Raw genomic sequence first — 52,408 nt, 5'->3', positions numbered from 1 at the left:
GCCATTTATGGACCTAGCCACCATGAATTTATCCAGTTCCCTTTTAAACATTTGTTATAGTCCCAGCCTTCACAACCTCCTCACAAGTTGACTGTGTGCTGTGTGAAGAAGAACTTCCTTTTATTTGTTTTAACCCTGCTACCTATTAATTTCATTTGGTGACCCCTAGTTCTTGTATTGTGGGAATAAGTAAATAACTTTTCCTCATCCACTTTCTGTACATCACTCATGATTATATATACCTCTATCATATCCCCCCTTAGTCTTCTCTTTTCCAAGCTGAAGAGGCCTAGCCTCTTTAATCTTTCCTCGTATGGGACCCTCTCCAACCCCCTAATCATTTTAGTTGGCTGTTTCTGAACCTTTTCTAGTGATAGAATATCTTTTTTGAGGTGAGGAGACCACATCTGTACATAGTATTCGAGATGTGAGTGTACCATGGATTTATATAAGGGCAATAAGATATTCTCTGTCTTATTCTCTATCCCCTTTTTAATGATTCCTAACCTCCTGTTTGCTTTTTTGACCACCTCTGCGCACTGCGTGGACATCTTCAGAGAACTATCCACGATGACGCCAAGATCTTTTTCCTGACTCGTTGTAGCTAAAGTAGCCCCCATCATATTGTATGTATATTTGGGGTTATTTTGTCCAATGTGCATTCCTTTACATTTATCCATATTACATTTCATTTGCCATTTTGTTTCCCAGTCACTTAGTTTTGTGAGATCTTTTTGAAGTTCTTCACAATCTCCTTTGGTCTTAACTATCTTGAGTAGTTTAGTATCATCTGCAAACTTTGCCACCTCACTATTTACCCCTTTCTCCAGGTCATTTATGAATAAATTGAATAGGATTGGTCCTAGGACTGACCCTTGGGGAACACCACTAGTTACCCCCATCCATTCTGAGAATTTACCATTAATTCCTACCCTTTGTTCCCTGTCTTTTAACCAGTTCTCAATCCATGAAAGGACCTTCCCTTTTATCCCATGACAGCTTAATTTACATAAGAGCCTTTGGCGAGGGACCTTGTCAAAGGCTTTCTAGAAATCTAAGTACACTGTGTCCACTGGATCCCCCTTGTCCACATGTTTGTTGACCCCTTCAAAGAACTCTTAACAGATTAGTAAGGGCTTGTCTACATCACAAAGTTGCAGCGCTGGTGAGGGAGTTACAGCACTGCAACTTAGGAGGTGTACACATCTGCAGGGCATCACCAGCGCTGCAACTCCCTGTTTGCAGCGCTGGTCGTACTCCCGTTTTGTCTCGGGTGTAGAGGATCCAGCGCTGGTAATCAAGTATAGACACTTACCAGCGCTTTTCTTGACCTCCGTGGAATAAGCAGGTATCCCAGCATACCTGAGGAAGCCTCTGGTAATCAAGCTGGTCTCCTTCCCCAGCTTGATCTCGCGTTCCCCGAACCCCGAGCAAGCAGGTCTCCTTCCCTACGGTTTGCAGGGTGGTTCGGGGAACGCGAGAGCAAACCGCGGCAAAGCTGGTCTCCTTTCCCGGTTTGCTCTCGCGTTCCCCGAACCCCCCTTGAAGCCGCCCAACAGCGCTGCAGTGTGGCCACATCTAACACCACTTGCAGCGCTGGTTGCTGTAAGTGTGGCCACTCTGCAGCGCTGGCCCTATACAGCTGTACTAATACAGCTGTAACAACCAGCGCTGCAAAATTTTAGATGTAGACATGGCCTCAGACACAATTTCCCATTACAGAAACCATGTTGACTATTGCTCAACAGTTTGTTTTTCTATGTATCTGACAATTTTTATTCTTAACTATTGTTTCGACTAATTTGCCTGGTATCGACGCTAGACTTACCGGTCTGTAATTACCGGGATCACCTCTGGAGCCCTTTTTAAATATTGGCGTTACATTAGCTAACTTCCAGTCATTGGGTACCAAAGCCGATTTAAAGGACAGGCTACAAACCTTAGTTAATAGTTCTGCAACTTCACATTTGAGTTCTTTAAGAACTCTTGGGTGAATACCATCTGGTCCTGGTGAGTTGTTAATGTTGAGTTTGTCAATTAATTCCAAAACCTCCTAGTGACACTTCAATCTGTGACAGTTCCTCAGATTTGTCACCTACAAAAGCCAGCTCAGGTTTGAGAATCTTCCTAACATCTCAGCCATGAAGACTGAAGCAAAGAATCCATTTAGTTTCTCCGCAACGACTTCATCGTCTTTAAGTGCTCCTTTTGTATTTTGATCGTCAAGGGCCCCACTGGTTGTTTAGCAGGCTTCACTGGTTGAGTCTCTTAGCACTTCCTTTATCAATCGAGGGCTTGAAACAGAGCCAAAAAAGGAAAGAAGGTTGGTGGCTAGTAGGCAGTCTGAGTTGGCTCACTATGCTGCTCTTTGCTCCACCTTTGTTACATTCCCTTTTCGTCCTATGTTTAAAGGAAATTTTACTCCGGCAAAGCTTGAGATTTTGGATCTATCCATAGGAGTGAGGTGCATGTTTGTGCTCAGGTATCTGGATAACTCTGTTGTAGTTTGTCAATGTCAGTCTCTAATGTGACGTGTCAATGCGTTAGAGCCAATGAAAGCTATGACTTCAGAAGCAGTCTGTCCATCTGTCTAATGGCAAACTCAGGAGAAGACTGTCATATAGCCAAAATAAATAACCTTGATAGGGAAGCAAGATATTATCTACTAGAGAGGTCTGCTGTGTTTCTTGAGAAACACACATAACTCCTTAATTCTAGCTGTTAATAGGAAGTGCACTGAATGGATTCAGGATTTTATATTTGTATACCTATCAGTTAATTGTATCGGAAGGAGTATGGTTGCCAGGTCTTTTGTCACCATCCTGTGCATAAGCTTTTTGCCATGTTCGCAGTATGGCCTTTGTTGGGATCTTAAAATGTTTGTTTAGCTAAGTAAAGGACTGGATTCTGAGCTTGGTTCCTAGTTGTTTGGTGGTCTACAGCAAGCATGTATCTAGGGGTGTTGTCCATCCTTATCCTTTGGGGTGAATGGATGCTGCTTCAAGGGTCCTGAGAGCTGAGCAGGTCTCTGCCTTTTAGACTTCTGGGATGGTCTCTGTGGATGTAGGGTTACTGGAGAGCAAATTGCTGTAGGCTTGAACTCTATGTAAATACATCAGTTCCAGCACAAACCATGTTTATGTCCCTGTAGCGAGGTGGTGGGATACCCCACAGCCCCGCTGACGAACGAACCTCCCCTACCACCACTGAGGGCGGAGCCCCGGGACCTGCGCCCGCCCCTCAGGTACGGCGCAGACCCAGAAGTATAAAAGCTTGCCTGCAGAGCTCAGTCGAGGCCCAGTCACCGCAGGGGCCAGACATCTGCGGCCGCTGCCAGCCAGAGCTCACACCCAGCCAGCTGGGACCGCCCTGCGCCAGCTACCCCGAGGAGGACTGGCCGGGACCGCCCCGCGCCAGCTACCCCGAGTAGCCGGTGAGCTACCATCGGCTACTTACCATCGGTTCCTCTGGGTATTTGAGCCCGCCGATGACGCTACAACACCTCAGGTACCCTATGAGGAGGAGTGTGGAAGTAGCCCGAGGGCAGCCAACCCCAGTCTGGCTGCAACACTGCCAGAGCCAATGTCAGTGTGTTGCGGCCGGGATCCCCATTGACAGCAGTGAGTGTCAGCAGCTGCTAGGGCCCTGGGCTGGGACGCAGTGGAGTGGGAGGGCCTGCATCCCCCCTGCCACCCCACTCCGGGGTGGCAGATTCCCCCTTCCCCTGGCCTGAGGAGGCCGAAGCCTAGGAGTATTGCTCAGCCCTGCCTGAGGGCCTGAGCATTCTGACTCAGTGTTTGTTGTCCCACCCTGACCTAGGGCCTGGGCTGGTTTCGGACTATTGACTCAGCCCCGCCCCAGGGTCTGAACCCCCCTAACTGAGTGTGCGTTATTCCCCATGACAGCAGAGCCACCGGCCGGCAAACTAGAGCGAGGCGGTGAGATACCCCACAGCCCCGCTGAGGGACACACCGCGGCCGAGCCACACTACAGTCCCGCATAGCATTACAGGATAAATGTAAGGTGTCCCAACGTAGGTATATGTATCATAACACATATTAGACATTCCTTGCCATTAGTGATTTGAACTACAACTGCTGAGCCCCAAATCCTCAGAGAAGATGTTGATTACAACTATTTTGTGCAGAATAACAGCATATATCCAGAGTTCATGGCGGGGCGGGGGGTGTGGATTAAGCCCATAGTGACAGACTCCAGAATAGAAGTAGCCCTTTCCCAGAAGATGGCAAAGTGCAGTATGCAACCAGTTTGCTGTTTCCCTATCCTTTTTGATATAGAACCCCACTAGGCCACATTACAGGCTTTGGGACAGAACAAGACAGGAAATGGAGGAAGAGACGTTTCTAACCTTATAGCAGTATTACTGTAATGTCCAATTTGAGGGGGAAAATTAAAAAAAAAAAAGTTTCCAGAGGTTGATACTTGCCCCTCTGTTGTTCCTAGTGAGCTTAAATTATCTTGATGAGGCAGTGACACAGTACAGCAGGCGCTGTAGGAGATGGAAGGGTATGTGTGTAAAGTTACTAAATGGGAAGACTGTAGGAAAGGGAAATCAGTGAAAGCATCCAAATCCGTGTTCTTCATTGACTGATATAGTAAATAAAATGGATTGTTGCCAGATCTTCATTATCGCCATTAGATGCAAAAATGAATAAGCCAAATAAGTGGAACTGAGCTAAAAGCAGCAGGAGGCTGCATCGGATACACCCTGACTTTGACCAATGAGCCTAATAATGAACAGAAGTAATGAGGATTCAGTAGTCCTGGGATATTGTCAGATCAAGAGCCTGAAGAAAACAAGAACAGGCTGGAGGGGAACAAAGTGTATATTGTAGAAAAAGAAACATCTTCAGTGGACTGGAAGCGAGTCTAAGTTATTCTTTGGGGAGCAGTTTAAAGCAAAGCTCTGAGGTGTTGCACTCTGAGACAACAGTAGAGCAAGCAGCCATGGCCAGAAGCTGTGGAATCAAAAAGCTAAGTCAGAGTAATGCGTTAGTGGAACAGACTCATTGAGAAGGTGGCTGAGGCACTATCCTTGCAGAATCGAGATCAGGGAAGATGAGATTCTGGTGGGAAGGATTCATAAAGTTCTGAGTGATGATCGAAGTGGCCTTGTCTGGCCCTTCTGTCTCTTTCTGTGGGACTCCGGAACATAGTTCCTTGCTGGGACTTCCTTTAGTTTACAAGAAAACTGAAAGGAGTTTGCTCTGAGCAGGATAGAAGAATCTCTAATAGTCCGGTGGTCAGGATGACCTTGTGGTTCACAAAGGATCCAGAAGAAAGAGGCTGAATACAAGGATCAGACTATAAACTCTGGCTGTCAAGCCTGTGGAGAAATTGGAATGATTTGTGCTGCTTTAACTAGACAACAGAGATCTTTGCAGGAATGGAATTCTAAGGCATTCTGTTCTAAAGTCCTTAATTATCTTCTGGCCCCAGAATGACATCCTCAATCTTGTTAATTTGATATGTGACTGGATCTAAGCTCATCTTAATCATTTTTATAATTGTGTGTTTCAAGTGCCCCTCATGCAAATGCAACAGCTTTGCAAATTTATTAGCTACCACCACTGAAATGCAGTCACTTTGTGGGGAGAACATCAGCCAGGCAGATGATTTTCTGTGCACTGCAGCATCATAAGGGAATAGCTTTTTGGTCAATGATTCTAAGTCTAATCCTGCGCCTTTACCAAATGGGCCAAAAGGAGGTGAATATCTGTATGGAACTTACAGGGTCATGCTTTCCTCTTTATTTTATTTCTTACTCAACAGGAAAAATAACATAGTACAAATCAGGAGGGTTCATTTAAACAGACTAAGGACTCTCTTGAATGGGAGGTGAGAATATGCTTGATAAGTTGGGGCTGCCCTGGAAACACTGTCTTGGTGTGGTGTGGGTACCTGCGATATAAGGCCGCAACAGGAGGATTAACTTGATGTATAATGTGCACCATGTGTGCAGCTTTGTTAACTATCTGTTTCTTCCTTCAGGGTGTTAGGAGCTGGCTATCCTAGCCTGGCAACGATGACAGTAAATGATTGGTATGAACAGCGCTGTAAACAGGGCATCATGCCTGACAAAGGCAACCCCCTGACAGCAGCAGGTATGGAGCAGTAAGGAAAATGTAAATGGGGGTGCTAATGATCCTAGGAATCACAAACCAGTGTGCATTATTGCAGTGTCAGGAAAATTGGTTGAAACAATTATGCACAATTGTAAAACAACCAGATAAACATAATACGATGGAGACAGGCTGAAACAGCTTTTGTAAAGGAAAAATCTGACTTTTTAATTTACTAGTGTTCTGTGAGCCTGCTAACAAAATAGGAACAGGCATGCTTTTTGAAAATCCAGATACGCTGTAACCTGTTGTCCTTCAAAGTCTGTCACAAGAGGCTATTAAGAAAACTTAATTAGCAGTAGGGTGACAGGCAAAGTATTGCCGTGGCTCTGAAACAGAAAACAAAAGGAAGGGGGGAAAAAAGTGAAGAATGCAAGGAACTTCAGAGGGATCCAACAAACCTAGCTGAATGAGCAACACGATGGCAGATGAGTGTAGGGAAATGTAAGCTAGGGTACCTCAGAATGAATCATTTGAACTCATCATGCATAGGACTGGGTTCTTAATTAACTGGAACCACTAAGGAAAGGTATTTGAGTGTCACTGCAGACATCTCAGTGAAAACACCGTTCAATATGCAGCAGCAGTTCAAAAAGCAAACCGTGCTAGGATGTATAAAGAGTTGGATGGAGAATAATACTGAAAACATATTACCATAATATAGATCAGGGCACACCTTCTCTTAGATCAGAATGGAACACACTTACTCTATCTTTTTTGAGATGGGCTGACCAGAAATGGAAGAGTCTGTATATGGGCCACAAAAGTGATGAAAGGTTTTGGAGAGACTTCTATTTGAAGAGGTACATGGTGCAGTTTAGATAGAGAAATAAAAGAGGATATGATAGTTATTTAAAAACAAAACCCAAGATGCAAAGAAAGTAAAGGGTACACAAAAGGTAAATGGGAGGACCCATTCTGAAAATACAAAAACGGGGAACGCTTAATGAAAATGAAAGGTAGTCCCAGCCCCAAAGAACGTATCTGAAAGTTGGTGAAATGACTAGCACCATGGGGCCCTGGACTGTCGGCACTACTGCAAATAAATTATAAAGTAATATACTAAACTGCTGAGGACTCTTCTCCTCCCCACCCCCCATATTAACCACTGGAACTCTCTACCACATCATCTCTGAAGTAAGAGCCTAACAGGATTAAAAAAAGGTTTAGACACTTATATGACTGAGTATATCCAGAGTTATATTTGAGTAGAAGAACAGAAAGGATATAAGCCTTTGTGCTTCAGGGCATAAGTCAGCCATTAACTGGGGCAGGGGGCGGTTAGAAAGACACTTTCCCTATGGATGTGTTTCATAATTGGCCACGGTGGACTTCCTTGCACCTTTCTCTGCAACAGACAGGCTACCAATCTAGATGAGCCATTAGGATGATCCCATTTGGCAAGTCCTTTGTTCTTAAAGATCATATTCCAGGAGACATCACTGCACAGAACTTGACTGGTGATTCTTACTTGTTTCCGTTTCCCTGTGTGGTAGCTTACTCTTTTTTTTTTTTTTTTTTTTTTTTTTTTTTTTTTTTCCCCTTGACCATCAGCAAATCTTTCTGAAGAGGAGCTGCAGAAAGAGCAGCAGGAGAAGAAGGTGGAAGAGGATGATGAGGAAACTCTACAGAAAATTCGAGCCTGGGATGACTGGAAAGACACACACCCAAAGGGATATGGGAACCGAAAGAACATGGGCTGACTGTCGAAGGGATGAGTAGGGCAGGAGAGTCTCAACTGAGTGCGCTCCATGATACAGCGGGAGTATATAGCTGTACATATGCAGGGTGGTCCTTGGTTTCTGCTGGGGGCTCACCTGTGGAAGGGGAGTGAACTGGACAATTTGTCTTGATTTACATTAAATATCAGAGAGTGCACTTGTCATGGAGTGATGATGTGGCAAAGCTTCATCAAGTGGGGGGCCTTTACTTGAGGGATCAGAGCAAAACTTCCCTGATCCTCCTAAAGTCCTATTCATTTGAAAGTGGCTCTTTGTATTGTTGATGGCTGTATTTATTTTTCTCTATTTTTAAAAGAATAAATTTTCTTGTGCTGCTTAATTCTTCAGGTAGTTTCTTGCTTCTGGCCTTATCCTCTGCCCATGTTTCTTTATCGTGCTGGTACCCTTCCGGGGCCCTGGACAGTGGCGTACAGGTAGACAGTACGGGAAGTGAGCGTTTAGACAACAATTTGTAGGAGTAAGTTATCAGTTGAGGCTCTGAAGGGGGAGTTCATAAACATACGACTTATCTTTTGTGAAGGGCTGTAGTTACAAAGGGCCTCTTGTGCAACCAGCAAGTGATGACGCTGCTTCCAGTGTCAGATGTCTTTATTGTTCCCCAGGTGGCTAACAGAAATGCCGTCTTTCCGTGTAAAACAGGCAAGATGTCTCAAGGACACTGGCTTTAAATGATGGTGTAAGACCCAATACAACTGCGACAGTAGGGATGTCAGTTTCCAGCGCTGCTGCAGTCTCTGTTTAAATTCGAAATGGAGACTTTGTGTGGCTATAGCACTTCTCTAGAGAATACAAAAGAGCTGCCTATGTCTTGAGACCCACTTCTGACCAATAACTGAAATAAAGGTAAATATCAAGGGGAGACCAGAACTACTTACGGGGCTGCCAGAGGCTAGAATTAAGAAATAAGGTGATATTAAACGGAAATTTCAGGCTGTTCATTGAGACAAGCTGTGTGATGGAGGCTCCTTGTTTGGATTGTTTAAGCTAGTTTAGATAGAAGACTTAATATAAAAAAGGAAAGAAAATGCTGCAGGGAAGAATAATCCTGTACTGGCTGAGAAGGGATAAAAAGAGAACTTGCTTGCCAGCAGCTCTGCACTATACTGCCCCCTCCCCTTGCATGTTTGTCAGGGATCAGTATTGGTTTCTGAACCCACTGTGTAACTGTTCTGCTACTGAAAGCCTTGTTACAGCTGTTTGACTTAACACTGTTGGCTAAATTTCTTGGCTGCTAACATGGTCGGTCCTGGGTACCAGGCAGGCCATTAGGTAGACACCTCTGATTTCCAAGGTTCATCTTGGAATTTCCAACCAGAGCCCAATTAATCTCCTGTCTCTGCTTACCTTTTTGGGAATGAAGTCTGGTTTTTAAAAAGGCTTAGTGCTCATTCTTTATATCTAGTAGTTGGTACCAAAAGTAGCCGGAGTTCTGGTCCTGCTTGGCAGAGGCCTTGGTGGAGAGAGGCTCAGTACTGGGTACTGAAATTCACTCATTTACAAAAGCAATTTTTTTACGAGGGAAGATTCTGCATACCTGCAACTTCCTCCATGCTGCTGCTGTCAATGTGGTCAGTGCTGCACCTGGACTTCCCTTATCTCTACACTCCATATAGGAGGCTCTGTATTGTTTTGGCTGACCTAAAAACTCAGAATGGGATCTTAAGAACTAGTTTTAGTGAGAAAGTAACCCTGTGTACAGACAAACCCAGTTTGCCAGAGTTACACATCTGTGTCTTGGAGTCTCTGCTGCTTCAAGCATGTGGCCCATGCACACAATGAAATTCTTTGGTCATAGTGTGTGTTGGGGCTGTGTCTGCACTCTAGGTGTCCTCCAGTACCAGATTATAAAGGATGGAGGAAGCCGAATTGTTCCTTAATTCTTTCTTGCTGCAGCAAGGTGGAACCCTTGCAGTGTTTGCTTCTCTGTGACTCTTGCAGTTAGTGTTAGTTTAGCTGGGTTCAGAAAAAAGGGGTTGTACCCATGTTATCAGTACTACTTAGGCCTTTGGTCAGCAGTTGAGACTTTGAAACTATCTACTTCCCCTACCCTAGGCAGAAGGGATGCATGAGTGCCCTAGCACACCAGAAAGGGTAGCCTCACCATCTTCTCCATCAGGAGACAGTAGGGACTTATCTCCTGCCCATCCCCTCCATTGGGTCTTTCCCTGACTTCCCAGTGTGGAGCTGAGACTGCTCTTAAAACAGGAGATGGCATGTATCTCACAGGGAGCAAGTCCCTAGCATCCTCTTCTGTGTCCATCAGTCCAACATCCATATGCTTGAGTCATGGTCCTGAGGTAGGCAGCCACATACCTGCAAGCCAACATCCTTTTGCCCCTCTTTTAGGGTTAAATCCTCTTATCCTAAAAGGCAGTATAGATCTTCCCAGCCAGGTCAGTTAGTGCAACCATACCTCCTAGAGAGAGGTGAAACAATTGATCCTAGTGGCAATTTTGATGAAGTAGTCAATCCCTCTGTCAGTGGTTTTCAATCTTTTTTCATTTGCAGACTCCTACAAAACTTCAAATGGAGGTGTGGACCCCTTTGGAAATCTTAGACATAGTCTGTGAATCCCCAGGGGTCAATGGACCACTGGTTGAAAACCACTGCTCTGTGTCTTGTCCAACAAATGACTTCAATGCATTCCAAGACCTGAAATGTATGGTCAAGACCCTTAATGTTCCACTGGAAGTATTGAAGAGAAGTCACTAGATATTCTGCACCCTTCTATACCTGATAGATTCATCATGTCTATTAACAAGGGATTGTTAGAGCCTGTAAAGGACAAGAGTGGAATCCATGTGGACAAATACTTGAAAAAGTAACTGTTCTCTCCCTTATAGCAATGGTGGTTCTTCAGCATGGGTTGTCCACATGGATTCCAGAACCATTTTTGCTGCTGCTGAGGAGTGCTACACTTCTATCCTGTATTGGCAAAGGAACTGAGGGGTGTTGGGCACACTTCACTCTTTATGCCCTCAGTGTGGGATAAGGGCATCTAAGGCCCAGGAGTTGCCCCAGTGGCTACTACTGGCCAAAAGAACCTGATATTGCATGTATGGGGTGCATGTGCCTCAAGAGAAGGAGCCATATGGACAAAACTTCTTGAACCGCAGTTACTGTAAGGTAAGTGTTCTTTTTGACTGATTCTCTCAAAGTAGAACACAAAACTCTGTCCCAGTTGTTTAGGCTAGAGCAACCTAGCATGTGCCATGGAAAAACAAGTTTAAATCTTCACAATGCATGGTGTTGACTTGGTGGAAGATGCTAATTTGTTAAATCTCATCTGTAATTACCAGGATTAGATGTAATTTTGCGAAGAGGATCAAAATGCAAGACCTTTTCCCAACTTTTTTTAGGAGCTAGTCTTAGCTGGAGGTTCATCTCTACGTACAACCTAGTCCAAGGTAAGCACCGGGCTGCAATAGCTGTGAGGCTAACACCTTGTAGTTAGAGGTGGAGACCAGTCAGTCTGTAGTGAATATACACTAGTGACCTATAAAAACCTAGAAGTTTTACAGGCTCTCAAATCCAAACCAGTCTGCAGCAAATAGAGGGTAAAAAGTAACCTAGTGCTAGCTTTCTTCAGAACTATAGATACAAATTCCAAGCAATCATTAGCAAATGTACAGCCTGCATACTTTCTCCTTGCTTTGTCAAGTTTCTCTCAACTACCTATCACACAACAGTCTAAAATTCTTCCTCAATGACACTTTTTTTTTTCCTTCAGTCCTTTTTAAAATCCAAATGTAACTTCTGACACAAGTTGTTGTGGTTTTGGTGCTAGAGCGGTCTCCTTTGGCAATAGATGTTCATGTGCAAAGGCTTGTATTTTTATCAGTGCTTGGGAATATGACACAAATATTTTCTGTTTCTATTGGTGAATGTAGCTTTTAGCAGAAGTAATGGTTAAAGTAGCATCCATTCTTCAGAAGTTAGAATTTGCCTGTTTACAAGAAATTTTTGCCCTTTTTTAACAGCAAACATGGAACTTCTCTTCAGTACTGAAATTCACTCTAATTTACAAAAGCAGATTTTTTTTTAGGAGGAAGGATTTGCATACCTGCCACTTCCTCCATGCTGCTGTTGTCAGTGTGGTCAGTGCCACACCTGTGAAAAGTATAAGACAGAAGAGGAAAAATAGGCATCCAGCTAGGTACTCAAATTGCCTAAACAACTAGCAACAGCTGAATACTTAGAGCACAGCCGAGAGGGAGAATATCCAGTGGCAACCTCATGTAGTGCCTGACCCAGAACATCTTACCCCAACTCTGTAGCACTTAACATAGCATTGCCTGGCTCCTCCTTCAATAACTATACACTATACCTAGGAGTCCACTCTAGCACCCAGAAGGCAGTAGAAAGATTCCTATTGATTTCAGTGTGAGTAGGATCAATCCTGGGATACCGCAACCCAGAATTCTGACTCTGGCTTCAGACTGTCGTCTTTCTGCTGCTGTCGTTCTGGTCTGTTTTCCAGTAAGCCTTGGAAGAGATGGGTGACAGGAAAAGCATTCAGAGTGTCAAGGATGCCTAGGACAAGAAATCAATCTTCTACGTCAAGGTATAATCTCTGCTACAGTGAGCAGGAAGGACCCTTTCCCATGTGAAGCCTTGACCAATTTGCCAGGCGCATCGTAGAAGGGAGTGAGGCAATTGTGCCTTCTTGAATATATTGGCTATCGGCTACTGGATTTAACAGTCTAAGCCAGTGTGGCAAATGCTACTTTCCTCTAACAAATGATGTTTTGAGTTTAACTTTTTTCACATTTTCAACTTGCCTTTAATTAGAATCCCACCACTAACACCTGGGCAGTAGTTTGTGACATGCCCAGGAAAGTACCATTCCATACAGGGGGGAAGACAGACTCAGGCAAGTGTCTTCTGATGAAAATATCCAGCATTGTGTACATTTGTGTAAGTGGGTGAAGGGTGCAGGATCCTTTATGGAAACAGCCACCTGAGACCTTCTGCTAACTCGTCCTTTTTAATACCACAGTTTTCTTCTTGCTTTTTCAAATGAAGGGCAGAGTTTGTCGTCCACCCCTCCAGTGCGGGCAGTTTACCTTGGGCCAGACAGTGGTGCTTCAAAGCAGTTGGACACACAATCAGTTTCACAGGTTGAGATTTGCAAACCTGCTTTTTAACCTGCGGATCCAGAGTCTGGGAGAGAACTTGTCACCAACATGAAAACAATTATTGCAGCTTATTCCCAAAATCGTAGTGGTAAGAAAATTGCAAAGCGTATTTGAAGTTATTTATAATGCTCTAGACTTGCCAGTTTCTAGTCAATTGATTAGTATTTGTTATACATTTGTTTTAGGCTGTTTAATAAAAGGGAAAGGCTTTTTATAAATATTATGTAGCAGCAGCAGGGCACAAATCCCTCAAATTACTCTGCAGGAATGAATTCTCTGAAATTGACATTGCAAAGGAGCATCAGGTAGTTCACCAAAATAGGGGGCTGCAAAGGGTGGCAAATTCTCCCTGCTTGAGTGCTAATTCAGACATGCAGTCCAAATCAAAGGAAAGCATCTAGCAAATCTTACTCAAGAAAGATTCCCGCCAATTTTAACAGGAGTGAGAGCTAAGTAAATCTAAAGTGTGCTGGATTTTGCCCTCGCTCAACTAAGGGCAAAACGGGGGGGTATGAGATTTCTGGGATCTGGTGTGATACATTGGGGAGTCTGTCTGGCATGTATCAGGGATGAGTAATGGATTTGACAGAACTTGGTAAACTGCTGTGGGGAAGAAAACAAATGCATTCAAACCTAATGAGAGCTCCCATATTCATGATCTGGATTTGCTTCTGGAAGGGATGAACCTCCAAAGCTGGATGGGTCTGACACAAATCTGGATTTGGTGGCTTTTCTGTGACCTCCTGTTCCCAGCTTTCCTCTGCTCCAGCACAGCACTGTATGCTGGGGCCCCTCTGTTCTAGCTATGTAGATACATGTCTTGGGGGTTGTTAAAATTAGAGCTCCTGCCAAAGTTATTTTCCCAGCCACGGGAAGGCCAGCTGTGGCTCTGTGCAACTCTGAGTGCCCTGTGAGCCAGTTGCCTCATGGTCAGGCCTTAGTGGGACGGGCCATTTGGCACATGGAGGCTCTCGCAGCTCAGCCAAAATTCCTCGCAGGAACACTGAGCCCTTCCATGGCAAGGAGGGGATGGGTGTGCACATGGAATTTGGAATCTGACTCCAGTCCAGAGGGGAGGAGGGATCGAAAGCCCCTCACTGTATTTGCTGTGTCATCAGTGGGAGTTAATCCTTCACCAAGGTTAGCTGGGGGAGGAGAAGTGAAGCAAATTAGTGCTGTTGAACTCCCTCTTTCAGGAATCAAGGCCGGGGGCAGGGACGAGATCCACTTATCAGTCATTGCAGGACAGAATCATAAGCCTTGCACATTCAGACTCATTTGTCACTAGTTCAGATGCTCCTGCCTGCTGGGACGCTTTAGCTGTGTGCGTGCTTGCTCCCTGCTTCCCATGACTCCTAGCTCAGGCTTCCCCAGCACACATCTATAGGAAGGATGGCTGCTGCCTTGCATGCAGCAGAGTGACCCCAACCTTGTGCAGAATCTGGCCTCTCTGAGAGTCTGGCCAGCTTTTAAACTTGAATGTTTTGCTGAACTCCTTCCCTATGAGGCTGAACAGGCCCAGGGAGACTCCTGCCCAGACTCTGGAGGAGGCTCCATTCCCCTCAGGATCTTGGAACGGCCTTGGATGTGCGTCATTCACCTAGCAGCACACCCTCATCACCATCCCAGCACAAGAGCCCCACTGGGCCTTGCCCTCTCTCCCTCTCTGCTCTGAGCTTTGTATTCATCTTCTGCACCTGTGGTCAGCCTGGGCTATTGGAGACGGCCACTGAGGAATCAGCCCTGTGTGTACGTGCTGCGGGCTCAGTGTATGTGCAAGGGCCTGCAGGTGCACGTGTATGGGGAGTGGGGCGACTATGTTTTGGTGCATGGAGTGGTTTGTGCAGCTGTGTCAGTGCATGTGATGGGGGGGACTGTGTGTGTGTGTGTGTGTGTGTGTGTGTGTGAAGGTGTAGGTGTGTGTGGGATTGTGTGTTGTTATGGGGGTGAGGGAGAGAAGAGGCTCAGCAGGTAAGTGCAGCATGACCAGCAGCAGGCTCAGGAAGTGATCGATCACAAGTGCAAACCAAATGGTGTGTGCTTTGCAGGGAGCCGTGCCAGCATTCAGGCCGCCCTGCATACTCTGCTAACCGTGCCCTGGCCCTCGCAGCGGGAGTTCCGAGCATGCATCCAGCTCCTCGCAGTTCTGCAGTGGGTCCTCAGCTTCTTGCTGATGGGTGAGTAGACCCAGCTGGCAGGAGGGGGTGCGCCATTCTCCATCTCTCTCACCAATTAGGTGCTGCTGTGGGGTTGTTGAAATTCTGCATTGGGATCCGTATGATTTGTTGTTCTCTATCCCTAGCACCATGGTTGGTAATTTCACAAAAATTCAGGACATCAGAAAATCCAGCACTAAGGCCTGAGGGAATGACCAGGGACCAGGAAGAACAGCAGCCTTGCCCAGGGGAATGAGAGGTGCAAGAGATCTTTGCTGGTCAGTGGGGGAAGGATTGTCAGATGAGACCTCAGAAAAATACCCCATGAAACTTTTCATAGGAGCAGAGGTCCGTGTGATCCTGAGCCAACATCTTTCCCTCACGGCTGTGCAACGTGGTGTGCCCCCTTGGGCTGTCTGCTTCTCTCCTTGCCTTCCGGGGCTGCATTTAGAGCTTGCTGAAGGACACAGTGCTTTGGGGTAAAGGCCCCTGTATAGGTGATGTTAACTGCATTCAAATTAGGCCTGGCACCAATCCACCTTCTCAGGATACAAAGGGTCTGCTTTTTTTTTTTTTTTTTTTTAAAGTGCTGAGCACCCAAAATGCATGTCAGTGGCCCAGAATGTTTATACTCTCCTGCTGTGCACCCACCTCCTCCTCACTCCACAGAAAAAGCTTAGATTGTGGATTGGGGGAGGGGGCAGAGACTGTCTCCGTATGTGTTTTGTACAGTGCTTAGCAGGACACGGTCCTGATCCTGACTGGGTCCTCTGAGCACAACTACAGATGAAATAGGTCAGGTCTGGTCTACACTACATGTTTAAACCAATTTTAGCAGCGTTAAACCGATTTAACACTGTACCTGTCCACACAATGAGGCCCTTTATATCGATATAAAGGGCTCTTTAAATCAGTTTATGTACTCCTCCCCAGCGAGAGGAGTAGTGCTAAAATCGGTGCCGCCAATTGATGGTATTGACCTCTGGGCGGTATCCCACAGTGCACCACTGTGACCGCTCTGGACAGCAATCCAAACTCGGATGCACTGGCCAGGTAAACAGGAGAAGCCCCACGAACTTTTGAATTGCATTTCCTGTTTCCCCAGCATAGAGCTCTGATCACCATGGGTGGCCATGCAGTCCCAAATCCAAAAAGAGCTCCAGCCTGGACTGTACGGGAGATACTGGATCTGATTGCTGTATGGGGAGACAAATCTGTTCTATCGGAGCTCCGTTACAGAAGATGAAATGCCAAAGCATTTGAAAAAAATCTTCAGGCCATGATACAGAGTCCACAGCACAGTGCTGAGTGACAAGCGTAATGGAAAGCCAAAGAATCAAATGGATGTTCATGGAGGGAGGGGGTACTGAGGACTCCAGCTATTCCACAGTCCCCAGCAGTCTCCGAAAACTATTTGCATTCTTGGCTGAGCTCCCAATGCCTGTAGGGTCAAACACATTGACGAGCTACACCCTGAACCACCCCGGACAATGTACTCCCTCCCTGCTCCATGAAAGAAAAGGGAAAAAAATCGTTTCTTGACTTTTTTCAATGTTACCCTATGTCTACTGCATGCTGCTGGTAGACGTGGTGCTGTGGCAGTGAAGAGTAGTATCTGCTCCCCTTCCCTCCTCAGTAGCAGACAGTACAACGTGACTGCTATCCGTCATCATCATCAGCCCATGAGTGCTCCTGGCTGGCCTTAGGTGAGGCTGGCCGGGAACGCCTGGGTAAAAATAGGAATGATTCCCGGTCATTCCCAGTAGATGGTACAGAATGGCTGGTAACGGTCCTCATCATAGCAACTGGGGCCTGAGCTCTATCAGCCCCCTCCCTTTCAGGTGTAAAGAAAAGATTCTGGACTATCATAGCAGTGGGATGCTGGGCTCCTCTCCCCCTCACAGCTTAATGTCCTGCCTGGACTATCATAGCAGCTGGAGGCTGCCTCCCCCACATTTTATCTCAGTAACAAGTCAGTGTTTCTTATTCCTGCATTCTTTATTACTTGGTCACACAAATGAGGGGGACACTGCCACGGTAGCCCAGGAAGGTTTGGGGAGGAGGGAAGCAACAGGTGGGGTTGCTGCAGGGACACCCCCTAGAATGCCATGCAACTCATCATTTCTGTGGGATCTGACATGGAGCGGCTGTGCTCTCTGGTTTTCTGATATACTGGTTCTCTAGTACACTTGCCCCATATTCTAGGCAGGACTGACTCTATTTTTAGATACCATAAAGGAGGGAATGATGCGGGGAGTCATTCCCATTTTTGTCTTTGCGCCCCTGGCCGACCTCAGCCAGGGGCACCCATGACAGCAGCAGACAGCACAGAATGACTGATTACCATCTCTGCTGTCATGCAAAGGCAAATGAATGCTGCTGTGTAGCACTGCAGTATCGCCTCTGTCAGGGGCATCCAGTACACATACGGTGACAGTAAAAAAAAAAAAAAAAAAAAAAAAAAAAGCTGAATGGGCTCCATGGTTGCTGTGCTATGGCGTCTGCCAGGGCAATCCAGGGAAAAAGGGCGCAAAATGATTGTCTGCCGTTGCTTTCCCGGAGGAAGGAATGAGTGACGACATTTACCCAGAACCACCCGCGACAATGATTTTTGCCTCATCAGGCACTGGGATCTCAGCCCAGAATTCCAAGGTGTGGGGGAGACTGCGGGAACTATGGGATAGCTACGGAATAGCTACCCACAGTGCAACGCTCCAGAAATCGACGCTAGCCTTGGACCATGGACGCACACCGCCGAATTAGTGTGCTTAGTGTGGCCGCGTGCACTCGACTTTATACAATGTTTTACAAAACCGGTTTATGTAAAATCGGAATAATCCCATAGTGTAGACGTACCCCCAGAATCCCAAGCAGGAATTCAGCTCCTTCAACTTGCCTCCAACTTACAAAGAGGATAGGAGGTGCCTTGGCTCACTTACAGATACCACCGCCCCCCCCCTCCCGCCTCCCCCCAGTTGCTCTCTGTGACAGGAGACTTCCCGTTAGCTTAATTATCTTATTCTGCAGAATTCTGTTTTGGGACTGTGACTTGCAAATCAGATCAAGTTACTGCTTGTTACAGGATAATTGATTTAAAAGGGAAGGGAGGATTAGCGGTAAATGACTTCAGCTTTTCAGAAGACTGAATTTGTAGTTGAGACACGGGGCTTGTCTACATTGGCACTTTACAGCGCTGTGACTTTCTCGCTCGGGTGTGAAAACACACTGCCATGAGCGCAACAAGTTTTAGCGCTGTAAAACGCCAGTGTAGACAGTGCACCAGCGCTGGGAGCTGCGCCCCTTGTGGAGGTGGTGCTGCGACTACACAAGCCATGTTAAAGCGCTGCCATGGCAGTGCTTTAACATTGCTAGTGTAGATTAGCCCTGAAGAGACTTGAGACATTATTACCTACAGTCCTAGGCTGTAAACTGCTGGGGGCAGGGACCATCTTTTTGTTCTGTTTGTCCAACGCCTTGGACCATGGGGCCTGATTCTTGCCTGGGGCCCCGAGGTGCTACTGCAATAGAAATTATACTAATATGTACCTCAACAAGTTTTACAAATATGGGATTAGCTTTCCACCATTAGATTCAGTGGTAGGCAGGCTGCATTTTGAGACCTCTGGTGGGTCTGCATGTGGCACAGTGGAGCAAAGTGAGGTACAGTCCCAGCACATGTGGTTACTGCAATCTAAGCCTCTCATGCTCTTTCCCCGGTTGCTCCATGTACTGGAAGTGGGCTGTAGTTTGAGTACATGATATATGTGGGGAGTCAGAGGGGCTCGGGTTCAGCAGGCTTTCTCATGTCTGAAGCTGTTTGGCCAGACATAGCACCCCTTTAGAAGTGTCTCCTGCTGTCCAGAGTTGATGCTCAGCTTTGGCTGCTTATCTCTGACCTGGGGAGACTCCCACACAGGCTGCATCTATACTAGGAACATTGGAACCTGTAATTCTCCACCAGAGTGGCTCCAGCATAGACCAGGCTCTTGAGGTTTTACTATTGTGGTGCCTAGATGACAGCAGTAAAAAGGCCTGAATCTTGTCTCCAACATAGCCTTTTTCCAGGGAGCACCACAGGGAATGAATTAGGGCCCCAAATTTTACTAGTGCAGCAAAGCCAGTCTGGCTGTTGTTCTGCCCTTACAATTCAGCGTGGAGGCTTAATGGGTCTGGATTGGTTGGTCAGTGCTGAAACAGCCAGTCAGAACACAAACCAAATAAGCAGGCATTTTGGCCTACAGACAAGTGCTGGGAATCAGATATTTTCTGGGGTGGGTGGGAAGATCTGTCCAGTTCTGAAATGGCCCAAAGAGAATGGGATTCACTGTGGGCGCTCATCTCATCCCACATTAGAACTGGGGTATTATGGGATATGTGCGCTAATCTCTTGCTTATGATACCCTCAGGAATCATCTTCCTGTTTCTCCTCGTCTATTTGGTTTTCACCAGTTTGTGGCCAGTTTCTGCTCTATACTTTGCCTGGGTAATCTTTGACTGGGATGCACCGGAGCAAGGTATGGGAAGGTACAGCCTAATTTACTGCGTATGTGTATGCATAGTAGGGCAGAGGGGAGACAGACTTGCTGGAGGATTCAGATGTCTGTCCAACCCCTTGCATGTATGTCCTTGTCTCTGAGAGTATGATCTGTGTTTGTAGATCTTCAGGTCCAAGTATTTGCTAAATCACACTCATGCTAAAGGCATTTCCCCAAAAGCAAGAGAACAAGGTCCAGAGACACACACAGGGAGTAAACCATAAAGTTTATAGCAGATTGTGCTCTCTGTGTGCTCTTTGCTGTTTTTCCCCTCTCATCTTCCATTATTTGCTTGCTTATTTAACGATCTTTAGTGACTGGCCCTTCCACAACATCTATTCAGTGTCATATGTGATTAAAATGTGACTGACAGCATCCGGGTTGGAACTCTATTTAATTTCATCTGTTTCTCTGTATTGTAACACCTAGCAACATTTACAGCAGCAGCAGGGATAGTCCAGAAGCACAGACTCCTGCCGCCTGAGATTAAGGAGACTATCCTTTATCTGTTAGCAATACAGGGCCTATGACATAGTTCTAGGCAGTTGTGATTCCTTCTAGTAGGGCACAAATATGCACAGAGAATCATTGCATCAGCTGGGGCATAAGCAGCCAGAGCAGGTAAGATTTCCAGAATCATTTCTCTGGCCTACTAACAAAGACAAACTACAGAAGTGCAGGGGTTCCCCAAAAGAGTCAGTCTTTCCAGCAGTCCCCAGTGTGGCTGTGATGGATGGTCACTGTATGAGGTCTAGTTGGGGACTACACACCAAAGTTGCAGCAGTTTGTGGTGGTCTCTTGTCATTGCCCCTGCCTGAATTGTGGCACAGCTATTTTTGCAAAATATCAGAGGGGAAAGCCTGTTAGTAGTGGGAACTTCTGCAAAAGAATAGGTCTGCTGTATGACACTAGAGGGCAGCAGCCCATAATATACCCAGGAGATACTGGCCCTGTGAGAGGATAGTCCTAGAGCTGGCTCTTCATGGCAACTTCCAAGGTTTCAAAAGCTGTTTTGTTCCTCACTGCAATAAAATGACCTTCTGGACAACTGATCTAAAATCGAATTGTGCCAAAATGTCTGTTCTCACATCAGGACACACGTGTGCATCCTAGTGAGTAAGGCGCTGACCTGCAGTATGGGAGACCTAGGTTCTAATCCTTGCTCTGTGTCTGATTCAGAGCACAGCTTTTCATCCCAGATCACTCTGAATCAGGCAGAACAGGATCCTGAGCCTGGGTATCCCACATCCCAGGGCAATGGCTTGGCCATCAGGCTGCACCGTACAATTTCTCCTCCCTCCCCATATCTTTCCAGTGAAAACTGCACATCTCTGCAAACTGTTAACAGTGTAAAAAAAAAAATCACTTCGTCACCAATGTTCTGACTAGCTCTGGTCTGCTGGGAGGCAAAGGCTAAAAGGAAGAGGAAGTGACCAACCTCCCAGTGGAAGTGGAGTCTGTCCTCATAGTGTCAGTGTCTGTGTGAGATCCTTGCCCCCACGCCTACTCCCTCTTGTGTGGTTTGCAGGTGGGAGGAGGTCGGCATGGGTGCGAAACTGGCCTGTCTGGAAGCATTTCCGAGATTATTTCCCTGTTCAGGTAAGCCGTGCTGGGCAGGTGTGCCATGCCCTTGCTGTCCATACAGTATGTGCTGAGTGCTATACTGTAGAATTTTGACTTCCTGCAAACCTCTGGACAAGCTTCTAAGTCTCTCAGGCATCTTTGTTGGGTCCCTTGCCTGAATAAATCTCTCAGGTCTCTCTGTATACATCCATCCTGCAACCTGGCTGCTGGTAGCTTCATGAGTGCCCAGTACATCCACCCGCCCCTGAAATTGCACATGCATTTTTCTGTAGATGCAGGCCAGACCCTGCATGGAGCATCCAGTAAAGCTGACAGAATTTGTTTTAAAAACTGATGGTGGAATTAATGTGACCTCCTGCTACCCCCTAGTGGACATTTGAGACAACAGCCACCTTACTCTTCGCAGAATCTTTAGGATCACATCCGGTGCAGATGCTTGCCCCCAAATCGAATCCCAGCCCCCACAAAATTCAGCAATTCAATAGCTGTTCAGCACACATATTTTATTTTGGGTGAGGGAGTAACTATTGAGCACAGGTCAGCTCAGGAATGAAAGGAAAGGCTGCTAAAGGAAGAGAGATTAATAGGATGGACTTTTAAGCTTGGAAAAGAGACGACGAAGGGGTGATATGATAGAGGTCTATAAAATCATGACTGGTGTAGAGAAAGTAAACAAATAAGTGGTGTTTTACTCCTTCCCATAACACACGAACTAGGGGTCACCAAATGAAATTAATAGGCAGCAGGTTTAAAACAAACAAAAGGAAGTATTTTTTTCACACAACATCCAATCAACCTGTGGAACTCCTTGCCAGGGGATGTTGTGAAGGCCAGGAGTATAACGGTTCAAAAAAGAGCTAGATAAATTCATGGAGGATAGGTCCATCAATGGCTATTAGCCAGGATGGGCAGGGATGGTGTCCCTAGCCTCTGTTTGCCAGAAGCTGAGAATGGGTGACAGGGGATGGATCATTAGATGATTACCTGTTCTGGTCATTCCCTCTGGGGTACCTGGCATTGGCCAGTGGTGGAAGACAGGATTCTGGGCTAGATGGACCTTTGGTCTGACCCAGTATGGCCACTCTTATGTGTTGATTTGTCCATCTGTTTGTGGAGTTGAGGGGTGTGCCAGGTGGGGATTGCCAAGTTGGTATTTATCCAGCACTGCCCACCTGCAGTCATGTGTAGAGACCTGTGACCCAACCAGGATCCTCCTTCCCTCTTCCCCCACCAGTCCTTGCCTTCCCCATTGATTATGTATCTTCTCCCTCTAGTTAGTGAAGACTCACAGCCTCCTCCCCAGTCACAATTATATCATTGGCGCACACCCCCATGGGATCCTCTGCGTTGGGGCCTTTTGCAACTTCATCACCGAGTCCACTGGCTTCTCTGAGAAGTTCCCTGGCATCAGACCCTTCCTGGCCACACTGGCTGGCAACTTCCGGCTGCCTGTCTTCCGGGAGTACCTGATGAGTGGGGGTGAGCATGCTCAGGGAGTGTCCCTTGCACAGGTCCAGAGAATCACACCAGAAGTGTTGCAGATGTGGCTAATATAAGAGACCTAGGAGCTCTGTAAAACAGCCAGCTGCTCTCCTTTTCTTTCCATCACTGATCACCTGAGTCCCTTCCCTCTGCAGTGTCTGGCCAAAGCCCCTTTCGAACCCTCTGGATGCTGAAGCTACTGCTGGCAACATAATTCTGTTCTCATGTGCTTCTGTTCTTTTTTCCCCCTGAGACTAAAGCAAATTTTAGTACTTGTCAAAATGTCAGCTTGACATTGCTGGCTGGGCCAGGCTCAGTGCAGTCAGCGGCTCACTGAGATTCTCCCACAATGCTCTGCTACTGCACCTCCATTCTGCCCCACACCCAGCGCTACTCTAGCCTGCCCCCTCCCACTCTGCCATTGCTCCTCTGCCTGGGTTGGGTGATGGAATTCCATGCCGCAGCCAGGCCCTAGAGAAGGAAAGACAGAAGAACACCCCAGAGCTCAAGTATTTTGTGGGCTATATAAGTCTTTCCTAGGGATTGTTCCTTGCATCATCCCCTAGGAAAGCTCAAAGACCTGAGCAACTGTCATCTTTCATGCAGCCCAGATGTGAAGTCTCTGCTCTGTGTCCTCCACTCCCCAAGTGCCAATTCCCAGGCTCAGTCACTGAAAATGGCACCATAACAGCATTCCCTGGGAAACTACATTCTGCCTGACACAGCTGATGCTTTCTGCTGCTAGCTAACTTGGGTGTTCAGAAGCCAAGGCCCAGTTAGTGCCCATTTTGGCCTCAGTTCTGCTGATCCCCTTATCCTATTGCATCCTCCAGAGCAAGAGACCCTATGGTTCCTGGGTGGACACAAGGTGTCACCCTTATTCCACGTGTTGGGCTCCTGGGCAGGGACATAGGTCTGCCTACAGCACGTGGCTCTGGGCAGGGCTCAGCGCACCTTACTCTGTGCTGGAAGGAAGGAAAGAGAATAGCTCCCCTGCACATTCTGCATGCCTGAATGAAGGACACCTGATCATCCACCCGCCCTCGCTTGTTTGGATGTTCTCCTCAAACCCTAACTGTAGGCCTGTTTCCAAGCCCCCCAAACTCATTCAGAGATTGTGGCCAGGGGTCTGTCCCCCGAGTCAGCTGGTGAGTCAAGGAGTTCTCAGGTGGGCCAAGAACTGGTTTCCATTGCAGTTCTCCTCATGCTCCCTTGGTGCTCTTCTCTTTAGGCCTGTGCCCTGTGACGCGCCGGGCCATAGGGTACCTGCTCTCTCAGAATGGCAGTGGGAACGCTGTGGCCATCGTGATTGGAGGTGCGGCTGAGTCGCTGTCTTGCCAGCCAGGAGTCACCACATTAATCCTCAAAAACCGCAAAGGCTTTGTTCGGATGGCGCTGCAGCATGGGTGAGTATCGTCAGCCAGGTGCTGTCCTGAGAGGCCTCCAACTTCTCTGATAGCACCTCTAGGAAACTGGGCTGGGGCCAGCCACCCCCAGGACCTGCCAAGCCAGCCACTTGCCCAGGAAACAGGGCCTGGCACCTCTCCCCTACTTGGGACTTCCCCAGGCAGCCCATCCCTGGACTACCTTTCAATAGGACCCAGGAGATAGGCTAGTGAGTGTGCCTCAGCTGCTACTTACTGTGGCTCCCAAGGGAGACCAGTTCAATATGATCTAGTTTGTTGCAGGGCCCCATGGTGCTGAGGTGCAGTAGCGAGCTGAATGCTGGAAGTAGGGGTCCTGCGGGTATGGCTGCACCCACTGGCTTGAAGTGGGTTCCATTATATACAGGTTTTACAGTTTGGTTCAGTGACACTTAGCACCTGCCCCCAGACAAATGGTTCCACACCACTGGTAGTGAGTGCTACCCTGGGAGTGGGGGCGCTGGCTGCGGAGGGCACTCATACTACAATGCTTTCTCCCCCAGGGCACACCTGGTTCCTGCCTTCTCCTTTGGTGAGAACAACCTCTTCCGGCAGGTGGTTTTTGAAGAGGGCAGCTGGATGAGGGGCATTCAGCAGAGGTTCCAGAAGCTGGTGGGCTTTGCTCCCTGCGTCTTCTATGGACGGGGTTTAACCTCTATCCATTCCCGAGGCTTCTTGCCCTACCCGAAGCCTATCACCACTGTCAGTGAGTATCCCCTTACTCTTCTCCTATGGCTTTGGCTGCTCCAAAAGCCCCGGCACTGGTAGGTGGTGGGAGTTGAGACCTGGTTATCTAAGCCAGTGATTTTCAAATGTGGATACAGCGGCCACATGCAGCCACCAGCAGTTTTTCTTGTGGCCACAGTCCCCTGGGCTGTGATTTGGGGGGATGGTGGGGCAAGCTGCAGCCCCTCCCCCTCCCTTTTGCTCCTGGATGCACTGCCTTGGTGTTGGATACTAGGGCTGCAAGCAGGGGTTGAGCCCTGCCCCCTCTGGAGACAACTGGGGCACAACACTGGAGGAGCAGGCTACTGGTGAGTTCCCCACCTCCCCAGGGGTGGTGAGGCTCAGGCTTCAGGATTCACCCTGGGGGGGGTGGGGGCAGCAAGCTATGGCCGTTGGTCTTCGGGCTCCAGCCGTGGGCTCCACCTGCACAGTCACAGATGCCAGGCTCTGGCCCTGCAGCTTTGGGCTCCATCCCCCAGCCATGGTGTTTTGGCTCTGGCTACGGGGCATCAGGAGCTGGCCCCCAACTATTTCCCCCGGCATCCCCAACCCAATCACCCCTGGCTCCTGCTGGCTCCCTTGACTTATTTACTCAGCCCCAGCTTAATTTGTTCCCAGGTTTGTTGGGGCTGAGTAAGTCTGCTGTGAAAAGTGATATTTGTATGTTTGTTAATATCACTTTTAACAACAGACTTATTAGCTAGCAATAAATAAATTACAATGATTTGAACATGCATATTTGTTTGTTTTTTCCTGAAGCTAATTAAGTATTTTAGGGAAAAAAATTGAGCACGGCCACCAGCAAGAGTTGGTGGCCGCACTCTGAGGCCACCAAAAATTTGTCCTGAGAACCCCTGGTCTAAGCTGACAGAGAGGGTTCCACTTGCCATTGAGTTTGTGGTAGGTCTGGAAGCCAAAAACTCGTAATGTGAGGAGTGAAATCCAGCAATTGGCGGAGTGGGCCCAGGGGGCTTGTGAACCTGCAGTTGGTGGGTGCTATCCCAGGGCACAGTGTGTTCTCTTCCTTCCCTCTCTGCCCCATGCCTGTGGCCAGGTGCTGTTGCTGTCTCTGTGGTACTATTGCCCGTATGTAAGAATTCACTAGGAAGAAAGTTTAGCATTAGCATTCCAAGGCCCAGGTCATTATGAGGGGCAGAGAGTCCTCCCAGTTGTACCAGCTGGTTTATTCTAGGTGTTTAGGATTCACTCTTCCACCCTCTTTCTGGCTCTGGCAGTAGGAGAACCTGTGACGGTGCCCAGGATCCAGGAGCCTAGCCACGAGACGGTGGATCTGTACCATGCTATGTACATCCGCTCCCTGCTCAAACTCTTCAATGACCACAAAGCCAAGTATGGCCTGTCGGAGACGGACGAGCTGAGGATCTTGTGACTGAGGCCAGAGAGAAGCCAGGGGACTTTGGGCAGCCAAGCCCTAATTCTCAAGGGCTGCCTGCTCTTGGAGGTTGGAATGGCAACTTACGTGGCAGGATGGGGGTTCTCAGGGACATACTGTTCACCACAACTACTGCTTGCTTTCTACCCCAGTATCTTACTCACTTGTCCCCTTGGTGCTGCCCCAGCCTCTGCTTCTGTTTGTTCCCTCCAGAAGATGAATGAAGGAAGGAGAGAGCTCCCTGCTTGCCATATCCCCGCGTTTCCTGTGTGCTTTCTGCTCGCTCCCATGGGCAATGCAGTGAGTTGGCTTCCTCAACTCCCAAAGCCCCTTCAGGGACGGAAGGAGCACAGGAAGGACAGGTGCTGGGGCTTGGAGGAGATGGGGAGTGTGCATGTGAGCAGAGGGACACGGGGGAACAAGTGTGGGGACATTTCTCCTCTGCCCGAACCCCACTCTCCTGGAGGGAGATGAATAGTAGCTTTATGCTGCTGCTAATGGAACAGAGAAACGCAAACCTGCAGGCTAAACTCTGCCCTGGCTAAGAAGGAGGGAGGGTGAGATGGATAGAATAGGGGAAAAGAGGGGAGGGAGGAGAAAAATGGAGGGAAAACCCTTGACTGTAGCAAATGTGAAAAACAGGGTTACCAGAGGGGCCTGCAATGCCAGGCAGGGTGTGTTGTGAAGGGCAGGGCCCTGAGACTGAGGGTCTCTGAGGAGCTGGCTGCTGACTCAACTCCTTGTCTAAGGAAAGCTGGGCAGCTATAATTCCTTGTGGCCTTGTCTATCACTGGTGCCCATGTAGAATGGAGCCTCCTGGGAGGGTTTGTCCTTCCATCTCTGTTTTGCTGGCTAAACGTGTAGCTCAGAAGCAGGCATGTCAGGCTGTTTACCCCCTAGGGGACATGTCATCCCTGCACCGGGTTGGGAGTTCTCCCTGTGGTGGTTAGCACAGGCAGCTTTGCCTCAGCCTTAGAATCAGGACAGGGCCGTGGCTTCCCTTTCCACAATGAGGAGCGATGGACAGTCAAGGAGTTCATGGGAAGCTTGGTGAGACTCTGGCCAGGACATAGCCAGGATGCACAAGATTTTCCCTTTGCATCTCCCCTTCCCAACACGTCTTGTTCCCTGCCTGAACTGTGGCCAGGGCACAAGGGGGAGGGGGTTCATAGATCCACCTGAGCAGCTGAGACTTGGTTGTATTTTGTGACAACCTGCCCTCCCTGTCCCCCCCAGCCACCCTGTAGTCCCCACTCCTGCCCCATGCTGGGGATGGGGAAGCTCCATCCCCTACCCCCTGTGAGGCGCAACAGGGGAGGAAGGAAGCCATATGTGAAGGCAATGCCCTCTCCGCCAGCACCCATTAACCCACCCACCACCGGGGAGATGGGAGAGGGAGGCTTCCTAGACCTGAGCAGCTGGGGCTTGGGTGAATTTTGTGACACCCTGCCCCCCCCATAGCCACCACCCTGCAGACTCCACTTCTGCCCCACTCTCGGCAAGCGTCAGCCCCATCCACAGTGAAGCTATGGTGAGGGGCAGCAGCAGGGGAGGCCACCTGTGATGGCAACCCACCCCCCAGTACCCATCATAGGGGAGGTGAGTGAGCTTTCTGGATCTGAGAGGGGCTCTAGGAGCATGTGCAGTAACTGTGGTGCAGAGTGAGTGTGCTGTGAGGGGGAGAGGAGGGATCCCTCCCTCGGAGCTTGCTGCTGCCAGTGGTGGTGGTGGGGAGTCCTCTCTGGCCCTAGCCCTGGGGCAGCCTGTCTGCACCCCAAGTTCCAAAGCCTGCACGCCCAGCACGCCAACCCTGAACCCCAGCCCTGAGGACGCTCCTGCACTATGAACTCCTCATCCTCAGCCCCACTCCAGAACCCTCACCTGAGGGGAAAAACATGCGACTTAAATTTGGTGGTCAGTTTGGAGTATCATTGTGTTTAGCATAATACTTGATTATTTTACACCCTTTAAAGTATACAGGTGTTACAAAGTGGGAATGTTCTTAATGTTTTCTCTGAATACTCTGTGGGTGCCTCAGTTTCCCCTATGCATTTCTCAAGGATCTAGATGGTGGGATAAGGGTATGTGATTGTTGTAGAGCCCTAGAGTGCCAGTGTGATGCCGTCTGCACAGAGAATGGGCGAAACCCTGTCTCCGGGCAACTGGTGGCCTGGGCCACTCTCCTGCAAGGTGCCAACTGAAGGTGTTGGAGAACAAAGAGATCAAGTGACCTCCTAATGCCTGCAAGAGAGACAAAGGCCAGAGGAGAGAGTGTCCGTGCCTGTGCGGACTTCCAGGAAGCGCATGGTGTGGAAGGGGATGCTGAGATGCTTTGGAACTACTCCATACAAAGCCAGTCAGGACTCTGGAGGAGCCTCCTCTCTCTGAGCATCCTGTCTCCAGGGCAAGAAGCTTACACCTTCCTGGGTCTGACCTCGGAGTATTCAACATGCCATTCCACACTGTGCACTTTCCTCAGCGAGTGTGCCCAGGCAGGTCCTGAGGCAACCAGAGGTCCCTGCACCCCAACTCTGCAGTCAGACATGACTCTCAGCCAGCAGGTAAAACAGAAGGTTTATTAGATGATAGGATCCCAATCTAAAACAAAGTTTGTAGGAACAGAAAACAGGACCCCCTCACTCAGGTCCATCTTGCAGGGTGGGGAGCCCAAACTCAAGTTCTCTGCCTCTCTCCATTTCCCCAGCCAGCTCCAAACTGATACTCCCTCCTCTAGCCTTTGTGTCTCTTCTGGACAAGGAGGCCACCTGATCTGTTTGTCCCCAACACCTTCAGTTGGCACCTTGCAGGGGAAACTGAGGCACCCACACAGTATTCAGAGAAAATGCTAAGAACATTCCCACTTTGTCACAACAGGTGCAACAAAATATAATACCATATATTGAAGCAGGCAAGTGCTGCTTCTTTTTAATTGACCCTTGTAATCTTGTGGTGCCGACGCGTTGTAGCTTCATTGTATATCAGCTCACAGGGTGGGAGAAGGGGGAGAGGCACCACCAAAAATTATACAGACCTGCCGCCTATGGCAGCAGGAAAGGCCAGTGCCCCAGGAGCTGCATGTGGAGAGACACCAGATCCCAGAACAGCAATAGCAGTGTCTCTGGGGAGACCGCACATGGGAGATTGCAGTGATTTCTGGGCATCATGTGACCAGAAAGAGATTGATCCTAGGAAGGGGATCAGAATAGAGCAAGAAAAACTCCCAGGAGCCTGGAGGGAAAGCCTAGAGTGCAAGGCTGCAGACCTCTGACAAGTGTGTCCCCTTTGGGAGAGCAAGAGATTAGTTACGAGTAAAGGCAAGTGTAACTAGGAGGTTTTGAGGCAATTGATGAAATTGAGAAAATACAGACTGTCTCTCGGGGATTGTGAGCTTGGGTGTTGCCTCCCAAGGGAAGAGGTGTGAGCCCCAGGACCTGGGGAATTTAAGGCTGGGTCTGACAAAACAGTAGGACTGGACTGTGCTGTAGGGGCCAATCCTGCTTTGGCTCCAGGGCTAGATGGGACAATCTAATAGGGCTTGTCCATCACTCACCTCAATGATTCTTTGTTGAATACATTTTTATAAATGTCATACTGACATGGCCCACGTTGTGTGAGAAGAACGCAATTCTGCAGGTGGGGAAGCACCATTCAGTAGTCCATATACATAGATACATGCCAAGAGCATAACCGTGCATGTGCCTAGACATCCCCCTCCATACCCAGACATGCACACAAACACACACTGCTCCTTACACATGTGTTGCATACACCCCTCCATGCACGAGCTCAGAGCACGCACTCCTAAGGGCTTTCAGACACACCTCATTGTTCTTTGGAGAAGGGAGGCTGCTGCATGTTGTTCCAAGGATTCAATAGGATTCAACCCAAAAGGGTGCACTAGCCCTTCCCTGCTGAAGACAGCTGTCTTGAGCAGTGAGCCTAGCTCCCCCTGCAGGTCCTTCCTGTGCTGGTTGAGGAGGCAGCTAGCCTGCTGCTCCTACTGTACAAATGACAAAGGGTCTATCACAAGCCCCTGTGCATGGAGTATCGGGTGACCAGATAGTAAGTGTGAAAAATCGGGATGGAGGTAGGGGGTAATTTGCACCTATATAAGAAAAAGCCCCAAATATCAGGACTGTCCCTATAAAATTGGGACATCTGGTCACCCTAATGGAGTAGCTTAATGGGATGGCAGGGTTGCTCCTGTAGTCACAGCTTCTATTGCTGGGCTCCCTTCCAATTGCCTGGGGCTCTGTAATTCTGCTCTGAGCTACCTCAATGGCTCTCAGCTGTGTTCTCCTGCCGTGCTGCCATGCCTTGAGGCCCAGAATGGGGGGCTGTGGCATCTTATGGGAGCACTGAATAGAGGAGGGTCCTGGCCTGGCTCTAGGCTCTTTGTGGTGAGAAGATTCGAATGGTGTTGGGGGAATATAACTGGGTAGCTCCCCAGGTAGAAGCTTCTGCACCCAGCCCCTGGTGCTTAGCTCAGGTCCCAGCGGTTAGTGTTTTTGTTTCCCAAGCCGAGTGAGTAATGTCAGGCAGCTGGTACCAGCGTGGGGAAATCCCAGCATTAAGGCTGGGATTAACCTCCCTGAGGAGCTTGATTCCATAAAACAAAAGCTGGTCTGCTACTGGCATCACTTGTGAGCAAAGCCTGAGCCTGATGCCTGCTGGAGCAGCTGCTGAGGGCCTCCAAGTGGGGAATGTCTGAGGCCACCCACTCTGCAGTATCAGAGGCAAAGTAGTACGTGGATTAGCCCCGCTTGTGGGACATGCTGGTACTAAACCCTGGAGGATGCAAATCAGGGGCACAGCACAGGCAGGCACTGCTTTCCACGAAGTCTGTAAGGAAACGGGGCTGAAACAATGGTAATATTTCCTCCATTTCCAAAGCTCCCAAAGCAATTTGCATGCCCACAGCCTCACTGAAATTCAGGACCTCTGAGGTGGAGACATCAGCACCTGGTGCAGAGCACCCTGCACAGGAGTGAGAGAACCGGACCAAGGATAAAAAGCTAGGAAACTTGTTTCTGGTCTTAGAGAGTATTCAGGGGTAGAGGGCAGCTTCTGCACCTGACTCCCCAGCCTCTGCAAGCAGAGAAGGTGATGGCACAAGACCCATCCCTTAGCTTAAAGCTTTTGCTTTGCTGTAGGGAAAGCTGGTGCTTTGGTAGTGCCCAGTGCTGGGCCCAGGCCAGGGGCATCCTGGTGAGCTGTTCCCTGGGCATAGATGACAGCAGCTTTGAAAGCAAAGATCACCCATGAGGCCAGCCTGAGTCATATGAACACAATCCTGGGGGGAGGACAAAACAGGTTGCTTTGCAGCTCCCCTCTCAGATTCCCAGTGGCAGAGATGGTCCTGCCCCAGCTCTGCTCCGCACAGAAGGCAGGCTTGGGCTCATGAATTCTAGAACGTGGAATATCTAATTCATTACAACCTAGTGCATTAGTATCATCCAGCATCATTGCTGGAGCACTTTACACACTCACCTGTATGCTGCCTTGCGGATACCACCATATGCCCACACAATTAAACAATAGAGCTATGCAAACATTTCAAAAGTAAATACTAATAAAGGAAATATTCTAAAGAGCTTGTTAATTTCCTATTATAGTGCCTCTAAGTACTTTACACTCCCAATTTCCTGGCTTCCTTGCAGAAATGCTAACACACATGCCCTAGTCAGCAGTAGTGCCACATCAGGTCACGCTAGGGACTTGTCGGGGGCTGGGGGAAGCTTTCCACTGGCTTTAGAAATGCTTGCTGGAATTTGGCTAATATCTGGCAGAGAAAAATGGAACATTAAGTGGTGAGTCTTCCCTGCCTCTTGACTCTCACCACGAATCTAAAGGGCATATTTCAGAGGCTGAGATGCTAGAACTTGTGTGAACAAGCCCATGCTCAGTTGGGCGAGAGGCAGTGAGACATGGTGGGGGTAGGGGTGGATGGTGCTGAGGTGTGTGAAAGCCATTTCAGGTATGATCTGGTGAAAAAATTAGCAGAATGGAGGGGAAATGCCCCCTTCCTACCATAGGCCTTTCTTCTTGAGGCTCAAACCTTTTATCTGAACACTTGAGCCCACTAAATGCAGATCTAAAGGGACTGGGGAAATTTCCCCAGCAGGAGCAATGTAGATGTGAAACATGCTGAGCTTGGAGTCTCCAGTACAATACCAGCCCCCCAAACCATCTAAGACCTTCTTTGGAGGCTCTGGGAAACCACCTGGGCCTTCCCCTCCGATACCTTTCCCCTTTACGAGACCTATCAGGAGGTAGCAGCTGTGCCTTCAGTTATTTCCCCACTCTTACTGCAATGGAAAACTCACTCTGGCCATCTCCAGGAGTCCTGAGGGATGAAACTGGCTCTGAACTCTCCTGAGGCCCTAAGGAAATGTGCCAAGCCACTGAGCCCAGGCAGACATGTCACCTGGCATTCCATCCTCTCTCAGCTTTCAGCAATGGACATGTCACAGCCTGGCTAAGCCAAATGGACCTTCAATGAGGCATTTAAAAGATTCTCATGCATGCCAGTTCTCTCCTGTTTATTGATTTCCTGGTGGCAATAAACAGTCCAGGGCTCTAGGAAAATTGCTCAGGAAAACATTTTATTCATGGATCAGTTAGTTGCTTTCATGGGCTTCATTGCCCTGGGGACTCTGCCCATTCTCCAGCCACCTGGAGCTAGGAGAGGTGGGAGCAAAGGTGCTATGGTGCCTTCACTGTTAGTTATATGGTGAGTCATGCCCTCCAATACACAAAGGGACAGAGACGTGTAACAGCATCTACAATACACACACCATTCCATGGCCACTGCGCAGGCTTTAACTCTGTGTGCATCCTTACCCCATCACCTGGATCCTGAGCCACCCCCAGTCTCCCTCCTGCATTGCTAGAACCAGTGCCCTGAAAGTGCTTCCTTGCCTGCCCTGGCTGCCTGCTGGCGTGGTGCCTGCTCCACCAACAGCAGCTCAGCTACTTTTGCTTGTGATTCAGACTCAGTTCCCCGCATCTTAGAGCAGCAAAAGGGAAGCAAGGCAAATGAGGTGATGTTAGTTACAGTCAGTAATCCAGGAGATACCCTTCTGCCAGCAGGGAGTTCACAGCTGGCATGGCAGCCACTGCTCCATACAGATACTGACTCAGGCTATGACATAGCATGGTCTGAGCATAGTCAGGAACCTTTCCTGACATGAGACAGCCTACTGCTGAAAGTATGGCCAGCAAAAGGCCAGGCCTCTGGGCCCAGGAATCCAGGTCAGTTATTTCTTCTTCCCTTTCCTGTCTGACCCTCGTATTGTCTTCAATAGTTAGTATATGCTGCGCCTTGAGTCCCAGCTGCGGGAGCTCCCTGCTGTCCTTTCCCAGCCCTGTGCTTTGACCCAGGGTTGACCCCATTAGGTCACTTAGTTACTGTTTATAAAGTGCTAAATAATCTTCTTTGTCAGCATTGTCTCTATTTATTTTTCAGCAAGGGTCTCTATTTTCTCTGGGTCACTTTGAAGGAAGCTCTGTATGGTTTTTTGTGCCTGGGAAGACAGGCTCCTTTCTTCTCACCTGGACCCCCTATGTAGCATATCATTAGACACAGCATGCCCTATGCTCAGTCCTCAGCTCCCTAGCATTGTACTGCAGACACTAGGCTGTGATCTTCCCTTGTCAGCAGCCCAGGGTCCCAGGCTACTTGAAACAGCCTGTTTGGGCTTTTCCCAAAATACTCAAGAAGCCAGTTTTGTGGCCTGTGGTCACTTGCTGGCTCCTTTCCTATGGTAAAATCCTCCATCTCTTTGCTCTCAGCCGCAGGCACTGGGGCTTTTGGGTTCCTAGGCTTCTGACCAGTGAAGTGTCACCGTGTCCCCTCCCTTCCCACTGCTCTTCCCCCACTTGCGTCTGAAGCAGGGAATTTGCTACCTGTGGGTCTCTCGTGCTCTTCATAAGACAGTTCCTCTGGTCTCCTCCATTTCCTTATGGGACGTAGGGGTCTCTACTCTCTGCACTCCCATTGGCATTACTCTGGGCAATCCTCCCATGCTGTGACAAGACAGGGAATATCCCTGGCTCTGAGATAGCTGTTCAGTCTGTGTAAGGGGGTGGAGCATGCTCTGAGAGTGGGAATGTAAACCTAGTTCAAAAGCATTCAGAGGTTAAACCTGGTACCAGAATGAGTCAGAAGCAGACACAGCACAGTGGGGAAATAATTCCCCACAGAGATTAGAAGGAGATGGAGAAGACCTCCATTCTGGAGTGAGACTAACCCAGCAACTCTACTGGCTTCCCTAATGCTGGTCCTACATTCTGGCCTAGATGCATACTGGCTCCCTAGGCTCTAGTCCTTTCAATACTCCTTGCTGCTTCCATTGTCTATCAGTTTCACCCCCTTTTTTCAGGCATCATTTATGGAGTAGCTGGCATTCTTCTTGAGTTGTGAGATGAGGGCTAGAGTAGATGGGTTCTCAGATTTGGGCATTTTGAGCGCAGCCCGACGCAGCCTTCCCCTGTACTTATCCCCAGCCAGGAAGTACAGGATGGGGTCTATGCAGCTGTTGATGCTGGCCAGAGGCCGTGTGATCTTGTAAGTAAAGTTGACGATGTTGAGGGTCCTGCAGTTGGCTTGGAAGAGCCGGGCAATATAGTACAGTGTCCGTGTGATGTGGAAGGGTAGGAAGCAGATGACAAAGACTGTGATTACAATGATGATAATTTTGATAGAGCGTTTCCTGTAGAAAGAGATGCTCTGGTTGGAGCTAGATAGGCTAGGTTTCCAAAGCCTCTTAGCCATCAGGCTGTAGCACACAACGATCACCAGAAAGGGGATGCCAAAGAGGAGGGCCATGATTGAGGAGCTGTAATGCACATAGTGGTCAAACTCTTCGGGCTTGGTAGTGTCATGGCAAAGGGTGTCATTGCCCCTGGTGCTGATGGTGACAAAGATCAGGTTGGGTATGAGGCAAATGATGACAACGAACCACACACCCACGCAGATGAGGCGGGCGTGCTTGGTCTTTACCCACCTAAGCGACTGAATGGGGTGGCAGACCCCCACGTAGCGGTGCACGCTGATGCAGGTGAGGAAGAGTATGCTACAGTATAGGTTGGCATAGAAGAGAAAGCGCACAATCTTGCAGAGTCCCTCCCCAAAGGGCCAGTTGTTGCGGTCAGCATAGTAATAGACCAGGGTGGGGAGAGAAATCACATACAGAGTGTCTGAGACGGCCAGATTGAACATGTAGGTGGTGGTAGCGTTCCAGGGTCTCATCTTACAGATAAACATCCACAAGGCCCAGAAATTGAGCAGCAGCCCCACCACAAAGACAAACCCATAGGACATGGGCAGCAGGATGAATTTAAACTCCTCATTGAAGACGCAATTCTTCTCACCTTCGCTGGTGGTATTTGCTGTCAGCTGGAAATCAGGTGTTGGAGCTGGGAATGTCGTCACTGAAGTGGCCATTACCTGAAGCCAATCTCTGAAAAGGCAATAATAAAAACATCTGTTAATCACTGATCTCAGCCGCTGTCAGATATGAAGAATCCAGGGGGCCAGATCTTCCTCTCTTAGGCACTCCTGCTGCTTTGATGATCATTTGTGGGGGTTTTCCAATGCCTCCCACCTATGGACCTTTACCCAGCCAAGGAGGATTTGACAACTCTCCTTTCTAAGCCCCCTGAGTGACACAAAGCACCTATGAGACCCTACAAGTATGCGTCAGAAGAAAACCCTGTTTCTCTCCCTCCTCCCCAAACTCTAGCAGCTACTCAGATAATCCCACTGTTTTCCTAACAATGAGACCTTTGTGAGCCATAGCAGCCCCACACTCGATGCCAGCACAGCCTCTCAAAAACTGATTCAGACTAATTAACATGTCCTCAATGATGCTGCAAATCCCAGAGGGGTGATTTACAAAGGAGAGTGCAGGGTCACTGGAGAGGAAAGAGTCTTGCCTGGAGGCACATTCTGCTCTGGAGAAATCCCTGAGGAGCAGCTAAAGGGGCCTCTTAGAAGACCATTGTCCATCAGCATTGAAAGGGGCCTCAACTTCCCCCGAATTGGAGGCATTCCCAGTTTCAGAACACTGATCTCTGAGCCACACAGAGAAGAGTCATTACAAAGCTGAGTCTCATCCCAGTGCAGCCGTGAGCTCAGAATCCAGGTGAGATATGTCCCAGGTAGCACATCAACAGCAGGGGCCCAGGGGTTATGTGTGTCTGGCAAATGAATCTCCAGGGCAGGGAAAGAGCCATAAAATGGCTCCACTTACATCTCAGAATATTTACAGCCCAGAGTCCTGATTCTCCCCTGCAGGAGATGAGTAACTTGCATCTACTAGCTGCATCCTATGGGGGTGTCAGGCCCCAGAAGGTTCTGAGCACCTCAGCAGCCCCCAGAATCTCCCTAAAGATTTTGAAATTAGCTCATTTCCCTGCCTGGCATTTTCAGAAAGGCAGCAGCCCGTCACCCAGGACACCAGCTACAATGAGGGACCACAGGCAGAAATCAGAAGAAGGCAACTGACAAAACTCACCAAAAGCTCCCAGTGTCACAGAGGACAAAAGTGCAGCTGACTGAAGCAAAGCAGCTGCTCCAGGCAGGCACTGGATGATCTGGGTACACTTGCTTTATCACCATGCCCCACTGCCTATTCTACTGTGAAGCCAACACTTGTGTAGCTCCGTTAACAAAAGGCCAAAGTCACATCAAGGGCAAGGCCAAAAGGCATAAACTGGTGAATGGTGGACTGGGTGACAGGGCCCACTCCAAGAATAAAGTATTTGGCCTCTCAATCCCAGAGCAGGAGCTCAGGGTAAGCGGTGCCCTGCAGGCCCCAGTGCTCTCAGGATTGCCACTCAGTCTGCCCCGCATCTCATCAGCAACCAGACTAACACAGCTACCACTCTGAAACCTGAATCTACAGACACCTGCTGGTAATTTCCCTCACAATGGATTGTCCTGAGAGCAGCAACCTGCAGAAACGGTCTCTGAAGCCCTGTTGTGGGAGCAAGATTCTTGCCAGAGGCTGGGGTGGAGAATGTATATATTTTGGTTGTAAAGGGCACTAACTTAGATCTGTCTGTTGTACCAGGGACTGGTTGGCTGGTGATTCCCACCATCATCTGCAGCATCAGAGGATTAAATGGATTAAAAAATGTTACATGATAATCTCACAAAATAACTGTAAACGGGGAATAGTCATCCAACATGGGTGTTCCTAGCAGGGGCTTGCAGAGCTCTGTTCTTGGCCCTAATGCTATTAAGTAGTTTTATCAATAATCCGGAAGAAAAGCTAAAACCACTACTGTTAAAATTTCAGACGACACAAAAACTGTTAAATAACGATGGGGACAGACCAGTTGTACAGGCTAACCTGGATCACTTGGTAAGGTGCGATCATTTGAATAATATGCATTTTAATACAGCCAGTTGCAAGTCATACTAGCAACAAACAATGTAGGTCACATTAAATGATGGGACACAGTATTCTAGAATGCAGTGACACTGACAAGGACCCTTCGGTCATGGTAGGTAACCAGTTTAACATGAGCTCCCAGTGCAATGCTTTAGCAAAGAGGGCAGAGATGACCTTAGATGTATACCCAAGGGCATACAAGTAGGAGTAGGGAGCTGGTATTATCGCTGTATGAGGCAGTAGTGAGACCACTACTGGAATAGTGTGTTCAGTTCTGCTGTCCACCTTTCAAAAGGAATGTTGAAAAATTGTAAAGGGTTCTTAACAAGAGCTAAAAGAATGATTGGAGATCTGGAAAACATGCCCTAAAGTGAAAGCATTAAGAAGCTCAATCTATCAAGTTCACCAAAAGAAGGTTGAGAGGTGACTTGATCACAGCCTGTAAGTATCGACATGGGGGACAGATTTCTGATAGCAGACAGTTCTTTAATCTAGCAGAAAAGGGCATAATGCGATCCAAAGGTTGGAAGGTGAAGCTAGAGGCATTCAAATTAGAAATAAGGTGCGTATTTTTTACAGTGAGGTTAATTAACCACTGAAACACCATCCTTAGGGATGTGGTGGGTTCTCCATCACCTAAAGTCTTTAAATCAAGACTGGATTGTTTTCTAACAGTCATGCTATAGTTATGTGCTTGATACAGAGTATATTGGGTATGGTTCTCTGGCCTGTGTTATAGTGGGGGTCAGACTAGATGGTCTTAATAGTACTTTTTGGGCTTAAAATCTATGACTTAATGAAATTGCTACATTCTTCTCATCAAGAGCATGATGCCCAGAAAAGCTGCATATAGCTCACAACTGTAGACCTGTTCAGAAGAAGACAAGGTGATAGTGCATGGTAATGGGCATGCTGGTTTACACTGGTGCAGGGCAGAAGCCTGCAGTAGCCAGATCTCTGTTTATTTTGTTATAGCAACTTCCCATCCTGTTTGTCTTTCATCCAGCTGTTGTATCCTATCTGACATGTAGATTGTGAGCTTTCTCATTACTTGGCTGTGCAGTGCTTAGTAAAATGGGGCCCTGATCCTTGACTGCAGTTCCTGGACCTACAGTAATAATAATCCTGCAGGTGGACTGGGATGCAAGTGAGACTGACATGCAGAAGGTGCAGACGAGGCTGCTGTAGCTTTCCACCTGCAGGACATCCAATGCTAGTGTCAATCATATCTCTTGATTTCAGTATTTACTTGTGTACCAGATGGAACTGGATCTTGAAGCCCAAACTAAACACTGTCTGCAATTTCCCTCTAGCTACCAAAGGTGCAGATTGCTGCACAGGTTTATTACAGAGCTAAATTATATTCAGTATCCTTGGAGAGCAAACGCCTGGAGTTCAGAGGGCAGACAGGACCTATCAAATATTAACAAATGGAGCTCAGCCAATTCCACTGTAAACAGATGAGAAAAATGGGAAAGTAGGAAAGTCTAGCAACCTTCACAGAAGCTGCTGTTACCAGATGCAGGACACTTCTGCAAGCTGTGACTTGGCTTTCCTGTGGGGAATGCTGCAGAATTGTAGTATTGTCTTTGGTTATAATAACTTCATTGAGAAACCACCCAGGGAAATTCAGACACTACAGGAAATGTTACTGGGGATTTAGGAGGGGGTCCTTGTCCCTCTGAGCCAGTGCTAAGTCAATGCCCCACTGTGATGCCAGGTGACTGTGCTGTGGGAGGCATGATATTCCAGAGGAGATGAAATGCTCAACCACCTGTGATACTTTTCATAAGAATGTCAGGTTCTCAGCCCCTTCAGCTGACTAGTTTACGTAACCTGGTGCCTCCCTAAAATTCCTCTGCAGTTTCTATTGGATCCAGGATTCTTCTTTCTCTCCTCTCCTAAAGTGCTGTAGAATGTTGATATTAATCAGCAATCATTGTGATGGGCGTGATATAAATACCCAATGTTCGATCAGATATCTTCAGGTTCATAAATCAGTAGTGCTCTATTGAAGTCAATAGAAATATGCTAGTTTACACCAGCTGAGAATCTGGCCAAAGAAACAGCTGCCATGTCCTACCCCAGGGCTCTGTCCGTCAATTCCTTTTTGAATATGCACAAGGTAGAGGCTTCCTGTGAGTGTTTACTGGCTAGAAGATCCTTCACCTGGGTCAGGTGAAGTTTGATTTATTTTGAAGTGGTGCCCACTTCAACCAGGCATTTGGTTTGGCCGATGTGTCCCTGGGAAGCATTAAATACTTTCTCTCCTCACTGAAGGGTGGTGTAGATCTGACTTGCTGCCCAAACAGAAGCTGCTCTATTGAACAGTCCCATACGGAAAGAAAGGAAGAATGAAATGGGGTGAATGGAACAGTGGGGACCGGCCTGTGTCCACTCAGCTGCTAAGGAGTGGCTGGAGTTTTCTTTCTAGTAGTAACCATGTGGAAACCATGGGATTCTCCCAGGCAGTCTCTGGACTCACACATGCAGCCAGACGTGTTGAAGCCTATCTTCAGTCTAGGAATGGATATTGGAGATGTCACCATCATATAGTTCGTCATCTAATCACCACCTCATCTAGGCAGAGACCAGAGCCGTTCCACAATAGTAATGATCAACCAAAGCTGGTCCACCACTGAAGACTCCTGAACTCCCTAGGTTTTCAACTCGCCCTCGGAGAAAAGCCACACAAACACAAGGCCAAAGCACCAATGAGTTAGTACGGTACAATCACCTGTTGTCCACTACCATTGGCATCCAACCCATCCATTTCCCCCACCCCCAACTGACCAAGAAGACACAAGGGTTGACAGATGAACTACAGCAGTTGAGGCGCACATGAAGAAAGTTCAAACTCCAGAGATGCAAAAAACATTCTGAATCCCTCAGCCAGCAGCACAAACACCACTTCTAGGACCAGGCCACTGCAGTAACAGAGCCTTCTACTCATCAACAATCATTTCAGCAGAATCAGGGCCATTAGAGCTATTTCATACAGTGAACCAGCTAATCAACCCTGACTGTGTAGCCCAGCATCGACCATTGTGAAGAGCTGTCAGCATACTTCACTGATAAGATCAGCTGAATACCTATGGAGCTAACTGAGACAGAAAATTCCTCCCCGACATGATTTGTATTAGCTGCTTCATGGTCTATGACTGAGTCTGGCTCAATCACACAAGCCAAAGTTCAAAAAGCCCTGAAACATATTAGAGCCACAGCCTATGAAACAGATTCATGCCACTTCTGGCTGGTACAAGCCAAAAAATAACAAGTATGCCTACTCCTAATGGAAATAGTCTGTGCCCTCACCTACCAGACTCCTTGGAAAATGCAATAGTTTACCCGTCGTCAATGATAGCCAACACTTGAGCCTGAAGATCTCTTCAGCTAACATCCTGTCTCCAACCTCCCTTACCTGGACAAAATAATTGAGAAAATAGCTCCAACATATGACATCAGCCAACACACTGGATAGCTCAGAATCAGGGTTCAGCTCAAGGCACAGCACAAAGACCACTCTAGTAACACTAAAAGACAATTTTCTCATGGCCATGGACACAAATCAGATCTCCATGCTCACTCTGCCGGACCTCTCTGAAGCCTTGGATACAGTGGACCACAAGGCGCTACTAACGCACCTATATGACAAAGCTGGAGTAGTCAGCTCAGCATTACAGTAAAGCCAATCATTCCTCACTGGCAGACCCAGAGTGGTGATGGGTAGTGGCTCTTCCTCTCCAAAGGCCTCACCTGCTGGGTCCTGCTGGATTCCTACTTCTCTTCACTACTTACGGGAGACCACTGGGGGAGAGAGACAGACCTCATGGCCTCAGCTGCAAACAGTATTCCATGGACACAACTGTTTATTTCATCCTCAAGTAATGCAACCACTGCCACTACTAAAGTGTCAGAATGCCTACAAGAAATAAACTCTTGGATGAAGAGCCACTGATTCAAGCTAAACCTGAGCAAAACCAAAAGGATGATAGTTGGAAACAGAAAACCCTTTGAAGAGTTGGCCAAGATATTGTCTCCACCTCCCATTGAAGGCATGGAGCCCCCATTGGTCAGAGTGGTACAAAACCTCAGGGTCTTGTTTGATTCCTTCCTAAGCCTGGATTACCAGGCAGTATCAGTTTCCAAAAATGTCTTCTTTCACCTTCAGATTGTTAGGAAACTTAGGCCATTCCCCCTGGACAAGGACCTGCCCATACTAATCAATGCATTTGTTGCCTCCAGACTGTGTTACAGTAAATCATTGTATCTGAAGCTGAATGTCAAGATGATGCACAGGCTCCAACTGATACAGAATGTGGCTGCCCGCCTTCTCCATGGCATAGGCTGCCATGAGCACATCAGGCCTGTGCTCAAGTCCCTCCACTTGGTCCGAGGCCAGTTTAAGGCCTTGATCCTAATTTTCAAAGAAATTAATGGATTGGCTACATCGGGGACCGAATTTTGAACTATGAATCATCATGACAGCTGTACTCCTCTGAGGCAATAGAAAATCTCAAAGCCTTGGGCGAAGCACAATGCATGGAACAGTCTTCCAGAGGTGATCAAGCAAATCCAGAGCCTGACTATCTTGAGGAACCACTGCAAGGTCTTCCTCTTTTGAGAAAGCCTTTCCACTCTATGTGGTGCTCACAATATGAACACCGCCTTCTATTCTCAAACCCTTACCCACTACTATCACCCCCTGAAAAACAACCCCACACTCTACCCTACAGAGTTTTGATTCTGAAAAGGGAGGAGTGTGAGAGACTTTATGAAGTTCACTAAGGACTTTGCTATTGTTGTTCATGGATATAGAATATCAGGGTTGGAAGGGACCTCAGGAGGTCATCTAGTCCAACCCTCTGCTCAAAGCAGAACCATTTCTTAACTAAATCATCCCAGTCAGGGCTTTGTCAAGCCTGACCTTAAAAACCTCTAAGGAAGGATTTTATTGTTGATTTTATCTGGATGGCACTATAAAACCCTAAGATAAATAGTAACTACTCACTCTGCCTTTAGCCCTGGAGGCTGCAGAGAGCCTGAGACAGGAGAAGCCACTGTCAGATTCTGAACTGACACATCTTTCTGTGCCAAGTCTCTTCTTAGTGGACATAACCTGGCAGTAAAGTGTCATGACAGCTGGGAGAGAGGAAACATTCCACAGTTCCTTATCTCAGTTGGAATGATTAACAAATGGAAACCTTGTAAACTCTGCAATTCGCCATGGGGACAGCAATATTATCTCACCGGTGACAGACCTTCACAGAGTGAAGAAGTGGATGTGTCCTCTTTACAAAACTGCACAGGAAACTCCCCAACACTGTGCAATGAGCCCAATTTCAGAACTGAAGGAATGAGTCACTCAGAATACCAGGCATGAAATTGCCCTGGGTAATTTGGGGAATCTCCCATATAGAACAGAATAACACAAAGCTCCCCAGGGCTGATAGAGCTCAGCAAACCTAAATTCAGGGCAGAGTGTATGTGGTGATGGGACCTCAGCTGTAGAGCACGTCTTCCATGAGTGGTTCAGGCTGAGCCTGTTCTGATCTCTGGGCAAAAACCATCTCTTCACTGAGGTCTCCCCTAGGAATGGCATCTCCCTAAGAGAAGAACATTTCCAGGAATGGGAAGAGACAAAGAGCTGTGTCATGCAAATGTCAGTTGTTTGACATTTGAATGCTGTAGTGATGGTCCTTATGAATACTGGAGATAGATGCCATCTACTGAGGAGGATGGAGCAGGGCCAGGGCAGAGAGGAAGGTAGGGAAGAGACATTTGGAATCCCTCTGCTCTGGGGCAAGATCCTCCTTCAAGAAGTGTTAACAATAGTGGCAGAACAAGGTTCCCAAAAGCTCATCTCCTCACAGGGCAGAAAGATGTGAGACAGTGACACCCAATATGACATGGCTGCTGCCAGCTCACAGAGAGGCATCCCTGCTTCTCTCTGTGCCCTGCCCAGCTCATCATCAAGGGGCACTCCCCTGCCTCCCCACCCTCACCTCCCTGCTGATGCCCTTCCCTCAGCCCTGCCCCTCCCAGCAATCGCTCCTATCAGGTTTGTGTTATCCTGGGGCCAGAGCTCTATATTTGCTCTCACTGTTGACATTGGCTTGGAAACTGGCTGTGGAAATGAGAAGATGCACCCTCCAGATGGGATGCAGGAAGGCATTCTCAGGCCAGATACAGCTTGGAGCAGCTCAGAACAAGAACAGTATTCTGCATCCAGTCAAGAGGACCCTCAGTAACCATTCTCCAGGATTCCTCCCAGTCCCAACTGCTCAGCCTAAAGTGCTCCCATTTTCAAGTGTCCTTGACAGGGCACTGAGGATTCATAGGTTATAAAGCCAGAATCGACTATTGTGATCACCTAGTCTGCCTTTCTGCATAACACAGGCCAGAGAACTGCCCTGAATTAATTCCTGTTAGAACTAGAGCAAATCTTTTAGAAAAACATCCTATCTTGATTTAGAAACGTCCCCTAATGGAAAATCCACCACAACTCTAGGTAAATAGTTCCAGTGCTCAATTACCTTCACTGTTAACAAACTGCATCTTATTTCTAATCTGAATTTCTCTCACTTCAACTTCCAGCCCTTGGATCTTGTTGCACCTTTGTCTGTTAGATTGAAGAGCCCTCTCTTATCAAACTCCTGTCCCCGTGTATGCAGAGATATTGGAGCCAAGTCAGTCCCAGAATATTAGAGAAACAAGGTCCGTGAGGTAATGTCTTTTATTGGCCCAACTTCTGTTGGTGAGAAAGACAAGTTATTGAGCTTACACAGAACTCTTTTTGAGGGCTCCTGAGGAAGAGCTCTGTGTAAGCTCAAAAACTTGTCTCTCTCACCAACAGAAGTTGGTCTAACAAAAGATAGATATTCTTTTTCCCCATGAAGATACTTATAGACTGATCAAGTCACCCCTTAACCTTCTGTTTGTTGAGCTAAACAGCTTAAGCACCAGGAATCTGTTTAATCATTCCCATGGCTCTTCTCTGAACCGTCTCCAATTTATTAACATCCTTCTTGAACTGAGCACACCAGAACTGGATTCAGTATTCTAGCAGTGGTGCCAAATACAGAGGTGATGATAACATCCCTACTTCTACTTGAGGTTTCTGTGTATGCATTCAGTGATCACATTAGCTCTCTTGACCATGATGTTGCAATGGGAGCTTATGTTCAGCTGATTATCCACCAGGACCCCAAGTCCTTTTCAGAGTCACTGCTACCCAAGATAGCATCTCCCATCCCGTAAGTATGGCCTGCATGCTTTTTTCCTATATGTAGGACTTTACATGTATAAAAACGTATTGTTTGCTTGCACCCTGCTTATCAAGTGATCCAAATGACCTGCCCTGTTCATTTATGTTTTCAATCAGTTCATTGAATCGCATAGAGTCAAGAACTGATCCCTGCTGGACCCACACTCACGCATTCCTGATTCCCCATTTAGAATTACATTTTAAGACCTGTCAGTTAACCAGTTTTTAATGTGTTTAATGTGTGGTGTGTTGATTTTGTGTGATACCATCTCAAATGCCTTACTGAAGTCTGTCTATTACCTCACTGCTATTACCTTTATCAATCAAGTTTGTAATGTCATCTAAAACAAAAATCAAGCATTAGGGGGAGGGGCAGGGTTCAGGTCCCATACACTGCACAGAATGTGATCCCCAGAACCCTCTTCACTGTGGCTTACTGCATCTGAATGTGTCACTTCTTCTGGCCCTGACACATGAGGAATGCCTATAGTGGAGCTGGAGGTGTAATTTCTAGCTCAGGCAGACATACCCACGCTAGCTTTGATCAAGCTAGCACCCTAAAAATAGCAATGTAGTCATGGCTGCATGGTCAGCAGGACGATAGCCAACAGAAGGAGCAGCATTGCCAGGTTCTGGAAGGAAATGGGCCCCATCTGTCTAAGAGAAGGGTAGAGCCTATAGAGGGGGAGGTGATGTAAGGGGTAGAACAGTAATGACCGCCCAAAAAGATGTACGATCAGTGTCAGGCAATGCAACATGGACTCCCTCTCATAAGCAGCCCCTTTGTTCCCCATTATGGTTCTAACCCACATGCAATGCTGTTAGTGAAGCACCAGCCCCTGCAATGGCCAGGCATGCAAATCTACAGTGACCAAGGGTAAGTCTACACTATGGGATTACTCCGATTTTACATAAACCGGTTTTGTAAAATAGATTGTATAAAGTTGAGTGCATGCAGCCACACTAAGCACATTAATTCGGTGGCGTGCATCCCTGGTCTGAGGCTAGCGTCGATTTCTGGAGCGTTGCACTGTGGGTTGCTATTCTGTAGCTATCCCATAGTTCCCGCAGTCTCCCCCGCCCCTTGGAATTCTGGGTTGAGATCCCAGTGCCTGATGGGGCAAAAATCATTGTCGCGGGTGGTGCTGGGTAAATGTCGTCACTCATTCCTTCCTCTGGGAAAGCAACGGCAGACAATCATTTCATGCCCTTTTCCCCTGGATTGCCCTGGCAGACACCATAGCACGGCAACTATGGAGCCCGTTCAGCTCTTTTTTTTACTGTCACCATATGTCTACCTGATGCCGCTGACAGGCGATACTGCAGCGCTACACAGCAACTTCACTTGCTTTTGCATGATAGCAGAGAAGGTTATCAGTTGTTCTGTACCCTCTGCTGCCATTGTAAATTGGCAATGAGATGTCAGTTATCTGTCGTTCTATACTGTCTGCTGCTATCATGGGTGCCCCTGGCTGAGGTTGGCCTAAAATATGGGACAAGTGTACTAGAGAACCAGTGTATCACAGAGCACAGCTGCTCCATGTCAGATCCCACAGAAATGACGAGCTGCATGCCATTCACAGGGGTTGCCCCTGCAACAACCCCACCTGTTGCTTCCCTCCTCCCCAACCTTCCTGGGCTACCGTGGCAGTGTCCCCCCCCCCATTTATGTCATGAAGTTATAAAGAATGCAGGAATAAGAAACAGTGACTTGTTAGTGAGATAAAATGAGGGGGAGGCAGCCTCCCACTGCTATGACAGTCCAGGCAGGACATTAAGCGGTGCGGGGGAGAGGAGCCCAGCATCCCACTGCTATGATAGTCCAGGCAGTACAGAATCTTTTCTTTACACAGGAAAAGGAGGGGGCTGATGGAGCTCAGCCCCCAGTTGCTATGATGAGGACGGTTACTAGCCCTTCTGTACCATCTACTGGGAATGACCGGGAATCATTCCTATTTTTACCCAGGCGCCTCCAGCCAGCCTCACCTGAGGCCAGCCAGGAGCACTCACGGGCTGATGACAAGGACGGCTAGCAGTCCTACTGCACCATCTGCTACTGGGGAGGGGAGAGGAGCGGATACTGCTCTTCACTGCCGCAGCATCGCATCTACCAGCAGCATTCAGTAGACATAGGGTGACACTGAAAGAAGTCAATAAACGATTTCTTTCCCTTTTCTTTCACGTGGGGGGGAGGGAGGGAGTAAATTGTCGAGCTATATCCTGAACCACGCCGGACAATGTTGGAACCTACAGGCATTGGGAGCTCAGCCAAGAATGTAAATATTTTTCGGAGACTGCTGTGGACTGTGGGATAGCTGGAGTCCTCAGTACCCCCTCCCTCCATCCATGAGCATCCATTTGATTCTTTGGCTTTCTGTTACGCTTATCATGCAGCACTGTGTAGCCTGGAGATTTTTTTCAAATGCTTTGGCATTTCGTCTTCTGTAACGGAGCTCTGATAGAACAGATTTGTCTCCCCATACAGCGATCAGATCCAGTATCTCCCGTACGGTCCATGCTGGAGCTCTTTTTGGATTTGGGACTGCATCGCCACCCGTGCTGATCAGAGCTCCACACTGGGCAAACAGGAAATGAAATTCAAAAGTTCGCGTGGCTTTTCCTGTTTACCTGGCCACTGCATCCAAGTTGAGATTGCTGTTCAGAGTGGTCACAGTGGTGCACTGTGGGATACCGCCCAGAGGCCAATACCGTCGATTTGCGGCCACACTAACCGTAATCCGATATGGTAATACCAATTTTAGCGCTACTCCTCTCATTGGGGAGGAATACAGAAACCGATTTAAAGAGCCCTTTATATCGCTATAAAGGGCCTCGTAGTGTGGACGGGTACAGCGTTAAATCGGTTTAACGCTGCTAAAATCGGTTTAAACGCGTAGTGTAGACCAGGCCCAAGAAATAGTGAGTGCTGCAGCTGGTGGAGGCACTAGGGGATGCATTGGCCCCAGCCCTTTGACACAGGAAGGAATCTGCAGACTGAGGCTCCAGGCCCTGCCTGTATCCCACCACCCACTCCCAGCCCTGCTCAGACCCCGCTGCCCACTTTAAATACATTCTGTTGCCCCTCTACCATGCCACGCCCTGCCATCTCCCACTGCCCAGGACAAATGTCTTCCACTACCCATCTCCCACTGCCTGCACCAAATGATTCCTGCTGCCAAGATTTAAATCAAGACTGGATGTTTTTCTCAAAGATCTGCTTTGGGAATTATTTTGGGGATGTTCTGTTGCCTGCGCAGTACAGGAGGTCAGACTAGATGATCACAGTGGTCCCCTTTGGCCTTGGAGTCTTTGAAACTCCCTTCACCTGCACTTGCTGCTGGAAAAGGATACTGAACCCTGCCGTGTGACTTTATTCCAGGTGCCTCCTAGTTTGTATATTTATACAGGCAGTTTGAAAGTGTCAATAAAATGAATGAGGGTATCAGTAAAGAGCCCAGATTTTCCTTTAGCAGCTCAAAGCTCCTGTCTCCTTCCTTTCAGGAGCCAATGACATAATACTCTGTTCTATCTGCGTGACGCACCCTGTCTTGGCAGGAAATTGCAAGGGTGTGTGTCCTAAGCCACCACTCCAGGGGTTGGAGTGCAGATTGCACTGTATACAGGGATGGGCACTTGGGGGCTGTTGACAGACAGACAAGCATCTCAGTGATTTAGCAGCTGAGGAACAAACCCAGTCAGGGTCGTCCTGTGACCTGGTTAGGGACTGGGGTGACCAATTTTATAGGGACAGTCCCAATATTTGGAGCTTTTTCTTATATAGGCTCCTATTACCCCCCACCCCTTCTTGATTTTTCACACTTGCTATCTGGTCAGTCTAGTAGGGAGGAGCGCACCTTCATCGTCTTCCACACTCCTCTAGGAAATTGCAAAACAAGAAAGGAAGTAATGTAAAACTTCCTGTGTAAGGCCCCTTGTCTGTAATCACTATGCTACAGTTCTGTCACAAGGGGAGCATGACCCAATTTCTCTCTGAGACTTCCCTTCACAGCAGCAGCAAAAACAGGTACAGTGGGGCCAGGTCCCCAAGGACCTTTCCCTGAAGCTAAAGACAGCCCAACACTACCACACACGGTCTGCTCCTCCCCACAGTGACCCAGTTTCTCAGCCAAGCAGGATGGGAGGTGAGGGCCCTTTCCTTTTCTCTGTCAGCAGAAAGATGCCAGGAGCCAGTGTTCCCACCCAATAGACCCTCATACAATGGGAATTTCACCCCTTACACACCTTTGGGGAGGCAGGAGGGAACCTGTGCAGTCTTCAAAGCTAGTGGAGATCAGTGCAAGGAGCAAGTCTACCTTACACCAAGGTGGCCATGTGGGGTGAGGAAGAAGGTGAGGAGGTGGCCATGTTGAATTGAGGAGGGGGAGGCCATGTTAGAAGAGGCAAAGAAGGCAGCCATGTTGGGGTGAGGAGGAAGAGATGGTGATGTTAGCCGGTGTGTTGAGTGAGCAGGGACCCACGTTGGGACATGAGCCAGGGTTCTGCCTGGTGGCACCACACATGGCTTTCGGTGAGTTATTCAGCTATTTCTATTTAACACCCATAAAACCCAGACCCCATCTTGGGCCCGGTTCCTCTTAGCGCAGGAATAGTATCAGCGTGCTGGCCTGCTGAGGTTAGCCAACCCCTGCATGCCTGGACATGGGGCTGGGAGGGGATAGCTCAGGACTCCATGCTGGGGAGGGTTTGATTACCAGTGTTTGGACTGTGGTGGTGCCAGAGGCCGGGATCAGGGCCCCTCTGTGTTAGGTGCTGTACACACAGATAACAAAAAGATAACCTCAAAACAGTTACAGTCTGTGTCTGAGCACTTCTTGTGTGAGCCCTGGAGTGAAATTTGTTCCCCTCAAAGTAGGAGTCTTCCTGGTCTTGGCCACTGCCCCTATGTTTTCCCCAGCTGATTTTGTTTTGCTAGTTGCTGGTTCTGGAGTGAACCCCACTGTCCAAGGCAGGACCCTCTCCCACTTGTGTTTATTTGCCTCTCTGAGCCTCTGGTGTTCATAGGGGGTTAGTTATGTGGTAGCATGACAATTCACCCCACACCCCAAACATCACAGGATGTCATAGGACTCCAATACAGCTACAGAATCTGGGTTTTCTCCCTCCCCCTCCCTTGTGCAGATGGGTGACCAGACAGAAAGTGTCAAAAATTGGGATGGGGGTGGGGAGACCCAGAAAAAGACCCAAAAATCAGTACTGTCCCCATAAAATCGGGACATTTGGTCACCCTAGTGCAAGTTCTTGCAGTACCTCTCCATGACCATTTGGGTCAGCCTGGCCCTGTTGCCACAGCTCCCTGCAGGAACTCCACAGTCTCCCCACATGCCCAGCCTCACCTGCTCTCCCCAGTTTCCGGGTCAGTTCCTCAGGTGATGTGTGTCCCTGTGTTGGGCTGGGCCCCAGTTTGATCCCATCCCTGGCCAGCCGGTGCTGCAGTTCCTCCTGGTCACCATACAGCTCTTGCTCAAACTGGGCACTTGCAGAGTTTCAGGCTTACTCTCTGAACAATGTGCTAAGGAGAGGGAGGGCCAGGGGTGGGGAGAGGCGGGGACAGAAGCCAGAGGCTGTCAGTGCCAACTCCCTCCTTCCATCCAGCTCACCAGTTCAATGTGCACTTCTGAGAACACCCGTACATATCCAAGGGGCCCAGACCCAGCCAGAATCCCTGATCTGCAGCCTCATCGCTCCCCACTTATTCATTCCCTTTGCCCTTCCTCTGCCACATTTCAGCCACTCTCTTCACTGCCTCTTTGATTGCCCAACAAACTTTCTGGTCCTTTGTAGATTCACCACACTGTGACACTCCCACTGACTAGACTAGAGGGAGGATATAGGGTCTGGGAAGCTGCATGGAAATGGGTGCCCTGACTCAGGTGCCTGCCTGAAAAGAAATTGCACTGCAATGGAGGGCAGTGAGAAACTTGTCTGGGCAGTGGGGGACAGGGAGAGTGGAAGTCACTGGCTTTCTGATCCCCCATCACAAGTAGGTGAGCCACCACCCCTCCTTTCAGCTTCCCTGCCTTCCTTTGTGAGCACTGCCTTCTCTCAGCCCCAGAAGGGGACCCACTAGATTACTGCTGTGGTGAGACAGGGCCAAAGGCTCCTGGTTCAGGAGAAGACTCAGAACCCCTTGCTTTGCTGCTCTTTATTGTGACGTCCCTTGAAGATTGTTTTTTACTAATGATGCTCTGCATTGACCCGCTCTCTTGACATCTGCAGTCCAAAGGCACAGCCTGCATTTATGTTGAGCCTTAGCATTCCCTTGTCTGGCATTTGGGCCCCAATCCTCCATGCCCTCTCTGCAGCCTCCAGTCCCCTACCCCTCCATGCTATCTTCCTGTGCATCTGGCCTGGCCATCCCATCACCAGAAACCTGGTAATCAAAAAACAAATAGTGCATCATTTTAGAAAACTGAACTGAATGATAAGAGGTTCCCATTTGTGGGACTAAGGTGCCAGTTGCGTTTCAGCCTCGGCCCCATGCTCCGTTCCTACCTGGTGCTGTACCATACCCCTTGCCTGTGTCACACCTGCTACTCAGCACTACTGCGTATCCTGTGCTGAGTCCTACCCTACACCACTGCCTTTGGCCAGAACCTTGGTGCCATACTGCCAGTAAGGCCAGCCTGAAGTGTTGTTTTTCCCTAGCATTAGCTAGAGTTGTCCATCTGCAGCAGAACTGAGTGGCAGGTGAGAAACTAGCAGATACAAGGTGTGGATCACAGCTCTGACTTGGAGCAGCAGGTGACACATGTTGGTGCCCCCTAGGCTGCAGCCTTCCAGGGTTCTGGGGCACCACACAATGCCATCAGCTTCTGTCCCTGAGCCAGTGAAGGTTGGACACACGTGGAGCTGACAGGCAGGCCATGTCAGAGTCTCTGTCCTGTGGCACATTCTGCACAGGAGATATTTCCCTGGCCTGTGAGCACCAGGGTGCAGGGGTTGATACCGGGCGCAGTGTGGCATTTGATACAGCATGCATCACTGGACCCATGTCACTAGGTTCCCCACCAGGAGCTTGGCAGGGCACAAAGAGCCAAGCCAGCATTTCCTCACCATTTTTTGTACTGGCTATGGCAGTATATAGGGGCTGTACGACTGCCATAAGTGCCCTCTGAGCAACCCCTGCTGTACAGCGCAATCAGAGTCAGCAGAGCCGGTGCTAACGCAGCCCCCAGCACCCCCAGCCGTCCATGTGTCAGAGCAGCAGGGTTGTGGCTGCTGCATTCCCACACTGTGGTATTCACAACTGGCAGAAAAGCCCACAAGCCATTGACAGCTAGGTACAAGTTAGAGCAGCCCCCTCAGGAACTGTTCTAACCTGTGGTGGCGGCTGCGTCAGCTCCCTGCACCTTACACGGTTTTCTCCTCCTCCATGGTCCCCGTGCTAAGCTCAGC

General features: G+C 48.4%; 3 protein-coding genes across 5 annotated transcripts in view; 2 read left to right on the top strand and 1 right to left on the bottom strand.

The window, feature by feature from the left end:
• IGBP1 (immunoglobulin binding protein 1) overlaps positions 1-8,204 on the top strand; it is a 15,357-nt gene extending 7,153 nt beyond the window's left edge. For both annotated transcript variants that reach the window (XM_030576241.1, XM_030576242.1), the window contains exons 5-6: positions 6,013-6,125; positions 7,698-8,204. In XM_030576241.1, the coding sequence (XP_030432101.1) occupies positions 6,013-6,125; positions 7,698-7,846 (262 nt within the window). In that variant the 3' untranslated portion in view covers positions 7,847-8,204. The remainder of the gene's footprint in view (positions 1-6,012; positions 6,126-7,697) is intronic.
• Positions 8,205-9,708: 1,504 nt separating this feature from the next.
• Positions 9,709-28,007, top strand: LOC115657895 (diacylglycerol O-acyltransferase 2-like). Of its 2 annotated transcripts, XM_030576238.1 has the most exons (9): positions 9,709-11,011; positions 12,911-13,111; positions 15,072-15,200; positions 19,586-19,693; positions 21,243-21,313; positions 22,573-22,777; positions 24,012-24,186; positions 24,708-24,910; positions 26,166-28,007. In XM_030576238.1, exons 2-9 carry the CDS (start codon positions 13,072-13,074, stop codon positions 26,318-26,320), a joined length of 1,086 nt encoding a protein of 361 aa, XP_030432098.1. In that variant the 5' UTR covers positions 9,709-11,011; positions 12,911-13,071; the 3' UTR covers positions 26,321-28,007. The 2 variants fall into 2 exon arrangements, with proteins under 2 accessions (XP_030432098.1, XP_030432099.1); XM_030576239.1 differs by lacking the exon at positions 9,709-11,011 and having other exon boundaries at positions 12,376-13,111.
• A 4,903-nt stretch (positions 28,008-32,910) lies between these two features.
• Positions 32,911-50,470, bottom strand: P2RY4 (pyrimidinergic receptor P2Y4). Its single transcript, XM_030576245.1, has 2 exons — positions 50,347-50,470; positions 32,911-35,787 (listed from the first exon to the last, which is right to left on the bottom strand). The coding sequence occupies exon 2, from the start codon at positions 35,769-35,771 to the stop codon at positions 34,704-34,706; it is 1,068 nt and encodes a 355-aa protein (XP_030432105.1). The 5' UTR covers positions 35,772-35,787; positions 50,347-50,470; the 3' UTR covers positions 32,911-34,703.
• Between the last annotated feature and the right edge of the window lie 1,938 nt (positions 50,471-52,408).

Source organism: Gopherus evgoodei, chromosome 9 (genome assembly GCF_007399415.2).
Source record: "Gopherus evgoodei ecotype Sinaloan lineage chromosome 9, rGopEvg1_v1.p, whole genome shotgun sequence".
NCBI classification, from domain to species: Eukaryota; Metazoa; Chordata; order Testudines; family Testudinidae; genus Gopherus; species Gopherus evgoodei.
Note: the sequence above shows the minus strand (reverse complement) of the source record. Positions and strands in the feature narration are given on the sequence as shown.

Excerpts from the sequence above, each read along its gene's own strand:
- LOC115657895 (XM_030576238.1), top strand. The coding sequence starts at position 13,072 with ATGAAAACAATTATTGCAGCTTATTCCCAAAATCGTAGTG. Across the intron at positions 15,201-19,585 it reads CCTCAGCTTCTTGCTGATGG|GAATCATCTTCCTGTTTCTC; the intron begins GTGAGTAGACCC and ends TGATACCCTCAG. Across the intron at positions 24,911-26,165 it reads GAAGCCTATCACCACTGTCA|TAGGAGAACCTGTGACGGTG; the intron begins GTGAGTATCCCC and ends TGGCTCTGGCAG.
- P2RY4 (XM_030576245.1), bottom strand. The coding sequence starts at position 35,771 with ATGGCCACTTCAGTGACGACATTCCCAGCTCCAACACCTGATTTCCAG.